The sequence below is a fragment of the Marmota flaviventris genome, chromosome 16 (genome assembly GCF_047511675.1).
Source record: "Marmota flaviventris isolate mMarFla1 chromosome 16, mMarFla1.hap1, whole genome shotgun sequence".
NCBI lineage: Eukaryota > Metazoa > Chordata > Mammalia > Rodentia > Sciuridae > Marmota > Marmota flaviventris.
Genome location: NC_092513.1, coordinates 59,708,562 through 59,780,650, shown reverse-complemented (window position 1 = coordinate 59,780,650; position 72,089 = coordinate 59,708,562). Strand labels below are relative to the sequence as shown.

Sequence of the window (72,089 nt, the reverse complement as noted above, 5' to 3'; positions counted from 1 at the left end):
CTGCCATTCTGAGTGGAGATGAAATCTTAGAGTAGTTTTGATTTGCATTTCTCTAATTGCTAAAGATGTTGAACATTTTTTCATATATTTGCTGATTGATTGTATTTCTTCTTCTGTGAAGTGTGTTTTTGTTGGCAGCACAATTTTGCATTACTGTGAGCAATGTGTGAGAGTTCCATTTCATCTTATTTTCACCAGTCTTATAAACTGTCAATTTTTTAATTTTAGTCATTCTAATAATATGTATATAGTTTTGTCTCAATATGATTTTTGTTTTTTCATTATGACATTTTCATAACATTTTAACATTTAATAGAAACTATATACAATAAATTTTATTATATTTTACAAATGATATTCATCCCAGAAATTTGCATAGGTTAGAAGCAAAAAGGATAGTCCTGTCATGTGTGTTACTGTCTCAGAGGATAAAGTTGGAGTTCACTGGAGAAAGGGTTTGAACTGCTAAATTAAGTAGAAGTGAGAAAAAGCTACAAAGTAATACTTTATATAATTAGGCACAGGGGCGAGCAATATCTCAATAGCAACATTTTTAATGACAACCCTCACATAATCTTGTATGTGGATTCCTGTCAAAGACTTAAGAAATCCCACTACAAAGATATCACTTTCTCCTTTGGCACAGTCCCAAATACTCAATTTCAGAGATATATAATCCCTATGTTCCTTGCCCAGGGTAGAAAAAAACCCACAACTTTTGGACACTATTGGCCCATCCCCCCACCAAGTATGGTTTTGTTTGACTATGGCATTCTATAACCCAGAACAAAAACATTTGATTGCCCCTGTTTAGTGGGAGATGAACAGAGATATTTGTTTGAAAAACAAAAAAGTGAAATCCATCTAAGCAATGTGGTACCCAAAACAAACTCTCAACTGCTAGTAGTGGATTCTGTTTTTCCATTTGCAGTAGCCAATCCACTTTGAGGCAATGGTGTACAGGATTTCTCAGAATTTTGAGATACCTGGGATCTGTACCTATCTTTAGCCACCTGAATCTGGCCCAAGATATCTGCTGGGCCTTCAGGAATTTATTTGACTGAATGATCTTCAAGGATTAATGAAGGATCAAAAAGCAAGGGTGAAGAAGGGCACAGAACACCATCACCAACAACATCCAAGTTATCACTGAATTCCAGTGGAAAATTCTCTGTGGGCTGAAGCTTAATAGCACTCAAGTACTGATTCATGGGGCCAACATCCATATCATCTGTCACAGACAGTACCCTGCCCTGCTTACACATTTGAGGAGGCAAATGGAAATGCTATGGATAGCAAGGATCCATAGAGAGGCTTACAAGAAACCGTTTGTTGCAGGATACCTCTTCCGATTTCTGGCAGCATTTCAAGAGAACCTAATTTGCATCCTGACAAATATGGATAAGGCAGTGTCTGGTCATTGAGAGAGACTGATTGGAACAATGTACACTCTCCACATAGTCCAAGTGTCTCTGACTAGAATGAGTGGTATGGGTCTGTTGGGCAGCACCCTCTGTGCAGGCATTCTGCAGTTCCTTCAGATGCTTTTGGAATAGGCTTACACTCATAGCATTGGTGATACATTTCAATCACTCTAAGAGCTCTTATTCTTTGGTCACAAGTCTCTCTGGGTCACTAAGGAGACTACTACCTAGAGCTTCCTATTCCACTTTGTGATTATGTAAGTACCAAGGCTGCTGCTGCTTAAGCACATATGGATGTTGTTTAAACTGATCAATGTATAAAGACTGCATATGAATCAGCAGCTAATGCATAATCAGGGCCACTTCTTCAGCTGTGTAGGCACAAGCATGTTTTAGGAAATCATCTTGATCACTGTTTATGCTATCAGCTTCGGAGTCAGGGTCACCTCTCCATGTCTGATCCACATTAATGGGTTCCTAGTCCCCATTTACTCGAGCTGTCTTCATCTAGTGTTCAGCTGGCTTCACTGAGACTACTTTCTGGAGTCTGAGAGCAGAGCTCATTCTTAGAATATGTGCTCAGCTGATGCAAGGGTGTTCCATAGGCCCTGGATGGTTGTTCTTCATTTGAGCATGAAGTGCTAGGGAATTCCTACGGGCATGTTCACTACAGAAGGAAACCTTGCCTTTCTTCTCTGGCTTTGAGGAAGCACTGGGCCCTCTTTTTCCATTCTCTGTCTATATATAAGTGCATTGCTTGAAGGGTGTACTTGTCTTCAAGGATACACTTAAAGAAAAACTCCTGTCTCTCCTGATGAGGTTGCAAGCACGGGTGAGGAGTAAATAAACAAGACAGGAGCTCCTGAAACCTGGGCACTGGGATGGTCTTTTCTTGATTAGTTGGCAAGATGTGAATCCGAATCATGTTTGTACCAAAATCTCTGACACAGTGTTCCAACTCAATGTGATTTTAATTGCTATTTCCCTAATAACTAATGTTAGACATTTTAATAAATTTATTTGCCATTCACATATCTTCTCTGGTGAATAGGCTATTACGATTCTTTCCATAATTATGCTACGTTGCTTCAGTTTTTACTGGTTGAGCTTCAAAACTTATTTATATATTATAAATTCAATTTCTTTACAGACATTTATAAGTAAAAATACACATATTTTGTTAGGTTTTACCTAAGTAATTCATCTTCTGGATGATGATATAAATGGTATTGTGTTTTTAATTACAAATTCCACTTTTTTATTGTTGAAATTATAGAAAAGTAAATAAAGTTTATGTAAATAAAGTAGCTATGGGGATGAAGAGAAACAGAGAGACTCAAAAAAGAATCTAGAAAACTTATAAACCGATAGAAGAAGGAGATATGGGAGAGTGTTACATTATTCTTCCTGTTTACCTAAAGATACTACAGCAACCAGTATGAAAACTTCAAATGCTTATCTTTGTCTACATATCCAAACTCAGTAAAGTGTTCCAGAGATGGTATAAAAATGAATAAAGGAACATTTATATCATAGGTAAATTAGAAACACAGAAGAAGAGAAAGTATAGTTCCAAACCAGAAGATGGATTTTGCAACTTATTAATGTAGCATTCTGTCTGAAGAAAATATTATTTTATTATCCAAGGAAAAAAAGGTGTTCAGATACACTCTTTCTGTGAAAATATTTGTGTTTTTCTTTTATTATACAGTCTAGTTATCTGAAATTAGATGAGAAGCAAGATCCAGAAAGTTAATTAACACTAGGCTCACGTTTACTGTAACTGATCATTTAGTATTTTTGTCTACATACATTTTCTATTTAGTTTTCAGAAGAAACCAAAAAAGGCAGCTTATAAATATTTGCTATGCAAAGAAAAGTGCTGGTGATCTAAATACTAAATTGCTTTTGTCACTCTGACAGGTTTAGCTGAAGTGAGAGATGATGATAATTTGGGACTTATTCCATAGGCTTCTTTAACACTTTTTCTTAGAAATGGCAACAAGTGTTGAATTTGGAATTAATTGTGAAAGTTGGGACAATAATATTTTCTGAATGATTGGATTATGGGAAGGGAGGAAAGAAGAAAGGGAAGAGCTGGTAGACAGGGATAATTCCAAAGTTTTAGCCTAAACAACTGGAAAAATCACATTGCTGTTTCCTGAAATAGGGGAGAGACCCCCTTCTGGGATAGATAGGAAAACAGACTACAGTTGAAGTCATTTTAAGGGTTAGACCTCCAGGTAAAGATAATGAAACTAACAAATGTAAATGGGTGTATATTAGCCTGGATATAAATGTGAGAATCATTCATCTAGACTTGATAATTAAAATCAAGAGATTGGGTGAAAACATGAGGGAAGAGTGAGTACAGATGAAAGCTTTTAATGGAATTCTAAGACTCCAGAATCCAGAGAAAATGAGAATTAGGAAGGGAGTAGCTATAGGGACTGAGGAAGAGGAGCCAGTGAAGGGGGAGAAGAAATAGTGGTATCCATAGAAGTGATGTGAAGATATGACCCAAAAGGAAAAAAGTAGTCAGATGTGGCCAACTTTTCAGATAGATTATGTCAAGTAAAATTGAGAAATGGTCTTAGAATTTGGCAATAAGGAAATAGTTTGATGACCTTGACAAAACCTGGTCAGAGAAAATCCTTTCATAAAACAAGAAAGTTTAAAACCATTCACTTAAAAAGATCTCAGTTCTTCTCTAAATTTGCAATTCTAAGATAGGTGAAGCCTTTCAGTTTTAAGTAAAATTTAAGCATATTTATCTCTACTATTAAAACTAGATATTTTACTTATTAAATGATGTCAACTCCTTTATTTGTCAACATTTAATTATCTGAATGCCAAGAAAAGTTTTAATATTCTTCTTCTTCATGTTCTTTGTGTTTTTCTTCATGTTCTTTGTGTTGTTGATTTTTATAGGGCAAAAAGAGCATGGTCTATATAGAAAGATTTAGGTTCAGACCAAACTTCACCAATTATTAATTGTACGATTGTTTGCACGGAGCTTTATTTATTCTACTCTATTTCCTTCTTGGGAAAGTTATAGACAATAACTATTTTATATAGTTATTAAATAGATACAATGAGAGAACATACATGAAGCTTCTAATCAAATGTTCCGAAAATAATAAAATAATATAGTAAATATGAGCTGAGATTATAAGTCAAAGAGATCTAAGTTTCATCCCAGAGTTTACATACATTATATGTGAAAATCAGGACAACCTTCTTGACTCTCTTAAACCTTTGTTAGATTTAAAAAATTGATGTAATCAAATTGCCTATCCTATAGAGTAACTAGAGTTAAATTAGATATTTCATGCAAAGTTCTTACTGGTCTTAGACATTGAGTGTTCCATGAATGGTAGCTAATATACTTATGGTTGTATTCATAGTTGCTATTATAGTTATTCCAAGAATAAAACTTAGTCTTAGTTCTTAGAGTCTGAGCTTCTAATCATACTTTATGTCTAGTATAATTTATAGTGTTTGTATATCTTTTGATGCATGTTTTTTCTTTATTATTATTATTATTATTATTATTATTATTTTATTCTTCCATTAGTAATATTGAAAATTTTGCATGGTTTGCTAGAAGCTAGTTGGTCATTTTTAAGTTATACTAGTAGTCAGTGGATAGAATCAGAGGAAGAATTATATATGATAGGATTCTTTAGAAGTTACATGAATGAATCAAAAATGGCTTTTAGCCAGTTTGTCTAAAACTATGCTTAAGTATACCTGAAAACCTCTACAAATAAGGAAGGTGTGCTTTTAATTGCTGGAAAATTAAAGATGAAAACAAAGGATAGTTTCAATCAATAAATAAAAAATATATTTTACATAAAAATCATGAAATATCTTTGATGACAAAAGCTTAGACTTTTTTTTCTTCAAAAAGACCATAGGAATCATCTCAGTTCTTAATTTTATTGATGAGAGAATACAAAATTTATGAGTGATTTAATGTCTTGTCCAGGGTTAAGCACTGGAAGGAATAATTTTCACACTCGAGTTGAAATATTTTTCCATTAAAACACACTTATTCCCAGACAATTATTGTTATAAATACAAATGAAAGAAAATATTGAATAAAAGAAATGTTGAAATGACACAGTGAAACAGTGCAAGTAATATGAAATTTGAGGACATTGATTTATATTGTATGGTGTTATATTTTTCTCTAATAAGTTAAAAATCTAGAAGAGTACTTTTGTTTAAAACTAAAAGCAACTAATTTTTAAATTTACTTAGACATTTATTTGATTTACTTAGACATTTTTTACTTACGTTGACTTTTATAGCCTTTTACTTTTATCTTTTATTGGTTTTATTTGTTAGATACATGACAACAGTGGAATGCATTACAATTCTTATAACACATATAGAGCACAATTATTCATATCTCTATATAAAGTATGTTCATGCCAATTCATGCCTTTATACATGTACCTTTTTTGCATCACAATTCTTAATACACATATATACCATAATTTTTCATATCTCTATATATAAAGTATGTTGACACCCAATTCAAGTCTTCATACATGTACTTTGTATAATGATGTCCATCACATTCCACAATCTTTACTAATCCCCTGCCCCCTGCCTTTCTCTCCCACCCCTCTTCCCTATCTAGAATTCATTTAATCCTTCCATTCTCTCCCTCCTTTCCCCACTCTCTATCAGAGAAAGCATTCAGCATTTGTTTTTTTGGAATTGGCCAACTTCACTTAGCATTGTCTTCTCCAACACCATCCATTTATCTTCAAATGCCATGATTTTGTTCTTTTTTAATGCTGAGTAAAATTCCATTATATATATATATATATATATATATATATATATATATATATATATATGTATATTTTATCCATTCATCCACTGAAGGACATCTAGGTTGGCTCCACAGTTTAGCTATTGTAAATTGTGTCACACTGATGTGGCTGTGTCCTTATAGTATGCTGTTTTTTTAAGTCCTTTGAGTAGAGTCCGAAGAGAGGAATAGGTGGGCCAAATGGTGGTTCCATCCCCAGATTTCCAAGGAATCTCCATACTGCGTTCCATATTGGCTGGACCAATTTGCAGTCCCACTAGCAATATTATGAGTGTGCCTTTTCCCCCATATCCTCACCAACATTTCTTGTTGTTTCTCTTCATTATAGCTGCCATTCTGACTGGAAAGAGATGATATCTTAGAGTAGGTTTTTATTTTAAAAACAACTAACTTTTATTGGAGAAATTAATGGAAGAAATATTTGGGGAATAATTTTAAAAGTAAAATATTCTAGATGGAGATTTATGTCAGATTTTCTATAATCAAGTGGTATTAAATACATATATGTGAAATTCTTCCTAAATATAGAACTAAATAGGAAAACAGTTTTAATAATTATATTTTGACAAAATAAAATGCTATCATGAAATATATGCATTTTATGAAGCTAACTCTTATTGTAAAACCTTTGGTAAACTGGAAAAGGTTAATTTGACAACTTTTAAAGTTTATTTAAATGATTAAAAAATCAGAAAGTTATTTGCTATAACTTGTAATCTTATGTCATCATGTAAACTTTTGCATAAACTCAGGAAAATCATTATATTTTGTGTCTGTGATAAATTTTTAACAAGTTACTCTCTCTCTCTCTCTCCATATATATATATATACTCTGTGTTATATTGCAGCATAGAGTTTATAATAATATCATCCACCAACATTTTCATCTATTTCAAGTTAACAAAGAATTATTTTATTCAAAAGAACTATAAATAGGAACCTCTTTAGTAGATGTTTATATTGTTTATCTTCATGACATGAAACCCTGAAATAATTATGTCTTGTCCCCAGATTGTTAATTTTGTTTCTTTGACATGTCTTGTGGAGCTATATTCATGGGGGCAGCCAGGCACAATACATGGCAGCACATTATTCTGGTTCTTAGTATTCTTTAAAACAACTAATGAATTGAAAAGGGCCAAACAAAGCTTCATACTGTCAAACTGATTTTCTTTCTGGAGGTAAATATCAAGACTTTTAAAAGACATTAAATTTTAAATTTTACTATATGACTAATTTTCTAATTCCTCTGGTAATTATTTCCCATCACACTATAATTTGTTATGCTAAATCATTAATAAACTATAATTTTCTTTTTTATCTCACTTGAATTTAAAAGTATTTTTTAATCATGCCTTGACTACTACTAGCCAGATATTTAAACTGTTTATGTGGTTTTCACTGCAGGATCCCTGTGACAGACATAGCAGCATAAAAAAGCAGTTATCTTCTATCTTCCCTATGCAGTAAATGAAATAGCACACATAAAACTTTTAGTACACATAAAAGATTATTTGGTTTAATTTCCCCTTTTTTCTTCCATCTTTATCATTGAGAATTTTACTAGGTTGCAGATAGTATGCATAAATACATATTTGTTGTTTTTTTTTTCCTTTACAACCAAACAAGATATAGATGAACAGAAAAAGGTTCCATATACTCATCAGAATTATAAAATACTATGTGGGTACATATAGTATACACACACAATGGAATATTATTCATCAATAAAGAAGAACAAAATCTTGTCATTTGCAGGAAATCTGGCCCCAACTATCAACGACACTGTTATTTTTTTAAATATATATTTTTAGATGTTGAAGGACTTTTATTTTATTCATTTATTCATATGAAGTGCTGAGAATTAAACCTAGTGCCTCACACATGCTTGGCAAGCACTCTACCACTGAGCCACAATCCCAGCCCAATCATAGTATTACTGAAGTATTTGGAATGTTTAAATTTTCCAGAGTAAGATTTGTTGAACCCTTCTAATCATGTACTTTACAGTATAATGAAAAAGATATTGTTTGAAGACTGAACTTTGGAAATGAAGTTTGAGGAGACATTCTAAATGTCCAGTTTATCCTCTGGGAAGCTAAATGTTGTGTTTCTGATATTCATCTAGAAAACTTTACCATATTTTTTCTCTGTATAATTTCTCAAAATTTTATTTTTTTCTAGTCTTAATTACCTTACTTGAATGCACACACAGAATTAGGCATATCAGCAGCTGATGCCTTGTTTGCATGACCTGTGCACATAGGATATCAAAATAGAGAAAATTCCATGATGAGACTCAAAAGAATAAATCTAAAATTTAAATGGAAGCAAAGAAGACCAAGAATAGCCAGCCAAAATAATTCTGATCAAAAGGAGTGAGGCTAGAGACATCATAATACCTGATTTCAAACAGTACTTAAAGCAGTATGGTAATGGCATAAAACAGAAGTGTAGATCAATGGAATAGAGAGCATAGGAAAAAAAAGCTATACAACTATAGCCATCTTATTCTTAACAGAAGTACCAAAAACATACACTGGTAAAAAATCAGCCTGAATATAGGGGATTGAAACTAGATCCCTCTCAAAAACAACTCAAAATGTATCAAAGACCTAAATGTTAAGTCCCAGAACTTTGAAATTGCTCAAAGAAAACATAAGAAAATTCCTTCAAGACATAAGCAAAGCCACAGCTTCCTGAATATGACTTTAATAACTTACTGGTGTAGTGACCAATGCCTGTAATCCCAGCAATTTCTTGTTCCTTTAGTCACTAACAAAACTAACCAAAGTGATGCATTCCCCAATTCTTGTAACACACACACACACACACACACACACACACACTAAGGGCAAGCCTCTGATCTTGTTCCTCTGTGAGACACAGATTTGGGCTTGTCTACAATCATCCTTATAAGATAGTGTTTTGTTTTTGTTGGTGTCTTTATTGTTCTAATCAGTTATATATGACAGCAGAATCTTCGATTCACTGTACACAAATGGATCACACTTGTTCACTTCTCTGGTTATACACAAAGTACGGTCACACAATTCGTGCAATACAGTTATCTCATACTAGATAAAGGCACCCAAAACATACATTGGAGAAAAGATAGTCTCTTCAACAAATGGTACTGAAAAAAACTGGAAATCCATATGTAGCAAAATGAAATTAAACCCCTATCTCTCACCATGAACAAAACTCAACTCAAAATGGATCAATGATGTTAGTTTTATAGGACACTTTTCTGTCTTTCCTTGATAATACCAAGCTGTTAAAGATTTCTCGTTGCTGGCTTACTGTTCTTTAGTTTTCAACACTGCCCTTAGGCATGAATTGCTCTATATTATCATGTAATCAAACTATGACTTTGAAGGGACAATTTCCTAACACAAAACTTGAAAGTTGCTCTGGCCTCAGGAGGACTCTTCTCCTCTTATTCCTTGGTTCTCTGAGTTGTCCTTAAAAAGCTCAAGTGGGCGACAATATAAAAACGTTTAGAGAGGGGAAGGGTGACCACCGACAGAAAAGGCCCAGTGGCCCAGGGCGGGACAGAGCTTCCAATCACTCCTGCAAGGTAGGCGGACCTGCGACCCACCGGCAGAAGAGGAGCAGTCGCCTGCTGAGAGGCTGAGCCGCCCCCTCCCCCTGCGCCGGCATAGTAGAGAGAACTGGGACCAAACACAGAGCAGGCCCAGCAGCCTGCTGAGGGGTAGAGCCGCCCCCCACCCCCCTCGCCTGCCAGGTAGGGGAAGGGTGACCACCGACAGAAAAGGCCCAGTGGCCCAGGGCGGGACAGAGCTTCCAATCACTCCTGCAAGGTAGGCGGGCCTGCGACCCACCGGCAGAAGAGGAGCAGCCGCCTGCTGAGAGGCTGAGCCGCCCCCTCCCCCTGCGCCAGCATAGTAGAGGGAACTGGGACCAAAGACAGAGCAGGCCCAGCGGCCTGCTGAGGGGCAGAGCCGCCCCCCACCCCCCTCGCCTGCCAGGTAGGGGAAGGGTGACCACCGACAGAAAAGGCCCAGTGGCCCAGGGCGGGACAGAGCTTCCAATCACTCCTGCAAGGTAGGCGGGCCTGCGACCCACCGGCAGAAGAGGAGCAGTCGCCTGCTGAGAGGCTGAGCCGCCCCCTCCCCCTGCGCCGGCATAGTAGAGAGAACTGGGACCAAACACAGAGCAGGCCCAGCAGCCTGCTGAGGGGCAGAGCCGCCCCCCACCCCCCTCGCCTGCCAGGTAGGGGAAGGGTGACCACCGACAGAAAAGGCCCAGTGGTCCGCGGCGGGACAGAGCTTCCAATCACTCCTGCAAGGTAGGCGGGCCTGCGACCCACCGGCAGAAGAGGAGCAGTCGCCTGCTGAGAGGCTGAGCCGCCCCCTCCCCCTGCGCCGGCATAGTAGAGAGAACTGGGACCAAACACAGAGCAGGCCCAGCAGCCTGCTGAGGGGCAGAGCCGCCCCCCACCCCCCTCGCCTGCCAGGTAGGGGAAGGGTGACCACCGACAGAAAAGGCCCAGTGGCCCAGGGCGGGACAGAGCTTCCAATCACTCCTGCAAGGTAGGCGGGCCTGCGACCCACCGGCAGAAGAGGAGCAGCCGCCTGCTGAGAGGCTGAGCCGCCCCCTCCCCCTGCGCCGGCATAGTAGAGGGAACTGGGACCAAACACAGAGCGGGCCCAGCGGCCTGCTGAGGGGCAGAGCCGCCCCCCACCCCCCTCGCCTGCCAGGTAGGGGAAGGGTGACCACAGACAGAAAAGGCCCAGTGGCACGCGGCGGGACAGAGCTTCCAATCACTTCTGCAAGTTAGGCGGGCCTGCGACCCACCGGCAGAAGAGGAGCAGCCGCCTGCTGAGAGGCTGAGCCGCCCCCTCCCCCTGCGCCGGCATAGTAGAGGGAACTGGGACCAAACACAGAGCAGGCCCAGCGGCCTGCTGAGGGGCAGAGCCGCCCCCCACCCCCCTTGCCTGCCAGGTAGGGGAAGGGTGACCACCGACAGAAAAGGCCCAGTGGTCCGCGGCGGGACAGAGCTTCCAATCACTCCTGCAAGGTAGGCGGGCCTGCGACCCACCGGCAGAAGAGGAGCAGCGGCCTGCTGAGAGGCAGAGCCGCCCCCTCCCCCCCGCGCCTGCAAGGTAATCGGAACTGAGACCACCATCAGAACAGGTCAGACCTGCAACCGAGAGACAGAACAGGCCCAGTGGCCTGAGGAAGGGTAGAGCCGCCCCCCCCCACGCCTGCAAAGTAGGCGGACCTGCGACCCACTGGCAGTACAGCCCCAGAGGCCTGCAGAGGGGCAGTGCCGCTGCCTGCGCCTGCAAAGTAGGCAGAACGGCGACCACCGACAGAACAAGCCTAGCGGCCCGCAGAGGGACAGAGCCGCCGCCCACGCCTGCAAGGACGGCGGACCTGCTACCGACTGGCAGAGCAGGCCCAGCGGCCTGCCGGCGTGGTAGGCACATTGCCCCAATTGGCGGAGGGGCAGAGCCGCCGCCCGTGCCTGCGAGGGAGACTTTGCAACTATACAAGACCAATATAAATATATAGGGGGAAAATTCAATAGCACAACAGTTTCACCAAGAAGAAAGGAACGCGAACAGTATGAAGAGACAAGGAAAGAAAGGACCACAAGCATTGCAGGTCAACTCAACTTTAGAAGAGGTAATAGCTGCAGCTGATGGAATGTCAGATAAAGAATTCAGGATATACATGCTTCAGATGATCTGGAGTCTCAAGGAAGACATCAGACAGCAAAATCAGACAATGAAAGATCACTTCAACAATGAATTACATAAACAAATCCAAGAAGCAAAAGATCAACTATACAGGGAAATAGAGGTTATAAAAAACAAACAAACAGAAATCCTAGAAATGCAGGAAGCAATAAGCCAACTTAAAAACTCAATTGAGAATACTACCAGCAGAGTAGAACACTTAGAAGACAGAACATCAGACAATGAAGATAAAGTATTTCAACTTGAAAAGAACATAGACAGCTCAGCAAGACTGTTAAGAAACCATGAGCAGAACATCCAAGAAATATGGGATAACATCAAGAGACCAAATTTAAGAGTCATTGGGATACAGGAAGGAACAGAGTTTCAAACCAAAGGAATGAACAATCTATTCAATGAAATAATTCGAGAAAACTTCCCAGACTTGAAGAATGAGACAGAACCCCAAATCCTAGAAGCCTACAGGACGCCGAATGTGCAAAATCATAAGAGACCCACACCTAGACACATTATAATGAAGATGCCCAACATACAGAACAAGGAGAGAATTTTAAAAGCTACAAGAGAAAGGAAGCAGATCACATTTAGGGGTAAGCCAATCAGGATAACAGCTGATCTTTCAACACAGACTCTGAAAGCTAGAAGATCCTGGAATAACATATTTCAAACACTGAAAGAAAATGGGTTCCAACCAAGAATTGTGTTTCCAGCGAAATTAAGCTTCAGGATGGAAGATGAAATTAAAACCTTCCACGATAAACAAAAGTTAAAAGAATTTGCAGCTAGAAAACCATCTCTTCAAAACATCCTTGGCAAAACATTACAGGAAGAGGAAATGGAAAATAACAATGAAAACCAACAGTGGGAGGTAGGACACTAAAGGGGGGAAAATAATCAAAGTGGAAAACAAACCATGTTTAGTAACATAAATAAACAAATATGGCTGGAAGAACAACCCATATCTCAATAATAACCCTAAATGTTAATGGCTTAAACTCACCAATCAAGAGACACAGGCTAGTAGAATGGATCACAAAACAAGACCCAACAATATGCTGCCTACAGGAGACGCATTTGATAGGAAAAGACATACATAGGCTGAAGGTGAAAGGTTGGGAAAAATCATATCACTCATATGGACTTCGGAAACAAGCAGGAGTATCCATACTCATATCAAATAAAATAGATTTTAAGCCAAAGTTAATCAAAAGGGATAAAGAGGGACACTACATACTGCTCAAGGGAACCATACACCAACAAGACATAACAATCATAAATATATATGCCCCAAACAATGGTGCAGCTATGTTCATCAAACAAACTCTTCTCAAGTTCAAGAGTCTAATAGACCACCATACAATAATCATGGGAGACTTCAACACACCTCTCTCACCACTGGACAGATCTTCCAAACAAAAGTTGAATAAGGAAACTATAGAACTCAATAACACAATTAATAACCTAGACTTAATTGACATATATAGAATATACCACCCAACATCAAACAGTTACACTTTTTTCTCAGCAGCACATGGATCCTTCTCAAAAATAGATCATATATTATGTCACAGGGAAACTCTTAGACAATACAAAGGAGTAGAGATAATACCATGCATCCTATCTGATCATAATGGAATGGAACTGAAAATCAACGATAAAAGAAGGAAGGAAAAAGCATACATCACTTGGAGAATGAACAATAGGTTACTGAATGATCAATGGGTTATAGAAGACATCAAGGAGGAAATTAAAAAATTCTTAGAGATTAATGAAAACACAGACACAACATATCGGAATCTATGGGACACATTGAAAGCAGTTCTAAGAGGAAAATTCATTGCTTGGAGTTCATTCCTTAAAAAAAGAAAAAACCAACAAATAAATGATCTCATACTTCATCTCAAAATCCTAGAAAAAGAAGAACAAAACAACAGCAAAAGAAGTAGAAGGCAAGAAATAATTAAAATCAGAGCTGAAATCAATGAAATCGAAACAAAAGAAACAATTGAAAAAATTGACAAAACTAAAAGTTGGTTCTTTGAAAAAATAAACAAAATCGACAGACCCTTAGCCATGCTAGCGAAGAGAAGAAGAGAGAGAACTCAAATCACTAACATACGGGATGAAAGAGGCAATATCACAACAGACACTTCAGAAATACAGAAGATAATCAAAAATTATTTTGAATCCTTATACTCCAATAAATTAGAAGATAGTGAAGGCATAGATAAATTTCTTATGTCATATGATCTGCCCAGATTGAGTCAGGAGGATATAGACAACCTAAACAGACCAATATCAATTGAGGAAATAGAAGAAACCATCAAAAGACTACCAACTAAGAAAAGCCCAGGACCGGATGGGTATACAGCAGAGTTTTACAAAACCTTTAAAGAGGAACTAATACCAATACTTTTCAAGCTACTTCGGGAAATAGAAAAAGAGGGAGAACTTCCAAATTCATTCTACGAGGCCAACATCACCCTGATACCTAAACCAGACAAAGACACTTCAAAGAAAGAAAACTACAGACCAATATCTCTAATGAACCTAGATGCAAAAATCCTCAATAAAATTCTGGCCACTCGGATACAAAGGCACATCAAAAAAATTGTGCACCATGATCAAGTAGGATTCATCCCTGGGATGCAAGGCTGGTTCAATATAAGGAAATCAATAAATGTTATTCACCACATCAATAGACTTAAAAATAAGAACCATATGATCATCTCGATAGATGCGGAAAAAGCATTCGACAAAGTACAGCATCCCTTTATGTTCAAAACTCTAGAAAAACTAGGGATATCAGGAACATACCTCAATATTGTAAAAGCAATCTATGCTAAGCCTCAGGCTAGCATCATTCTGAATGGAGAAAAATTGAAGGCATTCCCTCTAAAATCTGGAACAAGACAGGGATGCCCTCTCTCACCACTTCTGTTCAACATAGTTCTCGAAACACTGGCCAGAGCAATTAGACAGACGAAAGAAATTAAAGGCATCAAAATAGGAAAAGAAGAACTTAAATTATCACTATTTGCAGATGACATGATTCTATACCTAGCAGACCCAAAAGGGTCTACAAAGAAACTATTAGAGCTAATAAATGAATTCAGCAAAGTGGCAGGATATAAAATCAACACGCATAAATCAAAGGCATTCCTGTATATCAGCGACAAATCCTCTGAAATGGAAATGAGGACAACCACTCCATTCACAATATCTTCAAAAAAAATAAAATTCTTAGGAATCAACCTAACAAAAGAGGTGAAAGACTTATACAATGAAAACTACAGAACCCTAAAGAGAGAAATAGAAGAAGATCTTAGAAGATGGAAAAATATACCCTGTTCATGGATAGGCAGAACTAACATCATCAAAATGGCGATATTACCAAAAGTTCTCTATAGGTTTAATGCAATGCCAATCAAAATCCCAACGGCATTTCTTGTAGAAATAGAGAAAGCAATCATGAAATTCATATGGAAAAATAAAAGACCCAGAATAGCAAAAACAATGCTAAGCAGGAAGTGTGAATCAGGCGGTATAGCGATACCAGACTTCAAACTATATTACAGAGCAATAGTAACAAAAACAGCATGGTACTGGTACCAAAACAGGCGGGTGGACCAATGGTACAGAATAGAGGACACAGAAACCAATCCACAAAACTACAACTATCTTATATTTGATAAAGGGTCTAAAAGCATGCAATGGAGGAAGGATAGCATCTTCAACAAATGGTGCTGGGAAAACTGGAAATCCATATGCAACAAAATGAAACTGAATCCCTTTCTCTCGCCATGCACAAAAGTTAATTCAAAATGGATCAAGGAGCTTGATATCAAATCAGAGACGCGCCGTCTGATAGAAGAAAAAGTTGGCTACGATCTACAGTCGGTGGGGTCGGGCTCCAAATTCCTCAATAGGACACCCATAGCACAAAAGTTAATAACTAGAATCAACAAATGGGACTTACTCAAACTAAAAAGTTTTTTCTCAGCAAAAGATACAATAAGAGAGGTAAATAGAGAGCCTACAACCTGGGAACAAATCTTTACTCCTCACACTTCAGATAGAGCCCTAATATCCAGAGTATACAAAGAGCTCAAAAAATTAGACAATAAGAGAACAAACAACCCAATCAACAAATGGGCCAAGGACCTGAACAGACACTTCTCAGAGGAGGACATACAGTCAATCAACAAGTACATGAAAAAATGCTCACCATCTCTAGCAGTCAGAGAAATGCAAATCAAAACCACCCTAAGATACCATCTCACTCCAGTTAGATTGGCAGCCATTATGAAGTCAAACAACAACAAGTGCTGGCGAGGATGTGGGGAAAAGGGTACACTTGTACATTGCTGGTGGGACTGCAAATTGGTGCAGCCAATTTGGAAAGCAGTATGGAGATTTCTTGGAAAGCTGGGAATGGAGCCACCATTTGACCCAGCTATTCCCCTTCTCGGTCTATTCCCTAAAGACCTAAAAAGAGCATGCTACAGGGACACTGCTACATCGATGTTCATAGCAGCACAATTCACAATAGCTAGACTGTGGAACCAACCTAGATGCCCTTCAATGGATGAATGGATAAAAAAAATGTGGCATTTATACACAATGGAGTATTACTCTGCATTAAAAAATGACAAAATCATAGAATTTACAGGGAAATGGATGGCATTAGAGCAGATTATGCTAAGTGAAGCTAGCCAATCCCTAAAAAACAAATGTCAAATGTCTTCTTTGATATAAGGAGAGTAGCTAAGAACAGAGTAGGGTCGAAGAGCATGAGAAGAAGATTAACATTAAACAGGGATGAGAGGTGGGAGGGAAAGGGAGAGAGAAGGGAAAATGCATGGAAATGGAAGGAGACCCTCAGAGGTATACAAAAGTACATACAAGAGGAAGTGAGGGGAAGGGGAAAAATAATACAAGGGGGACAAACGAATGTCAGTAAAGGGGGCAGAGAGAGAAGAGGGGAGGGGAGGGGAGGGGAGGGGAGGGGAGGGGAGGGGGGATAGTAGAGGATAGGAAAGACAGCAGAATACAACAGACACTAGTATGGCAATATGTAAATCAATGGATGTGTAACTTATGTGATTCTGCAATCTGTATATGGGGTAAAAATGGGAGCTCATAACCCACTTGAATCAAATTGTGAAATATGATATATCAAGAACTATGTAATGTTTTGAACAGCCAACAATAAAAAAAAAAAAGAAAAAAAAAAAAAAACAAACAAAAAAAAAAAAAAAAAAAAAAACGTTTAGAGATGAAATGATTGAGTCATGATATCCTTAATCTAATCAGTGAATTAATCTACTGGTATGGATTAACTAGGTGGTAACTGTAAGGGTAACAGTAGGGTCATTGGGGGTGTGCCTTTGGGGTTTATATTTTGTTGCTGTCAAGTGGAGCTGTCTCTGCATCCTGATGGCCTTGTCTTGAGCTAATTTCCTCTTCCACACCCTGCTAAGATGATGTTTTGCATATTTGGTTTTAAGAGTAATGGAGTGGCCATCTATGGACTGACACCTCTGAAACCATGAGCACCAAATAAACTTTTCCATCTCTAAAATTATTCATATTAGTTCTTTTGATCTCAACAATAACAACAACAACAACAAAAAGTTGAATAAAAGTCCTCCTCACAACTTTTCTTTTCTTGATATGTTAATTTCTTTCTTCCCTGCAGTGGAGGAGAGACCATTCAGTCAGAACTGAACTGCCATTTAACCTCTAACATTTAACCTCATTTAACCTCTAACATCTAAAGTGTCTACCACCTGGCAAGAATAGTTTATAAAACAATTGTAACAAAGGATAAAGCCTCAGGAAAGACATTTTCAGGTATAGTAAGAAAAATACTTCTATTAGATGCGGGTCTCTGGTTTAATTCCAAGGTCTCTGACCAACATTGTGTTGAGTTTTTGCATGATGAGAGATAGGGGTTTAATTTCATTTTGTTACATATGGATTTCCAGTTTTCCCAACACTATTTGTTGAAGAGACTGTCTTTATTCCAGTGTATGTTTTTGGTGATTTTGTCAAATATAAGATAACTGTAATTATGTTGGTTAGTCTTTGTGTTCTCTATTCTGTACCATTAGTCTAAAAGTATATTTTGGTGCCATCACCATACTGTTTTTGTTATTATAGATCTGTAGTGTAGTTTAAGGTCTGGTATAGTGATACCAAATGCTTTATTCTTCCTGCTAAGAATTGCTTTAGCTATTCTGAGACTCTTATTTTTCCAGATGAATTTCACGACTGCCTTTTCTATTTCTATGAGGAATGTCATTGGGATTTTGATTGGAATTGCATTAAATATGTATAATTCTTTTGGCAGTGTGGTCATTTTGACAATATTAATTTTGCCTATCCAAGAACAGATTTGATATTTTCATCTTCTGAAGTCTTCTTTGTAATGTCTTTCTTTAGCATTCTGTAGTTTTCATTGTAGAGGTCTTTCACCTCTTTTTTTTAAATTCTGAAGCATATTTTTAATACTATAAATGGGATAATATTCCTTGTTTCCCTTTTAGATGATTTGTCACTGATATACAGAAATGCCTTTGATTTTTGGGTGTTGATTTTGTATCCTGCTACCTTGATGAATTCATTTACTAGTTCTAGAAGTTTTATGGTGAAATTTTATGGGTCTTCTATGTATAGAATCCTATTGTTGGCAAATACTTCTAATTTGAGTTCTTCTTTTTCCCATATGTATATCTTTAATTTCATTGCTTCAACAGTGTTTCAAGAACTTTAAGACTCCTATAACACAAGAATTTAAAAAAAGACAATAAATAGGATGAATTCAAACTAAAAAGCTTCTTCTCAGCAAAAGAAACAATCAGTAAGGAGAATTTGACAGCCTATAGCTTGGGAGCAAATTTTTACCAATTGCACATCAGATAGAGCACTAATCTTTAGGGTATATAAAAAACTCAAAAAACTAAACACCAAAAAAAAAGAAAAGAAATGATAAGAAAATAAAAATAAATAACACAATCAATGGGCCAAGGAACTAAACAGACACTTCTCAGAAGAGGATACACAATCAACAAATATAAAAAATTTTGTTTTCAACATCTCCAACATTTAGAGAAATGCAAATCAAAATTACTCTAATATTTCATCTCATTCTAGTCAGCATGGCAGCTATTAAGAATACAAACAACAATACATGTTGGCAAGGATGTGGAGAAAAAGGCACACTCATACATTGCTGGTGGGACTGCAAATTGGTGCAGCTAATATGGAAAGCAGTATGGAGAATCATTGGAAAACTGGGAATGGAACCACCATTTGACCCAGCTATTCCTCTCCTTGGTCTATACTCAAAGGACTTAAAAAAAAAAAAAGCATACTACAGGGACAGAGCCACATCAATGCTTATAGCAGCATAATTCACAAGAGCTAAATTGTGGAGCCAACTAAGAAGTCTTTCAGTGGATGAACAGATTAAAAAATGTGATATGTACATATAGATATAGATATACAAACACAATGGAATTTTACACAGCAATAAAAGAAAACAAAATCATGGCATTTGCAGATAAGTGGATGACATTACAGAAGATAATGCTAAGCGAAATTAGTCAGTCCCCCCAAAAAAAGTCAAACATTTTCTCTGATATAAGGAGGCTGACTCATAGTGGGGTAGGGAGGTGGAACATGGGAGGAATAGATAAATTCTACATAGAACAGAAGGGTGGGAGGGTAAGGGAGGGGGCAGGAGATTTATAAGGATGATGGAATGTGTTAGATATCATTATCCAAAATACATGTATAAAGACATGAATTGGTGTCAACATACTTTATATACAACCAGAGATATGAAAAATTGTGCTGTATATGTGTAATAAGTATTGCAATGCATTCTGCTATCATTTATTTTAAAAAAATCAATAAAAAAGAGATGATTCTTTCTTGCCTAAGAAAGTGTGATATGCTGAGCCTATGTGAATCCCTTTCTGGTTACTGATAGTTTGAAGTTGGTCAGAATCCAACCTAATACTTAGATGTATTAGCAAAATAAATAAATAAACGAATACATTTTTCTAGTTGTACACATTGTTAGTGATTTCACTAGCTGTGTGTTTTTTTTTTAAATAAGATTCCAGAAAAAGAGGGGAGGTGAACTCTTAACTTTTATGATAATAAATGGATTATTTTAATTATATCAACTGCTTGTTTTAAACTCTACAAGAAACTAATTTTACAAGAATTTTTACAGTGACAATTATGTTATTTGGATCATGGAATGTGGCATATAAAATGGCTTTTAAAGGATACTAATACTTAGAGAGTTGATCGTAAGGCAACAGTGCATAAAAAAATCAAAGCCTTGGGATGGGGTTGTCACTCAGTGGTAGAATGCTCGTCTAGCATGCATACAGCACTGGGTTTGATCCTCAGCACCGCATGAAGTAAAATAAAGATATTGTGTCCACCAAAACCTAAAAAATAAATTTAAAAAATCCATGTGTTTCATTATTTATAAATAATCTAGGAAAACAGTAGATGACTCAGGAGTTTGGAAAATAGAAACATGATCTAAAATAGTTCTCCAACACTGTGGGAAACTCAAATTTGAGTCTGATGACCTGTCATCTTTAAGGAGATGGGGAAACAGCTTAGGATGGAATTAAGTATACTTATTTAGTAGGAAATGAGAAAGTTACTGTGGCTATATCAGAGGACATTTGGAGGAAGTACAGGAAAAATTACATTGGCTATGTAGAGATAGGTCTTGTTGTAGAGGTAAAAGATTGAAGAACATAGAAGTCCTGTTAACTATATTTCAGTTTTTACAAAACATTTTTGTGGAGTCAGAAAAAATTATAAAAGTGAATCTACATGTTTGATACTATGTGATATTAACATGTCTTTGTTTTTAATTGATGCAAAAGTTCTCTATTAAATAGGTTGATAAAGTATGTGCATATTTTTGCATGTTTTTCCAAGCATGTGTGTTTGCATGTGAGGGATGGAGTCCTCATTTATCACAATAAAATATGCAACTATGCACCTAATTAGGCATGAGGCAAGCAAAGATTGGATACAGTGAGCTTTGTCTCACTTTGCTCTGGAGATAATTTTTTCTTCTGTACTAATCAGTGGTGACATGTCACATCACTGTGAGTGACAATTACAGACCGTTTATTAGTTGATGTGATTGCACAACCAAGGAGATTGATTAGTGGATTGGTGTTTTCTTAGAAACTGAGCTCTTCCTAGCCAATTCTCTTCTGAAAGTATTGCTGATATTATCAAATATGTATTTAGTATAATTCAGGTAAAACATCTTTACTTGGCAAAACAAGTAATGAATGCTTAGAAATTTATGCTGAGAAGAAAATCCAGTCTATGTCTTTGAATTGTATCATTATCCTTCCTGAAAGCTGTGCTATTTTGGGAGTACTTTGCCAACTTCAATTCGTGCAACAGTGCTTGTCATGTTGAGAATCAAGTGTTACATTTTGATTATGCATGGAAAATACAATAAATGGACAAGTATTTTGCTGAAGAGAGCCTACTTAGTTAAAATCTTAATGTTGTACTCTAACTTTATTCCAAATTTTGTACTTCAAATCACAAGTATCTTTAAACAAATTGTAGTTCATCTATTCCTTTTACATGTCAGTGAATTGTCTCTAGCCTGGGAACAGAAGTTCTCAAACTCCAGCCGGGTAGAATCATCTGAAGGCTTGTGAAAAAAAATAGAGTCCTGGGTCCTACTTCCAGGATATCTCCTTCATTTGTATTTCTCAAAATTCCCAGGTGATGCTGATATTGAAGTGAAACTGCTGCTCAGGAGACCAAGAACCTCCAAATCCTATCCAAAAGAGTAACATTTAATTGGCCATGTTTTGTTTCCCAGATATCCATGTCCTGGATATTTCCCCAGAAGCTCCCCTAGACCCAAATTCTGCATAATTGTACCTTAAAATTTTCTCATTTGTTGCTTTGATTTTTCTAGTCATGGCCTCATGGTCAATTTCTGAATTCAAACAGCAATTGCTCTCCCTAAATGATGCTTCCAATGTCATTTTCTTCAGTTAGTTGTATGATTGTGCAGTATCCAGTCACTGATGCAATCACACCTTGCCTAAGTTCTTGCTGGCAGTATTTATAGAACAATTCTAATTGTAACTTTAATCAATGAATCAGCTTGATCTTTTTTTTTTTTAACAGAGGATAGGGGGGAGGGAGGGAGGGAGGGAGAGAGAGAGAGAGAGAGAGAGAGAGAGAGAGAGAGAGAGAGAACCACTGTCAAAATGGAGATACATTAATTATTCTAATGAAATTATAGTTATTTTGACCAAATTCATCATCGAGTTGACTCCTGAGATATTTATTATAATCCAAATTGCCCTTGAACATTCCAAAAGAAAATTACTAAAAAACTGTCCTCTACCAGGTAGAAAAACTAAAGACTAAAATGTAAAATATTATTCTCATCTAAACCATGGATATTATTCACCTATAAGTATTCAAAAGTATTTGTTTAAGATCCACTCTGTGCCAAACCCTCGCAGAGGTGAAGTGGATGAAAAGTGTGCATCTGTGGAGTTCATATTTGTATGGGAGAAAACATGATAAACAGGAAAGCAGAAGAGCAAACCAGGTAACTTTGTTGTGCTTGGGTCCTCTGAAGGGAGTAAAGCAGGAAGACACAATATAGTGTAACTTTGTGTCACCATTCTAACTTAGGTAGAATAATATGTGCAGATCTCTTGGGGGAAGTGGCATTTTGATTGAGACCTCATAAATGAGAAGCAGTCATCCATCTCTATCTCAGTGCTAAAGGTCAGGTCAAGATTTGCAGGATAGTAGAAGATAAGCTTTCAGAAAGAGAAAATAGGCAACTGTAAACATTTTGAACTGTAAATACTTGGGAACCTGTTGACCACAGAAAGGAGATTGATTTTATTCTGAATACACTCGAGAATCTTGGGGAGGTGACATGATCTGCTTTAATGCTTTCTATTTTTTTTAATTATACATAACAGTAGAAAGAATTTTTGCAGATTATACATACATAGAGAATAACTTATTCTATTTAGGATCCCACTCTTGTGGTTGTACATAATGTGGAGTTGTGCTGGTTGTGTATACAAATACAAGACTAGGAAAGTTATGATAGATTAATTCTACTGTCTTCTCTATTTCCCTCCCCACTACTCTTCCCTTCCTTTCCCTTTCTAATCTGATGAATTTCTGTTATTATCTTCCTCAAAAATTAGATAGAAAATTCAGTCTTTGGTTTTTTGGAGATTCGCTTATTTCACTTAGAATGATATTTTTAAGTTCCAACCATTTACTGCTAAATTCCATAATTTCATTCTTCTTCATGGCTACATAATAGCACATTGAATGAATGGATATATATATATATATATATATATATATATATATATATATATATCCATATCACATTTTCTTTATCCATTCATCCATTGAAGTATGCACCTAGGTTGTTTCCATAATTTGGCTATTATGAGTTGAGCTGCTATAAACATTGATGTGGCTGTGTCAATGTGGTATGATATTTTTAAGTCCTTTGGGTATAGACCAAGCAGTGGGATAACTGAATCAATTGGTGGTTCCATTCCAAGTATTCTACGAAATCTCCATACTGATTTCCAGAATGGTTGCACCAGTTTGCAGTCCTGCCAACAATGTAGGAGAGTACCTTTTTCCCCACATCCTCACCAACATTTCTTGTTGCTTTTATGCTTATTTATTCATTTATTTATTTATGACTGAGGAATGCATTACAATTCCTATTACACATATAGAGCACAATGTTTTATATATCTGGTTGTATACACAGTATATTCACACCAATTCATGTCTTTATACATGTACTTTGGATAATAATGATCATCACATTACACCATCATTTATAATTCTGATGAGAGGTATGGTATTTCAGTGTAGTTTTAATTTGAATTTCTCTAATTGCTAGAGATTTTGAACATTTTTTCATTTTCTTAATATTTATTTTTTAGTTTTTGGCAGACACAACATCTTTGTTTGTATGTAGTGCTGAGGATCGAACCCGGACCACACGCATGCCAGGCGAGCGTGCTACCACTTGAGCCACATCCTCAGCCTATATTTTTGACAATTAATATTTCTTTTTGTAGGAAATGACATTATTTGCTTTATATGGGTGAGAATACAGACATATTATTGGGGATGAATTTAGAAAACCTTCCTTAAAAGGGGGGTTTTAGTCAGCACAGTAATTCTGATGTATCCTCAAGTAATTCTGATGTATCCTCTATAATAGAACACTTCCCGAGTGAATTACATAAATAATCCATGCTTTCCTTCTAGGGATATGACACCTAACACAGGGAATGAATGGGAAAATTGACTTTGATTCCTAGATATCCGGTGTGAGCATTTATCTGACTTTATAGTTCCATGAACTGAGATGGAAATTTGGAGAAATTTCCTAGGAGATGTACATTGGGAGAAATCAAGCATTCTCTTTTCAACTTGGTTAGATTTGAAGTACTGTTTAGATGTCCAAGTAGGGATGTAAAGAATGTAATCAGATACATATGTATCACAATTGTTGCATAAGGCCAGACCTGGAGAAGTAAATTTTAGAGCTTTCACCATATGGAAAATAAAGCCTAAGAAGGGATCCCAGAGAGATGAGGTGTGTTGTGAGTCTTCTCTTTTGTATATGTACTCAGAACTGTACAAAGTAAGTTCACATGACTTCTTTTTCTAGATTTTGAAAAATAATCCTATTGGTTTCCAAAACACAAATATAATACAAAACAGACCAAATAATAGCCAAATTAACTGCTAACATGACTATTTGTTCTAGGTCTATGTAAATGGTTAAAAAGATTATGCTAATTATTCATCAAAAAATTCAAGATTGATTTAGCTTTAAAAATGTATGAAGAGGGATTGGGATGTGGCACAAGTGGTAGCACGCTTGCCTGGCATGTGCAGGGTGCTGGGTTCAATTCTCAGCACCACATAAAAAAATAAAAGAAAGATGTTGTGTCCACAAAAATCTAAAAAAAAAATAAAAAATTCTCTCTCTCCCTCTCTCTCAATTTTTTTCTTACCTTTTTTACCTGCTACAAAGAGCAGGTTTCTTATGGAAAGTTACATTTTACATATGTATATTTGGATGCCGGAAGTGTATAAATTGTGAGATCATAGGAAGGCAGGTCTTAGGCCTGCATTGAAGCTGAGAAAGACAAAGAGCCAAATTGATGGTGTCCTGGAAATGACAATTTTTTTCACAAATATAATATATATATTATATTATAATTATTATTATATTTATATTTATTATTATATAATATATATATTATATTATATTATATTTTTTCATTACATTATGTGATTTTGGGACTTCTAATTATCTTCCATTGATTTGTCTATATATTCATGTTCAAATATCTTATGTGGAAACTTATAGTATAATATTTGGTACACTCTACAACTTATTTATGATTCATTTTCTTATTTTTTAACAGGCAGCAGTAGTAGTATGTGCCTTAGAGATGTTAGAAAAAAGAAATAATATAATGCTTAAAGAATTCATCATAATATCTGACCCATTCTAAATTCTTAAAAATGATATATATTATTAACAATATGTACTATTAGTAATAATATCAGAAATAACATTTTCTTTCTGCTGCCAAAATTTTAATTGTACTTTATGGTTTGTTTCAGTGCATACCTGTTTGTGTGTGTATGTGTTTTTTAGGATTTGTTGTTGTGTTGTTGACAAATTCATGCAGTTTAAACTCATGTAGTCTGGAAAAAACTCCCTCAATCTCTTCTAATTAGGAGAATTAGTACTGCCCATCAGGAATCTTTACTTTAGATAGTAGTATGCTTCCTATTTTATTTTTATTTTTACTTTATCTTTACTCTAGATAGTAGTTGCTGTTGCCATGTGCCCTAAGTCATTCCTGTGCAGTTAATTGTGTGTTTTGATTCCCTCTTGAAAATCAGCTAGAACTTCTCTCCTCTGTAAAAAAAAAAAAAAAAAAAAAAAAAGAGTCAGTCAAAGGCTGACTCCCAGCTCATACCATTTTCACAACCATGCCCAAAGTGGATACAATTGGCCAGTTTTAGTCTTTTGTTCTCCAACTCTATGGGGAAAACTTCAGTCATCACCAAGGATGAGCATGGTGTTCCTCTCTGAGCAGCTGAAATTAAATCCAACAACTGTGAAGTTTTTGTACACCCAAATAGGGTACTGGAAAGATAAGATACAAAAATTCACAGGCTGTTTTGCATCTTCTGTACCTGTTCTCAAAAGAGAGTCTCAACTCTATTTTTTTCCCTAATCAGTGACAACTGATATGCCCCTCACAGCAGAGCTTATAAAAAGTAGCTTTTATATCTTGATTATTGAAGGAGCTAAATGGATACAGACTTTGTATATATCAGCCAGTAAACTGAACTTCTGATTTCAGGGTTCACATTTAGTTTGTTTAGTAGAGACATTACATGGGCTTTTCAAGACAAGAGAAATATCTTTATAAAACACCACACCACTACCCTGGGTCATTAGCAAACTAAAGATTATAGTACTTAGATAGTTGTTGCGACTTGATTGTATTTGACTCTTCAGTTTTGAATGGCAAGGATTACATTTCACCATCTTGAATTAAGGTCTGCTAAGTATGAGATGTATTTCTGCCTTTCTCTTATACCTGATGACAACATCTCTAACATCATGTGCCCAATGGCAGAAATTGAAGGAATATTTTCCATGGAAGTGAAGTAATCAGACAGTCAAAATTTGGAATCCTAGTTCTTTGGAAGTAAAGTTAATTAATCTGAAAGCAGATCATTTGTGTATAAGAATTTCAAGAAAAGTATAATCAGTTCAGCAAACAGCTTTAGATTTTCAGAAACATTTCTCAAAAATAAGCATTAAAATCTTCCCACATCCTTCTTCTAACCCCATATTTTTATCAAGTTTATTACAACTAATTGTTAAATATGCTTTCTCATTGCTTGATCATGTGGTTGAGGGGGAGAATAATTGATTGTTAGCTCTTCCTGCACAGTGACGTTCTGCTTTATATACATTCTCAATTGGGAATTACTCTTTGGTCTTAATGAGCCTATGAATAAGGTGTGGAGTTGACACATCTTCAACCAACATGATTAATAATGTTTTCTTGAAAGTTTTTTTCCATCTTCTTCTATTTTTTAGAAAATACCCACCTACTTGACCTCTAGCTGGAACTCACCTTCAAGCACATGCATATTTATAGTGATTTTGACAAAAGAACTAGAATAAAAGTAGTTCCACAAATGGGACTTATGTATATATTTTGAGTTCAATTATTTTTCAAAAGTTAGAAAATGTAGAATAACTTCTAGGGTCAGATATTATTTTATATTTTTTAATTCATTATATCCAAATTACTGTTCTGCAAGGTTTGGTCAGACCAATTAATGACTGCCTTAATTGTGTATATTTTTTTTTTCTTTTTCTTCTTAACAAAAAATTGGTGCTTTATATCTCCATTAGTAACTCATTTTTCCTCCCTATGAATCTAGAAATAAATGAAAAATAAATTAAATAAGGCTTGTATTATCATTTTTAAACTGCTAAGAAGGAATGGTCCAGAAATAAATGATTAAAAGGATACATTTAGAATCTCCCAATGTCTTAAGAGTCAATACTTGAGTTTTGACTAAGAGCAAAGTGATTCTTCCCCAAATAGTCACAATAGATTAGGGATGGAATTTGAAACATATTACTACATATCTAGCTCTTCAAAGAGTATGGTGCCCTTTTCTTCTTTTTATATATCTTGTTTTTACAATACTTTTGATGTGTATTCAATTTCAGTTAAATTTATTAAGTATTATACATATTTTCTTAAAAGTACTTAAATCCCATTGCAGAAAATATTATATTTACCATAATGTGGCCCATTTATAAGGCAACATAATTCCCAGGGAGACCAGGCACTTTTATTTGCAGGAACTTGGGACATAACTTGAACAATCCTGTAAGTCACAACTTCCTCAGTCATTTTTTTTTTTGTACCATGTTTGAAATCCTGGACTACAGAATGATATTTGGTTAAAAATATGCTCACTGAGTTCTTATTATTGTTTTAAATTGGCTTATTGAATTCACTATTCCCTACACATAAAAATTTCCTTGGCCTTGTAGCTTGTTTCTCTTTTCCAAGTGAACAGCAAGATGAGATAAGAGGGAACCTGAAAATGGACAATGTCAAATTTGATAAATGGGCCAAGGAACTTAGCAGACACTTCTCAGAAGATGATATGCAATCAATCAACAAATACATGAAAAAATGCTCAACATCTCTAACAATTAGAGAAATGAAAAAAAAAAAATCTACTCTAAAGTTTCATCTCACTCCAGTCAGAATGGTAGCTATTAATAATACAAACAACAGGGCTGGGGTTGTAGCTCAGTGGTAGAGTGCTTGCCTAGCACATGTGAGGCCCTGGGTTCAAACCTTAGCACCACATAAAAATAAATAAATGAAATATGGTGCCCAACTACAACTAAAAAATAAATATTTAAAAAGAGAATACAAACAACAATAAGGGTTGGTGAGAATGTGAGGGAAAAGGCTCACTCATATATAGCTGGTGGGATTGCAAATTGGTGCAGCCAATATTGAAAGCAGTATGGAAATTTCTTGGAAAGCTTGGAATGGAACCACCATTTGACCCAGCTATCCTACTCCTTGCACTATACCCAAAAGACATAAAAACAGCATACTACAGGACAACAGCCACATCAATGTTTATAGCAGCATAATTCACAATAGCTAAACTATGGAACCAATCTATATTCCCTTCAGTAGATGAATGGATAAAGAAAATGTGGTATATATACATAATAAAATATTACTCAGCAAAAAAAAAAAGAGAAAATGAAATCATGGCATTTGCAGGTATATGGAAGAAACTGGAGAATATAATGCTAAATTAAGTTAGCCAATTCCCCTGAAGCAATGCCAAATGTTTTCTCCGATATAAGGAGGATGGTTCATAGTGAGGTTGGAAGGGGGAGCATGGGAGGATTCAACAAACTCTAGAACAGGGCAAAGGGGTGGGAGGGAAAGGGAAGAGGCATGTGGGTAGAAAAGATGGTGGAATGAGATAGACATTATTAACCTAAATATATGTATGAAGACATGAATGGTATGAATATAGTATGCATACAACCAGAGATATGAAAAATTGTGCTCTGTATGTATAATATGAATTGTGATGTATTCTGCTGTCATATATAACAAATTAGAATTTTAAAAAAATTTAAAAGTTTAAAAATAATTTAATGTTGACTTGTTTCTTCCTCCAACATCCAAATAAAATGTGATATATAAGAGTATTGTTAGGGTTTTTGTGGGAATACAAGTATGTAGGGGATGACACACCTGCTGACAACCTCAAAAGTAGACACTAGAATGATTTCTAGACAATATTAAGGCAGCTATGTAGGGCTGAGAGGCATGGTGTCAAATTCGAGGGCCGAAAACATGGCAAGAATTACAGCATCCTCTGTCTCAAAAATCTATGGAAAATGGATATAATCAGACTTGTCTGGGCACCTGATCAAAGGAGTGTTGGTATAGTTATTTCAACTCATGAAAATGTCACAGAAAGATGAATGCAGCCTCCATGTCTTGGGGCCATATTAAACACTTGGTAGGAGAATGGGACTCAGCTAATGGGTTGCCAAGCAAGTGACCTTACCTCAATTTCTTGGCAATGGAACATGCATAACTTGAAATCTAGGTTGCTAGGCAACCAGAGCCAGACACAATCTTAATCTGTTCACTTGTTTTGAGTCAGCAAGTACAGTCATGCATTCATGGCAAATACTAATCTGTGGGATTTGCAAAGCAAGGAAATAACAGAGTAGGGGGCCTTTCCTGAGAATGGAGTTGGTGAATTCTCCTGTGTCATGACAACTCTGATGAGTATGCCCAAAGAGACCAGAGCTGAGACAAGACAGGCACTTGCAAGTGAACATAGTTTAACCCACCAGTCAGATGACACTTGGATAAACACAGAATATCTCCAGGTGTGTGTGTGTATGTGTGTGTGTGTGTGTGTGTACATTTTTGTGCATGTGAGTTTATATTTGTTTTTGTATTTCTGTTTGTGTCTCATATTCCCTGGGAATATGAAGGGAAAGTCATTTGTTACATTTTCATTGATGGTATAATAGTGAGTCACTTTCCTGCTGGCTATTGTTTTTTAAGTTGATTATCATTCTTAATATCTCATACTAGGGAGAAGAGAAAAAATGCATCAGTGGATGTGTGCTGTCTAGTGGAAACATTCCCAGAACTCATCCTGACAAATTTATGAATAGACTACTCCTTGCCCTGTGAATGGATAACACATATAATGTTCATTACTTTGTATATTCCTCCTGAAATTTGGTCAGTACCCTGAAGGACCTCATGGTTTTGAGCAATATATATATCCTCCAAGCCCTGTGAAATGGCCATTTGTTGGCTTGGTGAAAGGAATGCTGAGCATCACTGTGAAACTTAGAAATCACTCTGAAATGTATGTTTTGCAGTGGAGGACCCTGCTTGGATAGAAAGAAATACAAATAGGATGAGCAGTAGGAGTAATTGCCATAGTTTTTGTCATGTGGAAAAATCTATCAAGGGCATTGGTCTTCCCTATGTTTCTGTTTCCAAGAATGTGAAGAAGTTCTTTGCCTCAGCCCTCTGTATTGTGAAGCCTCAAGTATAGCAGTTTCAAAATTTGAATGGAGTGGCTGCAGCTGTTGCTCAGTAGTAATGTGCTTGCCTTTCATGTGTGAGACACTGACTTAGATCCTCAGCACAAAGGATATTGTTTGTCCACCTACAATTAAAATTATTTTTTAAAAAAATGTGGATGGAGTCTCTCAACTGCATCTACTAAGGCACCTGACATTCAAGAAGTAACAATAAGGACCCTCTAGGGGGAATAAGTTTGTCCTCACCCTCAGGTACCTAGGACATAGATGGTTGAGTTCTTTCTTTCCTCAAATACACACAAAGAACCTACCATTGGCAGACACTAGACCTCTAATTTGGGAAGAAGTGCAGTACTAACTCCCGGCCCATTTTAGCTTCCCTTGTTCTCCGGAATTGTGTCAAGCCCACCATATCTTTAGGCAAAAGAGGAACACTGGACATTATGACTGACACAATCCTGAACTTCTCTAGGTATGGAAATCTCCAGCCAGATGTTGGTAAGGAGTGGCTACGTGGACGATGATGAGTAAAATTTGGGCCACGAGGGAGGGTTCTTCTTTTAAATTTGGATATATGTGTGATACTTGTAAGAGATGACTGAGTAAACCTGAGGTTCCATGCTGGTGTGAATCTCAGCATATACCTGAGTTCTGGGGCTTACACTATATTACTATTATAATGAGTTGAGGTGGGACTCGAGGTACATAAGCATCAGATGTTTTATTGGAAATTGGAGCTATGCCCAGTGTAGATTTCTTCACAACAGAGGGAATGTTAGGCAAGATTTCACACACATTTATTGGTAGAGCATTGTCAGCCAAGGTAGGGAGCCGGATACACACATGTACCTCCCATTTTATAACCCATTGGCCCGACTGTATGTGACCTTTTGACTAGTATTTGGGAAGCTCTCCCTGTGTGTGTGTTCTCCAGAGGTTCCAACTAAGAGTATTCACTACTTTTTGCCCCTGTCTCAATCCAAACCCTGCAGCACCACCTACTTCATTCTTGAAATAGGGCTATACATTTATCCAAACAGTTTTGAAATTCCCATGACCAGGAACCACTGGAGCACCTTAGGAACTTCTGTTGCTCATCATGATGGAATAAGAGGAGAACTTCATTGTGGGGAACTCATTAAAATGCTGGGGAACAAAGATATATTTTTGTTTTCATACATATTTTCTCATGTACATACACATTCCTATATATCATGTATATAATATATGTATATGTTCACCAATTACTAAATATTTACTATATGAGTCATACTTGAACCTGAGTTCTTACATGTACATTTATATGTGTTTTCATGCAGATTTTCAAACGTTCATTGTCAGGACTATTCATAGTTCCCAGTATACATATTCTTTTCCTCATACTAACACTAACCCCATTCAATATTGAATACTAACCCTAATATTAACCTTAAGAGTAACTCTACCTAATTTAACATAGAAGCATATATATTTATATGAGATATGATGTGAATTTTGACTTATATTTTCAAATATCAATGCACATTAGCATTTAAATTAGTCTATAGAGGCTGGATTTGTGGCTCAGTGGTAGAGTTCTTGTCTGAGAATGAAGGTACTGAATCATCTCTGGGCCAGGACAATTCCCGTGAGTTTTCCCAGTGTTACCAGAGCTGAAACAGGACAGACAATTGCAGATGAACACAGTTTAACCTACCAGTCAGATGATGCTTTGGATAGAAGCAGACCCTCTCCACTTGTGTTTGTGTGTTTCTGTTTTTATCTCATATTCCCTGAGAATATGCAAGGAAAACCATTTGTTTTGGGTTTTCATTGACTGTATAGTCGTGAGTCATTTTGCTGATGGCTACTGTTTGTAGGTTGATATATCCCTTTTAATCTGTCATTCTAGGGAGAAGGGAAAATCATGCATCAGTGGATGTGTCCTGTCTAGTGAAAACCTTCCAAGCACTCATTCTGGCAAATTAATGAATGGGATGGAGAACATCTACTATGTCCATAATTTTCTCTATTCCTCCTCATATTTGGCTACTACCCAGAAGGTGCACATGGGTTTCTGTAAAATATATGTACCACTTCAAAGCTCTCTGAAGTGTCCATATATTGACTTGATGAAGGGAATGCTGAGCATCACTGTAAAACTCAGAAATCACTATGAAAGGTAAGGTTTTCAGAGGAGAGCCCAGCCTGCATATATAGATATCCAAGTAGGTGAGCAATAGGAGTAATTGCTATAGTCTTGGTCCTGTGGAAAACTCTATGGAGAGCTCTGTTGTTCCCTATTGTTATGTTAACATGAATGTGAAGAATTTCTTTGCCTCAGGACTCTCTTTTGTGAAGCCTCAGAAAAAGTTGTTTCAAAATGTGGAAGCACATTTTAGCTTTCCTTGTTCTCAGAAAGTATGTGAAGCCCACCATGCCTTTAGGCAAATGAAGGGCACTGGATATTACATTGACAAAGTCCTGGAATTCTCTAGGTGAGAAAACCTCCAGCTAGATGTTGACGAGGCATGTCTACATGGAAGAAGATGAGTAGACTTTGGGACATGAGGGAGGGTTCTTGTTTTAAGTGTGGGTATTTGTGTGTTTGTTGTAAATGATGGTAGGGTAAACCTCAGTTTACACTCTAGTGTGAATCTCAGCAGAGACCTCAGTTCTGGGGCTTACCCAATAGAGGGATTAGAGCGAGATGTTTGGTGTTTTAGGTATCCAAGTCACAGAAGTATCCTTAAGAACTTACAGCTAGGTCCGGTGTGAATTTCTCCACAGCATTAGGAATCTCAGCCATGATTTCACACAATTTTCCCTGGAGAGCCTTATCAGCCAAAATTGAGAGCCTGATACATACAGGTTCCTCACATTTTATATCCATTGGCTCGATTGCTTGTGACCTCTTGGCTAGTATTTGGGAATCTCTCCCTCTGTGTGTTCTCCAGAAGTTCCAACTAAGAGTCCTCACTACTTTTTGGCCCCTGTCTCAATCCAAACCCCACAGCACCACCTACTTCATTCTTGAAATATGGCTATACCTTTACTCAAACAGTTTTGAAATTCCCATGACCAGGAACCACTAGAGCACCTTAGGAACTTCTATTGCTCATCATGATGGAATAAAAGAAGAACTTCATTGTGAGGAAGTCATTAAAATGCTGGAGAATAAAGACATCAGTGAGTTTTAGCCCTCTGATAATGGGGCCTATGGCAGATGAGTGTAGGTGTATGCAAAGAAATCTGTGCCATTGCCATGAAGATCTGGAATTTGCTTCCAAACAGCATATTACTGATGTTATGCAACAAGCACACCCTCATATGTCAAGGTATCCTGTTGTGGTTCAGGGCTATGCTCAGAATCATGTTTCTACTCTGAATTGCGAAAGGTGTATGAGACAGCAAAGATGGTATTTTCTCCTGGAGGCCATGATTCACCATCATTTGCTATAACTCCCTGCAGCACTACGTCCCAGTTGAACAACTTCTATTTTCTTGAAGCAAATACCAAATTCCCTGTGGTGCCTCAAGAACCACCATAAAAACTAGAGAATGTCCCAATGGCTTCACAATCCATATGGGGAGACATTCAGCCCCTAGTAGCAACAGTTCACCTCTAGGAAGAGGATTCATCTCTGCTGCCGTATGCCCATTGGAAAATACAAAAAATGCCCATTCCTCACTACCTCTTACTTCATTCTTGAAATATGGCCATACCTATACCCTGAAAAATTGGAAATTCTCATAACCTAGAACCACTGGAGCACCTTAGAAGCTCCTTACTTCTCATCATGACTGAATGAAAGGGAGAATTTATTGACAGCAACTCATGAAAATGCTGGAGATCACAGAACCAGTGAGTTTTAGCATGCTGATGATGGGGCCTGGGGCAGAGGAGAGGAGGTATGTGTCAAGAAATCTGTGCCCAAACCATGAAGATGTGGTATTGGCTTCCAAACAGCATGTTTTTCAAATCATGCAGTCAGCAGACCCTCCTAAGTCAAAGCATCCTGTTGTCGAAATTGGATTGGAACTATGTTCAGACTCAGGGTTCTAGTCTGAGTTGGGAAACATGTATGGAATTACAGTCAGGCTAATGTTTTCTCCTGCAGATATTGATTCACCACCCGTGATGTAACTCCCTTCATCACTATGTCCCAGTTGACCTTCACATTCATCTTCAAGCAAATATCAAACTCCCTGTGATGGCATTAGAACCATTGTGAAAGCTCGAGGATGGCCCAGTGGCTTCACACTGCACACACAGAGACATTAAGCCCCAAGTGGCCACAGTTCACCTCCAGGAAGAGGATTCAGCTCTCCTGCCTCATGCACATTGGAAAACAGAAAACTATGTCTTTCTCCAGTTCACACAGATGGAGGTCCAGCTATGATTATCTTACTGCCAAGGGAGGCAAGGCTCCTGACAACAATATAAATTTCAAGTACGAAAACTTAGAGACAGGCTGTCAAGAAACTATTAGGCCAGCACACTTCCATGTTTGTGGAAGGTTTACCTGTACCTTAATTTTATATGCTTTTCTGTGAACTCCTTCATTGTGAGCTTCTCAGCATATCCCATTCCAGATAACCCATCTCAGATATCATTCTTCTCCCTCTCTACTTGTGTTTTATTTGGGTCCATGGAAATTTTATGTCATTGCTTATGATGGAATTTTGGAAATACATTTGCATAACACAAGCTTGCATGCTTTTGTAGGAATTTTCTTATTTTATTTATCATCCACATATTCAATTTCTTACCCTAAACCTAACCCTACTAAATATTGACTAAATTTCCTAATATTATTGGTAAAACTAAACCTAATAGAAAAGAAATACAGCTAGACCAGATGAGGCCTTACATATATTTGGAATTGCTTTTTCCATTTTGATTGTTAGGTGTTACCAAACTAGTCTCATATTCATTAAAATACTTATCCATAAGTCCTCAAATTGAAAAAAAGGTAGAATAATCTGACTCTCACTACAATTTAGCCTGGGACAGAAGACATATTTTCATATACATACATATTTTCATACATGATTCCACATATACATTCTTATGGGTTCCCTGATGTTGGAAGATACCAATTCTCTAAGCACAACATTCAGCATCAAGTTGGGCTGGAAATAAAAATTCAACATAACATGACCTCCATCACAGGACAATTATTGAAATGAAAGCAATGAAGTGAAATAAATATGTATGTGTACTTTGAATGTTGTATATTCTATTATAAATGGCATGTATTCATATCAATTCATATCTAATAGACTAATAAGTCTATTAGTATAGACTTATGTATATAATGGAGATACAGGGCACAAATTATGCAATATTGAATAAGTGAATAACTCTGTACTCTGACCTGAGTTGATAGTGTGTATTTATGTGGACTCTTGTGCATACTTTCACAAGCTCATTCCCAGGAATATTCATATTTCCTGCTATACATAGTCATTTTCTTACACTCACTCTAACCTCATTCAATATTGAATAGTTACCCTAATTTTGCCACAGTAACTATACCTAATGATATGGATATTGATTTATGCATTCCTTATCATTGGTACATAGCCCTTAATTTAGTTCATATTCAACCTATGATATATACATTCAACCCCATATTTAAAATTGTGTATACATGTGATTGACTTTAAATAATTTCCTGTTTTAGAACACATATATTCATACATGTGTTCTTACTTATTTTCACATCAACATTCTTCTGATCATACATCATGTTTATTAAACCTATTCATTTTCTAAGCAAAATCCAAATAAACTCACTACGTGTAATGATTCTTAATGTAACCACAATACTGAGATCTACTTTGAATTTATGCATACTCATGAATATCAGATTGTGTGCATATTTTTATAGTATTTTTTAAAAGAGAGGGGTAGAGAGAGAGACAGAGAATATTTTAGTATTTATTTTTTAGTTTTTGGTGGACACAACATCTTTATTTTATTTTTATGTGGTGCTGAGGATCGAACCCAGCGGCCTGTGCATTCCAGGCGAGCACACTACCTCTTGAACCACATCCCCAGCCCATTGTGTGCATATTTAAATCCCAGTTTCAAATTTCCCTTTTATGTTTGCATGAAAAATATTATGTATTTATCTTAGCATACATTCATGCATCAACTAGATAAAAATTGTGATATATAAAACACTCCATATATCTTCCCCTATCGAAAAACTCTAATGTATACATTTTCCAATATTTGCCCAAGTATGGTGAAAGAAAAGACTCATGTTATCTGACATACATCTTCATTTCATAAAAGAAACCTTACTGACACAAAATTCAATATTAATCCGGAACTTCTGTTTGTACCAAACCTGAACTTTAAAAGAAATCCTGTATTCCTATGAACGTACATGTGTATGTTGAGCAATCCATTAAATATTCATTGATATTCTTGCCTACAGATTTTGTGTTTTCATGATATTATATATTCTGCCATTCACAATTTAAAAATACTAATAATCATTTAACTCACCTGATACATTTCTGTATCTCAGGACTTACATATTTTTATCTGTTTTCATACATATTTTCCCATGTTCCTTCTAATGATTATTCATGTGTGCTAACATGCACATTCAATATCTAACATAACTCCTGTTGCCAAAGAAAATTTAGTACAAATCCTCAACTCATTCTTCTTCCTAAATCTACATTGTAAATGTGCCTACTGTGCATATTTCAGTGGATGTTGACTTATACATTCACTTATCAATGGTACACTTCTTAGATCGTCATATATTGATTCTTAGGATATATTGGGGTGTCCGTGAATTAAAAAAAATACGTATCTAAATTGCCCACCTAGTGTCCTTCTATGTTTCATCACATACATACTTTTGTTTTCATATCAATTTTTCACCTATACATTCTTATGAATATACATGCTTCCCAATATGATATTCTTCCTCTACAATGACTCCTCACCAAAATCCAAATGTCCTGTTAACTCTAACCTTACTCCATTTCCTTAATCAAATTTCACAGAAGAGCATGTATAGAGTTGGGGTTGCAGTACAGATATGTAGAGGAATATAGACCTGCTGAGAACCTTAAAGGTAGATGTCAGAATGTACCCTGGGATACATAAAGGCAGCTCATCAGCCCTGAGAAGCATAATGTCAACTTCAAGGACAAAGAACATGGTCAGAATGAGGGGATGCATTTGAATCAAGCTCTATCTTGTCCATCAGGGAAGATGGACAAAACCGGACCTGTCTGTATACCTGATTCTGGGTGCATTGGTATAAGTTTGTCAACTTTTGAAAATGCTAGGGAAGATGGCTTCAGCCTCCTTTTCAGGGGACCCTTGGCAAAACCTGGTAGGAGAATATGTTTGCCAGGGAAGTGACCTGATGTCACTTGCTTCAATTCAGAGATCTCACCTCACTTCCTTGGAGATGGAACTCCCTCAACTTGGAATTTAGGTAGCTAGGCACCCAGAGCCACTCACAGCCCCAGTCTGCTCACTTATTTTGACTGACCAAATACAGAGTCTTGCTTTTCCAATTTCTACAAAGGCACTTAGGAGGGGCCTTTCCTGAGTATGAAGGTACAGGATCCTTACTGGGTCGTGACAACTCTGGTGAGTTTGTCTGAGAAAACTACAGCTGAGACAAAAAAGGTGATTTTGGGTGAACATAATTTAACCCACCACTCACACAACACTGTGGATGGAGGCAGAACTACTCCAGGGGTGTGTATGCATGTGTGTGTGTGTGTGTGTGTGTATGTGTATTTGGATATGTGGTTTTGTCTCATATTTTCTGAGAATATGAAGGGAAAATAATATGTCGTGTTTTTATTTGACTATATAGTAGTGACTCGTCCCTGTTCATGTGTCATCCTAGTGAGAAGAAAAAAAATGCATGAGTGGATATGTCCTGTCTAGTTAGAACATTCCCAGCACTCACCCTGACAAGTAAATGAATGGACTTCTGATTTCCTGGTGGATGGGGAACACCTACTATGTTTATTTCTTCCTGTATTCCTCCTGAAATTTGGCCACTGCACAAAAGTTGCTGGTGGATATGTTAAAGGAAGTTCACCAACTCCAAGCCCTTTTAATGGCCATCTATTGGCTTACTCAAGAGAACGGTTAGCATCATTGTGAAACTGGGAAATCATTGTGAAAGGTAAAGTTTTCAGAGGAGAATTCTGCTGGATAGGTAGATCTCAAAGCAGAATGAGCAGCAGAATTCATTCATTGCCATTGCCTTGGTCCTGTGGAAAAGTGTGTCCAGAGATTTGTTTTTTTCCCTATTGTTCTGATCTCCTGACTGTGAGAAAGGTATTTGCCTCAGGGTACTCTTGTGAAGCCTCAGGAAAAGCACTTTGGAAATTTGCATGAATGGGCTGCATCTGTTCTTCAGTGCTAAACCCTTTGCCCCTCCTGTGAGGCAATGAATTAGATCCCCAGCACCACATAAAAATAAGTAAAGAGATGTGTGTCCATCCAAAACCAATATTATTAAAGAAAACACAATTCTGGGTGGATAATATCTACTGCTTCATGTAAGGTTGCAAACACTCATGAAATGAGAACAGGGACCCTATTTGTCAAATGAATTTGTCCTCACACTAAGGTAGCTAGTCCAAAGGTGTTTGAGTTTCTTCTGGCTCAAATAGACATAAAAATCCCACCATTTGCAGACACTTGGCATCTAATTTAGATTGAATAGCAGTATGTACTCCTGGCCCATTTCATCTTCCCTCTTTCTTAGAAAGGGTGTCAAGCCTACCATGACTTTAGACAAATCAAGGGCATGGACACTTCCACTTAACCATCCTGGACTTGTGTAGTTCTTGAAACCTTCAGTCGGATATTTAGGATGAGTGTTTATAAGGAAGAAGATGAGTGGGCTTAGTTCCATGAGGGAGAGTTCTTGTTTGAATGGTGGTTATTGGTGAGGTGGTTGTAAGAGATCGTTGTGTAAACCTCAATGTAACACTGGTGTGAATCTCAGCAGAGACCTGAATTCTGGGACTTACCCAATACATGTGTTTCAGTAAATTGTTTAGGATTTTAGGTACCCCAGCACCAGAGATGTCTTTGGGAAGTGAAAGCAAGGCCCAATGTGGATTTTCCACAACATCAGGAATCTCAGTGATGAATTCACACATTATTCTCTGCAGAGCCTTATGAGCAAAAGTTGAAAGCCTGAAACACACATGTTCCTCAAAATTTAGACCCATTTGAACGGCTGCATGCAGCCTGTTGACCAAGATCTGCAAAGCCCACTTGTCATGAGTTCTACAGATGTTCCAGCTAAAGGAGATTCTTTACCAATTATTAGCCCTTGTCTAAATCCAAATTCCACATAACCTCTTACTTCATTCTTCAAATATGGCTATACTAATAGCCTGAAACATTGAAAATTCCCATGACCTGGAACCACTGAAGCACTTTAAAATAGCTCCTTATTGCTCATCATGACTGAATGACAGAGGGACTTCATTGACAGCAACTCATAAAAATGCTGGAGTTACACCACCCGTGATGTAACTTCCTCCAGCACTTTGTCCCAGTTGAGCTTGATATCCTTCTTTAAGCAAATACCAAACTCCCTGTAATGGCATTAGAACTACTGTGAAACCTAGACGGTTTCCCAATGGCTTCACACTGCACACAGAGACATTCAGCCCCCAGTGGTCACAGTTTATCTCCAGGAAGAGGATTCAGCTCTCCTACCTCATGCACATTGGAAAACAGAAAGTTATGTCTTCTAGTTCACTTAGGTGGAGATCCAGTTGTGATTTTCTCACTGCAAAGGGAGCCAACACTCAACAGCAACATAAATTTAAAGTACCAAAATTGTAGAGGTGAGTTGTCAAGAAATCATTAGGCCTGCACACTTTCATATTTGTGGCTTGTTTACCTTTACCCTACTTTTATACTCTTCTCTAATACCTCCAAAATTGTGAGCTCCTCAGCATTTCCCATTTCAGATATGCAATCACAGACATCCTTCTTCTTCTCCCTATCATTGTCTCTTATTTTGGGCAACGGTAATTTTATCTCACTGTTTAGGATGGCATATACGTATTTTTGCCTGTCACATGTTCAAACACACATTCTTTGAGTTTTCATGTTTTACAGTCTACTTATTCAATCTCTAACCCTAACCCTAACCCAATTAAATACTGACTACTTATTCAAATATTATTGGTAAAACTAAATGTAATATCAACAAAAAAAGCAGATACTATGAGATTTTATATATTCTATTTCCTTTTCTTTTATCAATGGATTTGTTTCACAACTAGTCACATATTCACTATATTACTTATCCATGAATACTCAAATTTAAAAAATGCATACTATCATTACTTTCATCATAATGTACCCTGGGTGAGAACATGTATTTTTATATACATATATATTGCCATACATATCATCACATTCATTCTTATGAGTACTCTATTTTAGAAGATACAAATTCCCAAACCAGAATGCTAACCCTAAAATTTGCATGAACTGAAAAATAAACCTTACATTACCTCCATAATGGAATTAATTTTTACATAAAATCATGTACAAAAATATGAGTATGTATATCTTCAATTATATATATTCAATTATGAATGGCACATTTGTATGCATATTCCTATCAACTCATGTATGTGTATATATATTATATATATATAATATTTAATGTATGAGTTATGCTGTAACCTGAGTTCTTACATGTTCATTTATATGGATTTTAATGAAAATTTTCAAAAGTTCTTTCTCAGGAATATTTATATTTTCCAGCATTCATATTCTTTTTCTCAAACTAACACTAACCCCATTCAATATTTAATACTAACCCTAATATTACCTCTATAACTGTACTCAATTTAATATAAATGCATGTATATTCATATCTTATAATTATGCATCTTTTTCTATATACATAGTTTTGTATATATATATATTCATTCTCTAAACAAAATCCAAGCAATCTCAATACCTAATACTAACACTATTTATCCTATACCTATACCTAGTTTGATATAATGCATGTATATGGATATGAGATTCCATGTGTAGTTGATAATATAATTTCAAACTTCCATGTTAAATTTGCATAAAATATATATTCATTATATGATCTATTCAAGCATCATCTAGTTAAAATTTTTTATTTGTAGAACTCACAGTACAAATTTTGCTATCCAAAACCCTGATTTATAGGTTTTCCAAACATTTTGCATATAGGATAGTATAAAAACTCAAATTATCTGATATATATCTTCATTTCATAATAGTAACCTAGTTGAATCAAAATTCAATACTTACCCTGAACTTATGTTTATACCAAAACCTAATTTTAAATAAAAGAATGTATTACTGTGAATATAAATATATATTCAATCATACTTTCAAAATTCAGTGGTATTGTTGCATATGTGTTTTGGATATACATCATATTATATATCCCACCAATTCCAAGTTAAAAATATTCATAATCATATAACTCACATTATACTTTCCAGAAAATATATATATATATATATATATATATATATATATATATATATATATATATATATAATTTGTTTTCATATATATTTTCTCATGTACATTCATAGGAATAGTCATGTGGGCTTACATTCACATTCACTACCTATCACAAACTTTATTGCTAAAGAAAATTCATTACTAATCCTAAACTCATTCTTCTTCCTAAAACCTACATTGAAAACTTACATATTGTGAGAATATGTAAGTGGATGTTGAATTGTACATTCAATTACCAAAGTATACTGGCATATGTCATCTTATATTGATTTACATGATACATTTGTGTGTCTCATAAATAGAAAGTATGTAACCCAATTTTGCACCTAATGCCCTTCTATGTTTGGTATCTTACTTATTTTTATGTTTTTATACATATTCTTCACATATGTATTCTTATGAATATACATGTTTTCCCAAAGCCAGTATTCTTCCACTAAAATTATTCCTAATCAAAATCAAAATGTAATTTTGACCCTAACCTTACTCCATTTCCTAAACCTAATTTGACAAAAGAGGATGTATAGAGTTGACATATAGTAAGTGTATATAAGGAATCATATACTTACTGAGAACCTCAAAAATATATTCCAGAATGAACCCTAGGCTATAAAAAGGCATCCATGTAGGCCCTGCAAGGCATAATCCCATCTTCCTGGACAATCAACATGGTCAAAATGAGGGTATGGGTCTGTATCAAGCTCTATTTCCTCTATCTTGGGAAGATGGACATTACCAGGCTTGTCTGAATTCCTGATATAGGGTGCATTGCTATAACATCATCAACTAGTGAAAATGTCACAGGAAGATGAGTGTAGCTTTCATCTCATGGGCCCTTTGTGTCACATGGTAGAAGAAAGTGGTTGCCAAGGAAGTAACTTCACTTCACATGCTTGGTAATGGAACTTGCTGAACTTTAAATACAATGTGAATGCTAGATTCCTAAAGCCAGATATGGCTGGGTCTGCACACTTGTTTTGAGTCACCAAGTACAGAGTCATAAAGTCTTGATGTCTACTGATCTATAAATAGGCTAATGCCAGAAGATGTCTGAGTTGTAACCTTTCCTGAGAATGGAGTTACTGGATTATCACTGTGTCATGACAACTCCAGTGAGTTTTCCCAAGGAGACCAGAGCTGAGATTAATGCAAGATTTAAGAGCCATTAATAATGAGATGGTTATTACGGGACCTGCTCAATCAGGGATTCCCCAATTGTCTGTTTTGCCAAAAACCTGGTATGTTTTAGCTATAGATATTGGAATTTCTCCCAATAAAATTATTACTCCATATACTATGGAACAAATTGATGAGTTAGCTAATGAGTTAAATACTTGGGCAATAAGCATGTGTAAATCTAATGTTTCATTTGATAATCACTTACCATCTAATCCTTTGTTGTCTTTTTGGTCTTTGCATCCTGTAGTTTTTCCAACAATGACAAGAAAAACATCTAACATGAATGCTCCAAATATATTCACTCATGGGTCAAATAATGGTACAGCAACAGTAGTTACCCCTGATCAAATTTTTACATTTTTAGTACCCAAACAATCAGCTCAAAAGGTAGAGCTTAATGCAGTATTACAAGATTTTGTGATGTTTAAAGATTTTGTGTTTAATTTATTTTCTGATAGTCAGTATATAGTTAATGCTGTACTATCCCTTGAAGATGCTGGTAAGATTTCCCATTCCTCTACTGTTTTCTCTTTCTTTTCCACTATACCAAGTCTAATCTGAGACAGAAAAGATCCATTCTTTATAGGACATATCAGGGCACATACAGGATTGCCTGGAGCCCTTAGTTTGGGCAATGATTTAGCAGATAAAACTACACATGATATACATATTTTCTCTATACTAGAAGAAGCTATACATTTTCATAAAAGGTTCCATGTCAATGCTAATACTTCACAAAAGCATTTTAAAATAACTAAGGAACAAGCTAGACAAATAATAAAACAATGTCAAAATTGTGTGACCATTTTACCACAAGTTAATCTTGGAGTCAATCCTAGAGGACTGATACCTAATCATATTTGGCAGATGGACGTCACACACTTGCCAGAATTTGGAAAATTAAAATATTTGCATGCTACAGTTAATACTTCTTCCGGATTTTTGATGGGCTCCCTTCATGCCGGAGAAAAAACTAAAGATATTATAGCTCATTGCTTACAAAATTTTGCCACTGTGGGCGTTCCAAAACAGTTAAAAACAGATAATGGTCCTGGTTATACTTCTACCTGTTTTAAACAATTTTGCTCATCATTTGGCATTACTCATATAACAGGAGTGCCATACAATCCATAGGGACAAGGCATAGTTGAAAGAGCTCATCAAACTGTTAAAATGTACTTATTAAAGCAAAAAGAGGAAATTGGGAAGGGGTATATATCCCCCAAGGCTAAACTTAAAATAACCCTTTTTACTCTAAACTTTTTAAATTTGGATTCATCAGGGCTTAGTGCTGTGGAAAGACATATGTATCCAAAAAATGTACATAAGCCTAAGGTACTTTGGAAGGATATTCTAACAGGACAATGGAAAGGTCCTGACCCAGTGATTGTCTGGAGTCAGGGTTCTGTTTGTGTGTTTCCACAGTTAGAACAGCAGCCGATTTGCATTCTAGAGAGACTAACCAAAGCAATTTCTACAGACCAAAAAGATTATGATTTGACTCAAATCCATAACAGCTGATATCCAGAGCTCCAGCTTGGCTATTCTTACATCAGCAACAGTGGTTCTCCCACACCTGGAGGCTAATGAATAATGAACACCATTAAAGCCTATTTCAAATGTAAAAAACCTTCCGGCTTGCTTGTGGGAATACCTTCAGACCCATTATGCAAGTTACAGGAAAAAGGATGGGATATCCAAAAAAGATTCATGTGGTAACCAGGATGTCTTTTTTCAATATCTATTTTATTATTTCCCTTTCCCATATCATAAAGTTCTATTTTACTTTTTGAGCTCATACAGACCTAGGTTAATGTTTTCTGATCGGTTTTATTTTTTGACTGTGGAGTTTTTAAACATTGCAATGTAGATTTCACCTGTGTAAAGCTACAAGGCCTTTACTACTGTCTTATGTGTTGTAGGTTATGTGTGCACACTTGTGTTTTGTGTTGTCTTATGTGTTGTATGTTATGTGTGCACACTGTGTTTTGTGCTGTTTGTCTGTATGTGCATATGTCCATATATCATATATGAGGAGTGCTCATGAAAACATGGATCCAAATATATTTTTTTTATTCACATGATTTAAATGGTTTAATTTAAATTGGGTAAACAGCTGTTGAGGATTGTTTTAATGTGAACAAATAAGGAGGTTAACAGATCTGTTTGTTTACTTTCACCTTTCCTTTTCATTATATTTAATAATTATGTTCAGGATAATGTAAAGTGTTCAGAAAATTGTTTTCTTAGTACCTGTTGGAATGTTGCAAAATTTTTTTTTTATCCATCATTGCCAGAATTTCTATCTTCATCCCAGTGCCAGTGAAGACAAAGATAAATCCAAACTACAGCTTCTTCGATAGCTATCATAGTAAACTGTATAAACTGATGCATCAATGAATTATATCTCAACAAGTAATGCTCAATCAAGGAGTCCATTTACTTTGGGAGTAAATGGACATATTGATAGATTCCTCTGCTTTGAACTGCTTGTAGAACTTGTCTGGACTATGTATTACTTGTATACATTGTGAACTATCTGTTAGTGCAGCGAATTGTGGTAGTGCTGGAGTATCTTTGCTGAGTTTGTCACTGGTGGTACAATTTTTCCAAAGGAGCCATCAATTGACTTGGTGTGGTGGCATTTCTGTATCCTCCTCCCTTCTGCTAGTGATGGTCTAAAATTTGGGGGCCAACAGAGGTGAGGCAAAGCACCTCACCCCCCCACTGGCACCAAGGCCAAATTAGGGGGCCAACAGAGGTAAGGCAAAGAACCACATCCCCCCACTGGTGCAAAGGTCTATCCACAAGTATGGCTGTATGCTGGACCAGTAGTCAGCGATGGGTAAGATCCAATTGCAGTGGTACCAACCTAAGACAGGAGGCTGACACCTTGAGGTCAGCTCATCCGATGACAGTTAAGGACCATATGTAGTATTGGACAACCTAACAGGCATAGTCCCTAATCCACATTGCTTGTTGTTTAATTAAACAGAAGAGGGGAGATGTTGAGGCATGGTCCCTAAGCCACATTGCTTGTTGTTTAATTAAAGAGAAGGGGGGAGATGTTGAGAGCCACTGCCAGTCAGAATGATGCCTGGCATTTGCCAGAGGGAATGTTTGAAAGGTGACGCCAGTGAACCATTGAGATGATGATTTGAGTTAAGCTATATATAATTGCTGTGATGCTGGATTGATTGTATTGTATATTTGACCTTTACTGTTGGGCAATGGGGCGGCTCTTGCTGCCTCAGGTGCCTGCTGCTTTGGAGTTCTCCAGCTGCTTTGGAGTTTTCCGCTACTTTGGAGTTCTCACGGGGATTCCTGGAGGATTCACCTTGGTTGGGGAAGTTCCGGAGGAGGGATTTCCGGTTAGTGTGTGGTGTGGCCTGGGAGAAGGCCACGTGCGTGGTGTTTGTGGGAGTGCAGAGAATAAAGGAGTTCCTGTTTTGAACCTATAAGGCTGTTTTGCAGCTCGGTTATTTTGTGCCCAGCCAGACTGCGGCAAATCATGATGCAAAGAAAAGACCACCAACTCCAAATTTAAGTCAAATTAAAGCAAGCCTATTGTGTACACAAAGAAGGCTGGCCAGTGACTGTCTCTCAAAACTGGGCTAGACACCAGCCCAGCTCTCAGGGAAGAAAAAGTTTATATAGCACAAAAAGTTACAAAGGGGGGTGTCTTGGAAACTCACAGCTGACAGTGTTATGGCAAATGAATTACAAGGGATGAAAGAAGAAGAAGGAAGAAGCAAAAGGGTTTGGCTTGCTCCTCCATGTCAAAGTGCATTGTATCCGAAGATGGCACAAGTGAAGATTTCAAGAGGTGGTGACACAAGTGGGTGTGAGCTGAGCTGTAACAGGTATATATAAAATGGGGATCCGTATAAAGCTTTCCAATGGAGGATGTATGGAATAGATATTTTGTGATGGTTTTCTTCCTGGCCAAAGGTTGGGCTAGACAGAGTAATAAGACATTTGTTAAGAATTAAAATAAAAAGAGTAATTGCACATGCATTTAAAGGCAAAATAACCATTGACATTTGTCAACATTTACTGATTCTCAGGACCTTTATTAAACACATTTTAATACACTATTTCATTTTTTTTTTACTCTAAAACAGAGATTGTTATTATTTTATGAATGAGGAAACAAATTCAGGGAGATGGAGAGATTATATCCAGGCATGCCCATTATGATGGGGTTTGTGTACTATAATGTAAACTCCTTTAACAAGACAAAATAATTGATAATAATATATTCAAAATTAGGTTTCAAAATAATATATATTTCTCATAAGTAGACAAAAATCATAATTTTACAAAACTAACATATAACATATCTCCAAAGCAGAAAAAAATTCACATTACTTAAATCACATATGCTATAATACTAATAAAAAATTATTTTGTCTTCCAAGGTCCTTTTCTGTATTTTGGGACTACATAATCTTTTATTTTTGCTTTGAGTGACATTTTTAAATGCTTTCTACATATATAAATGAAAGATTTTTATTCCAATTAGCAATAATTTACAGTTGTGTTTTTGCCATAAATATGCTTACTGTCAAATTGGAAAGTTTTTATCATTTTTTTTTTCTACATGAGTTATATGATGCAGAAGTATCAGTATTCAAACTATTTTAGCAATAAAATTCTGTGAGTTGGCAGAGTTTGAGAGAGTGAAGACAGAGAGAAAAGCATTTCTATATTGCAAGGCTAGCAATAAAGGAGTCACAGTGCAATTGATTGCAAACCACATGGCTATCTTCCTTCAAACCACAACTAAATTTAACTCAGTGAAATTATCCTTAAAGAGAAATCCTCAAAATTATTTTCTTCCATATGATACAAAGGAAATGGTATAGGCATGAAGTCCAAAAGAAAAAAAAAAGCCATTGGTCTTAATCAATTTCATTACCTTACCTGATTTGAAAAGTTTACATAAGTAGATCTCAAGGTGTGAACAGAAGGTCCAGGAAATTGACTGTCCTGAATCTTTAAGCTTTACTTTTTTCATGGTAATTGAGGCCATCACTCTACAATTCCACTGGCCCGATAAAATGTGACTATGGCTAAGAGGATAGGATTGAATTCTTTTTTCTGCCTTGTTAGATAACATATTTATTACAGTATAATCATCTACTGATATTATATTTGTTTTAAACAATTAAAAAGAAAGTAAAACTACCATGGCTTGTTTGTCTTGTCCAAATTTTCAGGTTTTGATTTCTATAAGCATCAAGTGTGTTTGAGTAATATAGCAGAGTTGTTATCTAAGTACTTTGTCTATAATATGACTAAAATATTTAGATAATTATGAAAGGAAGAGCTACACAGTTAACTCATAAATCACTGTTCTCAGTGACAACCTCAGAAATGGAAATTTATTTTTCTAAGATAAAAAAGTCACCAAGAATTATTTTCTATGTTGGAAACATATATAACTGTAAATGTTTGAAGAAGTTTAAATATAGTTACTATTATTTATTTATTTTAATTAAGTGTCTAGTACAAGATTACATAAATATTATATTTTTATGAGTATCATAGCTCATATTTATTAAACCAATACAGTGCTCTGGAGCTGCACTAGAAGATTTCTATTCTACTCCTTATATCATTACATGTTCATGGCATCCTCTTAAGAATTACTGAAATCTATTCAATTAATGAGCAAACTGAGGCACAGAGATGGGAGGCAACCTGCTTGAGGTAGTCTTCATAAAAAGTGGTGGAGAAAATTATCAGATAAGAGTCTGCTGGTTTATGTAGGCTTGCTACATCATTTATTAGGCATGACTTCAGCACTTTTTTATATAAATGCAATTTGGTTTTGTATAAAAGAAGAACAGTGACTTGACACCATGAAACAATTTTTAAATTAAATAACATTTGCCAATGGCATCCATAAGAAATTAATATTCATATCTTGCTATCTGGAATAAACTGATAACTGAAAATGTTCACTGGATTTCTCAACAAATATCTGTTTTTGCAAATTTAACAGCTGTTCATTCATTATACAATTGGATTATTTTAAAAAGCATTATAATCAATTTCTCATGGTGATTGCATCATCTTTTTCTTTTGAGTATAACTGATGAGATTTGTGAAATAATCTTATTCCAGTATAATTCCATTTCAAAATGAAGAGATTAATTTACCTGACATATGTGCATTTCATATAAGTTTTTCTCATAAGGTGGTATAATTTTTATATTTATATGTTATACATTAAAGCATGTTATATGAATTTTACATGCTTCAGAAGTACACATGCTTCATTTAAGGTAAGCATTACTAAATGTAAAATTTTTATAAATGGTTTTCGTTAGTGGATTAGTTAATCCTTTATAATTTCTCATTTTATTTGATTCTGAAAGTTATCTATGACATACTTCTTCAATTTGCTGAGAAAGAATTCTTTTCACTTTATAACTTTTAATTGCTTTATGAGAATTTTAAAATTTAATACTCTATATTAAGGATGATTTTACCTTGAAAAATGGTTTATAAATTGGTCTTCTTTCTTTTATAGCAGGTTTTATATTTGTATCATTAATGAACTCATTTTAGGATAGTTTATTCTGGAAGACTTTTAGATGTTAGCATCACTTCTTTGTAACTATAAATATTTTGTTAAGTAGGGATATTTGTAACTATCTCTCCCAAGTAGTACACATATATTTTTCAGGTTGTATAAACAGGAAGCTTAACTCTGTAACAAGATACACAAACTTGAGAATTACCATTAACTGGTTAGCTGATCTTGGCCATGTGGCTTTAGCTCTTTAAACCTCAGCTCAATAATTTGTAAACTAGAGATGACACTAACCAAATGGCTGCTTGAGGCTCCAATCAAACAATTCTATATATCCGTGTTCAAGGAGGACATGGAGTACTCTCATCCTAAGTCTTTATGTATATAAGCATTGTGTTTTAAATATTGAAGTAAAGATATTTAAAATAGTGAAGTAAATGGTAGAGGAATGCTAATTGGGGGGCTCAAAAGAAAACAGATGAAGATAAAAAGAGAGAAATGGAGAAATCATGCCTGTAAGATGTGAGAGTAGATGGAATTTCAAACAAAGAAGGTTATGCTGAAATTATGTCAATATGTGTACATCATGGATTCATTGCTATATAAGATTACAGGCCACTTTGAGAGCTCTTTCTAACTTTGCCTCCTTGGGTGGCTTATTTTGTTATTGTTATTTTTATAGAAAACTCTTAGTGCTAGTAATACTTCAAATATTACAAAACCCAGGAGATATAATAGCTTTTGTTATATAAACGTTAAAAAGAAAAGTAGAGAGTTAAATAGAGTTGTTATGTTGTTATAAAAATTGTTAAAATATTTCTTATAAAAATGTTAAAATGTTGTCTGTGTTGACTAATTTTATTTTATGTGAATTTCAAACTTGTTTAAAATATCTATGAAATATTAGCAACATCTGTTCTTTCTGTTAACATTTTATATTTAAACTACTGAGAACTAACACCTTAACCTATTTCCCTTTATATTTATAAATGTATTAACACATTACAATACGCCTTAAAATTCAAATCTGTTGCCCTTACCACTAACTCTTTAGATTAATTTTATTTCATTGGGGAAATTATGTATTACATTTAATTTGCATTTTAAAATTTTGAACAGCTTTTGCTATTGTTATAAAATTCATATATAGTAATGATTTTAAAACTGAAGTAAATGGACATAAAGGTATATATGTTTGCCTCTGAAATACTAACTAGGGATAATTTTCATTAGGCATTTTTCATTGTATTCTTTCAGAAATTCTATGTAAATCATTAAAATGCTATTATGATACTGATGGTATCCTGTTTTTCAGTTCCCTGCCTGAGCTTCTGCACATATCAGAATTCTTTCCCTATTCTAACTCTGCTCATCTTAGATATTTTGACACAGATCTTCACTGTTTTGCAGGAAGGATAGGAAGGCAATACAGTCTTACCTACCAGAAATCCAATGGCTATTTTTATATTGAAATTTCTTACCTGAAGACTAACTTAAAGAAACTACAGGCTGGAGAAGCTGAGGAAAAATGACTGCCCAGAGCAAGACTGAAAAAAAAAAAACACAAGAAAATCACCCTTTAACACTAACATTTTGGATTATAGGGAAGACAAGTTAGAATCTAATTGTTCTGTCTGCTATCAGATGGGGCTATTAACTGACTTTACATTTCCTGTCAGTCACTTGGTATAGTTTGTATCTGTAACAGTTCATTTCATGTTTTCAACATAACCCTTGCTGGTCTGCAATTGTGACATGTTTTAAAACTGACTTTTACATATTTTTTCTTTATATTTCCCTTTGCTAGCAAAAGCAATACCCTTCCACTGCAACTTAATTTTCAAACTATCTTATTCTCCTTTGATCAGTCTTCTATGGTCATATCAATCTTCTTGTTATGCAAACATCTCTCACATTTTCAGCACTTGCTTCTCCTTCAGCTAGGATTTCATAGGGATATTTATATATTCCACTGACTTATACATTTAGATTTCTATTCACATTGTGTTTCCATGATATCATTGCTGAGTACCTAATTCAAAATAAAGCATTACTCTACCTCATTCTCTATCCTTTTGTATAGTTTTGTTTTCTGAAACATCACTTATCATTACCTGACACATTTATTTGTTTTCTTTGTACTTCCACTAGGATATGGTTATGTGAGGACACAGAGAGATTTCAATATACTCTCATGGTAAGAAAAAAGCATACAGCAATCACTAATACATAATCAAATGAATACAATTGTTCATACAATAATAAAAATGATAATAACTGCCAAGTTCAATGTGCTGTAATCTCAATAATTTAAGGGGCTGAGGCAGGAGGATTGCAAATTCATAGCCAGTCTTATTATGTCAACATGAGCTTCAGCAACTTAGCAAGACAGTGTCTCAAAATTAAACAAAAAATAAAAATAAAAAGGACAAAGGATATAGATTAGTAATAAAGTGTTCCTGGGTTAAATGCCCAATACTGGAAAGAAATGATAATAGCTACTCAGCAATTAAATCCAATACCTAAAATAGCCTCTTCCCTGTAGAAGCAGATTTACATGATTAACAATTATTCCTCTTTCTCCTAAAGGATTCTTATTTCCCTCTACTGAATCTCACTTTCCTAATTTACCTTTCCACATTTCCCAAACTAAAAATGTTTTTCTTCAGCCTCTGTCACTTATCTGTGATGTAAGAATTGTCTCCACTGAGTGCCATTGGTAATTCTGCTGTGCTTGCCAGCATTTATTTTGCATTTTATTTTGCATTATCAATGAAATAATATTTCTCCTGATTACAGAGTAATTTAAATCATACATTTTAAGTATGATGTTATATTCACTAAATATGTGATGTATTATTTAAATGTTTTACATTTTAACTAGCAAAATTTTTTCCCTTTCCAATCCAGATGCAGAAGTTAATTTTGGACAAAGGTTAATAAAAGCTAATAGTGGTTTCACTTATGAAAGATGTCAATATAGTAAAAATTCTTGTTTGATTTGATATAATCATTTTTTTCCTTTTATAATTTTTTGTTTTTGAAGGGTAGTTGGACTTATAGTTTAGAAATGCATTTTAATGTGCTGGTTTCTTATCCTTCAGTAAGCCTCAGAGGGTGATACTAAATCCTGAACGGGAACTGAAAGTCTGGGTAAAACATGCCCAACATCACTCTTATTACATCCAGGATGCATATGCTAAGATGACATCAATGGTAAAAAAGGGAGAAGCAATGTTTCTCTTCATATTTTTAAATCTAACTTAGATTTTTTTTATTGTTGTTGTTGTTGTTGTAACAGAGATTGAGATTGAGATTAAACAGGGGGCCTTAACCACTTAACCACATACCCACCCTTTTTTATTTGTAATTTTGAAGACAGAGTCTCACTAAATTTTTTAGGGCCTCACTAACTTGCTGAGGCTGGTCTTGGACTTGTGATTCTCTTGACTCATCTTCCAAGTTCCTGCATTACAGGCATGCACCACCATGCTTGAAATAACCTAGGATTTTATTTATCATAGTTAATTTCAGATATGTTTGGGAGATAAGAAATTGGGCAAACATTTTTCAATTGTCTCTTTTCGTTTTTTTTTTTTTTTTTCTTTTCTCAGAGGCAATTAGGTTGCAGTTTGGTAGAGGCATAAGATAGTATCAAACATGAGACTGTGTCTGTGTACACTGGCTATCATTTAGGTATTCTTTGTTTTCCTGTGATAGGAGGAAAAATAAAAGTTAATATTCAAAAGCAAAGTGAAGCTTCATGTTATTTAGAATTCTGGAGAAGAATGTCATAAAATAATGTTAGACAAATATTCAAAGAAATGTTTGAGAGTCTAGTTTCTCTCTTCCATATTCATCTCTCTTTAGAATTGTTCTTCATTTCATGGTCCAAGATGGCTGAAGTAACTTCTAATTTTACTTCCCCTTGCAGCTTGACTAAAAATTAGATATTTTCCACAAATGTTGGGGCCCTGATAGCATTTTACTTAGAACACTTACTTGGAAAAATTTGCAATTTAAATGATTTTTTGCCCTTTTCAGACACAAATCTGCTACCAGATTTGTGCCCTTTTTCCAGTTCAGAAATAGATATAGATATAGATATAGATATAGATATAGATAGATAGATAGATAGATATACCTTTCTCAAAGACCTAGAAGCAAATCCTTTGAAATGTGACCATTAAGAAAAGTAATGGTCTTGTCTTCTAGTGACTATGGTAGAGAATTCTAACTCAGAAAAGCAACTAGGAAGTACAAATGGTCTAATCCCATTGACTAATTTCTCACCTTGAGTGCTTTCTAATACTTTAGGTGCTGGGTTACCTTGACACTTAAAACTCTCCCTTTTTTTTTTTGGTTCAATAGAGTTGAGTACATACACCCTTTCCTATTATAATAGTGTTCAGCAAAGTCTTCCTTAACTTCTTAACTAGTCTAATGAAATGAAATAAATGTTAAAGACAAAGAGAAAAAAACTGAATATTATATTGTATGTCAATTACAGAACCACAAACAAAACAGAAAAAACCCATACAGCATTTGTGGAAGGAAATTTTGGTAAGATGCTTTATATAAAGTGGCAGAAGATCAAGGGATAGAAATAGGAGAATATTAGAGAGATGGGGTTTGAGGTAGGTGGTCCAATTCTTATGATCTACCTTCCCTATTCAACTTGGAGGGGATTTAGATGACTTGTAAGAGTTTGAAAAAATTGGCCCCTTTTTTCATAAGGATAAAAATGGATGAGAGAATAGTTTGGGTATCTTATGATCTTTTCCCCTCCACCCATTTTTTTAAAGCTATAACTTCTGCTCATAAGTAGGAGTAGACATTTGAAGATGTGAAATGAAAGGAGTTAAGTCAAAAGAGTTTCACGTTAGAACAAATTTTCATAGGTAACTTGGTGCCACCAAAGATGGAGTAGTGATACAGTTCTTTTTACAAATCAACTTTCAATTGTTCTTTGTAATAAAATAGAATTTGTTATTTAATATAAAATAACAAAATAACCAGAAATAGGAAAATTCATCAATATATATTTTTCAATTTACTGAAAGAATTTTATAAAACAGTGTAACTGCATGCCTAAATAGGTTTTACTTGTATTTTAAAAATATTAATATTTCTTTTAATTAGTACTATAAAAATACAAAAGATTAGCTAGGTCTCCTGAGAATTTTCTAAATTTATTTTGCAAGCAAGTACACCTGTTATTATGTTTTACATCTAAATTCTCTGTATTTAGCAAACCTTAATATTTTATTTGATGTTTATTCTATCAAAGAAATCTCACTTATATGAATATACTAGAAGAATTTTTTAAATGCAGTTGGAGGTTACACATGCAATATCTTGGTATGGCAATATCAATCATCTTTAATTTATATTTAATTAAAATAATTACATAATGACTAGCATTCAGGATATGTTTAAAATATCAATTAAGTGACCAAGAATGAGAAACATAAGCAATTTATACCACAATGAAACTGTATTAATCTTCCTTTCTTTTTATGGCTTCTTTAGGAAAGGAAGTCATAATCATAATGTGCTTGCAAATACCTTTAAAACCCTATCTAGGTAAACTCTTCATTATGGTGTTATTATGATAATGCAGATAGCATATATTTTTATCTGATGATATAAATTTCCAATGTAGGAATTCCCAGCTGTTGTGTATCTTCTCCTATATATGATATTGTCTTTTCAAAATTCTATGTAGAAAAGTAGAAAAGGAAGTATGACTTCATTACCAATACCAATATTTCATGTTCAATCATGTTGTGTTGCATTTGATGACAGCATTGCACTTTGTATTCTTGTAGAATTATATCTTGTAATACAACCATAAAAGTTACAATATGAGACTTGGGATTCTTGTAAAGGAATCAACAGATCCTACTCAGGTGTACAGTGACTTATTTCAATGATACTATTAGGATTGCAAACTTACAAAGATATTCAGTAAAATCCTCAATACATTATGAAAAAATAGCTTGTCTTGAAAAGAAAATAATTTTCAAGAGAACAAAATTATTTAACGTATTATTCGTGGTTGAGCCACAATTACAATGTTGATGATTATTCTCACTAGAAGTTTTGATACAAGTAAACAGACATTCAGAAAAAATCCATTATTTTTTTAATATTTTTTTTATTTTTTGGTGGACACAACATCTTTATTTTTATTTGGTGCTGAGGATCGAACCCAGCGCCCTGCGCATGCCAGGCGAGCGCACTACCACTTGACCCACATCCCCAGCCCGCATCATTTTGACTAAGTTCTTTTTTACCTCTTTGCAGATTTGATCATAGTTGACAAAATTTTACCTGTATTTAGGGTTACTTGGAGATTCAATTATACGGGACTGGCCACTGATATATTTTCAAGTTTTCTCTTGTAAGACTTTGTATAACCTATTGATTAGTTTTTCATGTAGCTCTACAAAATGCAGACATGAACTTTGATGTAACATGAATAGGCTTATGCAAGATAAATTAGTCAATAGAAGTACTTTTTGAATAAAAGTACCTATAATTTAACTTTTCTTCTTCTTCTTTTCCCTTCCACAATCACATTTCTTTATTTCTTTCCTGACATATTACTGCATACTTTATGATCACATCTTTATTTTCAGTGTGAAATTTGAAGTAATATTTCACATTTTCTTATTCCTCAAAACTTTCTGATTGAGACCTTTTTTATCACAGTGAAATTATTTGTGCCTTAGTTTTAGAAAGTTTTTCCACATATATTCTCTCATTTTACAATGTCACTTATGTATATGATGAAGCTATCCCAGATAAAAGTTGCCCTAAAGGGAAACTTCAAATAATTATTTAATTACTTTATCGTGTTTCTGTGGAAAAAGAAAGATGCATATGCTTTTATCACTTTTGAGTACATATTACCTTAGTTATTGGTGCTTCTATCAGAATATTTTGATATTCTCTGAATGGAAATTATGAGATCCCTCAGAGGGATATCAAATAGTAATACTGCCAAACCCCTCCTGACACTCACTGGTCTTCCTCAAGGGAAAGCATGAAGTGCCTGAGGGATGAAGTGTGTTATGATGCTAAGTATGTGCAATTCATCCTTATGCTTTTTATGCTTGGAAGACAGCTTGCCTTCAGGAAACAGACACAGCTTGTCCTGCTGTACAAGATATTCTGCCATTTTGGAAGATTGTCTGCATTCATTTACCAGAGACTGGATCAATATTTTTTTTTCTACTTCTGAGGTAAAAATTAGTAACTTTAAACTGGGAATCACTAGTAATACCTATGATATATTTATTTTCATCTGTCATTTTAACACTCTATTGATTCAGAATTCAGGGAGAGAATATGTGACTTTATATCTTGAAAGTTTCATATTATAATATGTCCCAAAAAACTGCAAAACAATATATGTGCTGCTTAGTTTTTTTCTGGCCAAGGTACCAGATATAAAACAGAGTCCTTGGCAGGAGAGGTAGTATTCCGATATGGAAGCTTATACATTAAATTGTCTTCAAAATACTAGTGATAAAAAATATGTCTGAATGGTTTTCAACCCATAGAGTATAGTATAACATAAATGAACTTTGCAACTATTTTTCCATTTAAGTGAAACTGATTTGTGTTCAGAAGAGTGAATAGCTACAAGTTAGAAGTAGTATTCATTGAAGAGACAATATGTGAGCCAGAAGACAGAGGAAGCTATAGAACTAATAAATATCTTTGGACAAGGCTTACAGTAAGGCCTGCATCACCTTTGGAAAATATTTTTTCATGGGTCCTCAGCTGATATAAGCAATTTCAGTAAAAATATGAGAATTTTAATGAAATTTAGAATAATAGGTAGATAAGAGATATTTGTTTTAGTCTGATCAGTTAAATTGCCAAAACACCAATTTTTCCTGATCTTGGACACAGAAAACCATTCCTTCTTTTGGTTGTAGTTGCATTCACAATTCCTAGCTAATTCTACACCTCTCATTATAAGAAAGAATGTCAGCACTATTGTTAATCACAAATTCATGTGTTGATTTTATAATACCTGCCTAATATCATCTCTCTCTTATCAGAGTTATGATTGCAGCACTGTTATTAATCACAAAAACTGTTCTTTGAAACTAGTTTGTATTGAAGCAAAAAAGATTTTCTTACTTATGTAAGAACATATTTGGGTGGTTATATGTCATTACTAATATCATGATGCATCATGATGCATTAAGTCACCAAAACTCCTGGCTTGCAATGACTCTCCCAAATGTCCTTACTTGGCTGTAGTGGTAAAGTGTGCAAGTGCAAATATTGCTGTGATATGAAGAGGAATACTTGACTTATGGCAGGGAACCTCAAAAACTGGTAAATTGACTATCATGCATACCATTAGTGGGGACCCATAATAACAATGATACTGTCATAATAAAGTCTGTTAGAATCCCTGTAGACTGGAATGTAAAAACAAAGAAGGGCAAGAGGTAGGAACTGTTAATCCCAGTTGATTTTTGGACTCTAAATCAGAAAATGGTTCTGACCCATGTCTGAAATGACTGATATAGCCCCATATCATAGTATTATCACTATTTCATTGTTACAATTTCAAGTCATCCTATGAAATGTATAACATACAAGATAATAGGCGCTATCTGCTTTTCAGGACATAATCTAGAATTCTAATCTACTGGTCTGAGACTCAGGGTTCTTTGGATATCTGGTCAACTTAAAGTTGGTTTGAGTTGGAGGAGGGTATTCAAAATCACCCTAAAGGAAAGAGATTGCACTAGTGTTTAGACATAATATTTCTGCTTCTGATATGTTTCAGGTCCCAAAATGAGTAATCCTTTAAAGAAACTGCTTCAAAATTGCTGAAAGTAGGAAGAAGCCCATGGTGCACATTTCTTGCTTGATTTAAACAAACAAACAGAAAACACTGATTTAGATTTTAATCCTAAATTTGGGATTTATGAGAAACAACAGTGAAAAAAAGAACTTAAGTAGTTAACTAATATTTTAATGACCTTTTCTAAAAATCTTTACCATAGAATTTATAGCCACTTGGCAATTCGGTGGCAGAAAGAAATGAGAAAATAGACTTAATGGGTTTATGATACAGTGAACCCTCTTTAAATAATAATATTGATTCAGCTTAGCTCAGACAGTAAATCATGTTGAAATGAAATCATGTTATTTTGGTAAATTCTAAAGTAAAATTTCAGGAATATTACTGTTCTCTCCCCCCCTACGCCAGTTCAGTGGAAAGGAAATGGATATTTTGAGGTAGACTGAAGAACTTCACTCAGGGATACGATTGGAAAAGCCCATTGTCCAGGTAGAACATTGCTTATATATTGGAGTTCAAGAAATTTTTCATTCTTAGAAAACACAGGGTGCATAAAGTACAATGTTACTGCAATGGAATAATTTACATTGATTTATCTTTTTCCATGAGGCCAACAAGTTATTTTCCCTATTTTGAAGAACTATATATTTTCTTGACTGTATCTTTACAAATTTAAGGATTTACATTTTGGTTTTTGGATAGCATACTATTTACTTGTAGGAGATAACGGTGTCATTCTAAAAGAAATGGTATATAGCATCACAAAAATGCAAAGTAAAAGAATTTAAAATGTCACAGTAGAATGTCATACAAATTGGGCAATTACATTCATTAAGCATCTATATTATGCTTCTGGGAGGCTAATTGCTATTTCTCTTACAGTGAATGGATGTAGCAATTACAAATTTGAAGACTTTGTTATTCATATTCATTTTGTGTGCATACAATATGTGGATAATATATGTGTATGAATATACAGCATATTTATATATGCATTTGTATATGCAGGCATTTGCATACACATATAAACATCTAAGTGCGTATACATATTTGCTTCTATGTATATATATAAATGATTACATGAGAATGTTATAATTTTTAAATGCAAATAAAAGTATCAGCTACTTTGGCTTATTTTTTATTGCCTTAGAGTCAGACTTCTCCAGTTATAAGACTGTCAGAATATTTTGGATGAGTAGGCCCCCATTTTACCTTATAATATAAAAAGAAATGTTGGCAAATCTGTGTAGCTGATTTGATCATACAGTTAAGTAACTATTTTGCCCATAAATTATTTTATATTTTTTTCTGAATGTATTTAGGACTGACTAGAAAATACATCAAAATGAATTAGCTCACCTTGTTATCTCTTCTGGGTAGCTACTTCAAGAAGGCATTATAAACTGGATTGCTATGAATATTTAAGGATGCCTAAACAGTTTTCTGAAGGATGCACAAACAGAGTATCCTTTATTGGGCATGCTGGTACCAAAGTATTTCAAAAGTTGGAATATTTCGAGACTTTACTAGTTGAGCATTCCTAATCTAAAAATATGAAATCCAAAATGATCTAAATTCATTTTGGATTTTAGATTTTGCATTAAGAACACTCATTCTATATAACATAGCACTTACATTTTTAATTTTATAAATGCATTTTTTTGTTTTAAGTCTGGAAAGATACCAGTTTCTTTAGTATAAATAAGTTCATATCAAAACTACATAGACCAAAAAATGAAGCATACACAGATATATTTTTTTACCCTCCATAAAACTGTGCATATCTGACATTTTCTGGTAATATGCCATTTACTAGACTTTTTAATATCAGGTCTGATGGCCATAGAGGTGGCATTCTCTGTATTTCAATTTATGTTATGAGTAATATGTATGGGTATTAATATGGGATATAGCATATACTATACACACATATACATATATACTATATCCCATATTGATAAGATGCTTGCAATTCAGACCAGCCCTTGCCATCAAAAGTATTGGCACACATCTATGTTTTGGAACCCAAGAAAGAAAAAGTGCAGAAGTAGTCTGTATGAAACAAAAATTGAAACAGAAGTTAAAAGATAAGAAATGTTGCTTAAATTGATATGTAGATTAAATGAGATAATTGAGAATATATTTTCAAATGCGTAACAACTACATACTATTAAAGAAAAACCAACTTTAATACTATTAAAGAAAAACAACACTATGGATCATTTTATAGATAAGGAAGTTGTAGATTGTTGAAGGATGCAATTCATTTGACTATATTTTTAATCTTGGGAATACCATATATCATATGGTATTTGTCTGTTGGCCACTCAATTTTTACTTCTGTAATCAATGACTGCACATCTCATTTTCTAGCCATCTTTTCCTTTCTTCTACCTATCTTTACTTAACACTTACTGATCTTTCACAGTAATATAATTTTATAGAGGCAGTAATTTTTATATAGGCTCTTTCTATAGAAATCCTAGCTTTGAAATCATGATGATTCTAGAGATGGACTTATCGAATAGGTACAGAAAGATGCCCAACAAGAAATATTTACTGGCTTATCCTACCCATCCATAAAGATCAACTTATGAAAGTATAATGAAGAATAATGAATATAGTGGAAAATTGAGCTGATGATTAACATAAAGTGTGATCATTTTTAAAGCACATTTCATATTATGTTATTGTAAAGAAAGCTATTAAAGCAATCCAATTCTATCTTTCAATTCTTATATTCACTTTTCATTATTTCTAAAATTTTAATTCCAAAATATGCCAAAATTAAAATTTGTTATGTTTGCATATATTTTTCTTTGTCACTTACTGGTCTCTAAAATATTATGTGCAGATTTTGTAATTTTCCCTCAAAAATTACTTTGCATAAATCACATGATTTTCAGTGCCTTTGCCTAATAAAAATAATGAGCAAAAGTAAAATGCAAATGACAGGATCTGATGCAACAGTGAATCATCCAAATGCCTGATTCCCTTGACTTAAATCTGCTGCTGCCATAGAAGCAAGTGTCTGTGTTCTGACAGATTGTTTTAGAGCCCACTGTCTTTTTCAGTTTTTATGGACTTCTTTTACCCCACTCCTCTTTCCACTCCCTCATTTATGATAAAATCATAGTGCTTGGAAATGCTAATTCTTTTTAAGCATTATTTTAACCACATCAATATTCACCACAGTTTGGTTTTCTATAATTCTCTCCAAAGAGAATAATAAGAAAATATTCAAAAACCTTTATTAAGAGCTTGATATATTTTGCCCAATGTACCTCACTCATTCAAGATTTAGTGCAGTCTTCCTATTCCCTTTGCAGATTTTTTTTTTTGAGAGAGAGAGAGAGAGAGTTTTTTAATATTTATTTTAGATTTCGGTGGACACAACATGTTTATTTTATTTTTATGTGTGCTGAGGATCGAACCCAGTGCCCCATGCATGCCAGGCAAACGCGTTATCGCTTGAGCAACATCTTCAGCCCAATGCAGATGTTAAACTTCTTTTTTGTTTCATGCAGCTGAAAGTGATCAAATATATGTGTGTATGTGTATACATATATATCACATTCACAATTTTATTTTCTCCAAGTATATACTTGCATACATTATAACAGAATTAAATTTATCTATTGGTGCATTATTTTGTATTGAAAGCTTTAAAGGTGAGACCTTTAAAATTGGTCTTATTGGGGAGAAATTGAGGTGTTACAGGCTTGTGTTCCCTCTGGATCTCTAAGAGTGAAGTCTGCAATGGCCAGTAGACTCTTTCACATATTGTATCACTGTGAAATTTACTCTTCTGTGTTCCTCTTCCACATTTACTGAATCCTTGTGATTATATTTATGCCACTCAGATAATTAGCACATCTACCTCAAAATATAAAAATATGCTGAAGAGCAACTTTATTTCTAACAATATGTCTGCTTGCCTTGTCACAGACTATTTACGGGTTTTGTTGATTATATATATATATATATATATATATATATATATATATATATATATATATATATAAAACTTTGGAGGTGTTTTTATTTTGCCAACCACTATGAATGAGAACCTATATTAATATAAACAAATATACATTTACATGTACATACACATATGTACATATTGTGCAAACATACAAATATATGGTTAGAAGTCTGCAATAAAAATTTCTAAAGGGTATGGATTGCCTGAGAAAGAAGTCACAAATTATCTTCATCAAGTACTAATATTTACTACAATATTATGGTTTTTACATTCTTTTACCCTCTGAACTTTACAATAATCCTTAGAGATGGCAGGTCAGATTTTACCATATTTTGCTGATTAGTTATCACATATAAATTGCTAAAAGTTTCCAAAATATTACTCATTTCACATTGAGTACTCTCAAATTATGTTTCTCCAATTTATAGGGAATGAAAATAAATCTCCATCTTAAAGACCTCAACTGATTTCCAATAAGGTATTACTTAAAGCTTATTTGTCACTCTGTTCATTGCACATTAATCTGACAGAGACGAGTTATTTAGGATTGACTTTGAAAAAGTTACAGCCGTAAAAGGCTTAGGCATTTTTCCCCCACTTAAGTATCAACCTAATATGTTAATTTCCACCCATTCTAAGCGTTTTAGTAATACAACTCTCATTTAATAAGCCTTCATAGAAGATTTTAGGACGGCTGACTGGGGAGGAGCAGGGGTGGGGGAGGAAGAGGAAGGGGGTGGACAATCCTGGGTCGCCCTCTGGCTCTGTCTGCACCCCCCTCCCTTCGCTCCCAGGCGACGTTTTCAGGACTCGCCTCCCCTCACGCGTCTGCGGGGGCCAAGGGGGAGTCAGTGGCTGCAGATAAACAAGGCCGAGGCAGCGGCGGCGGCTCAGGAACAGGGAAGGCTGAGGCGGCCAGCACGCAGCGCTGGCCGGGGAGGCAGGGGCGTCCCTGAGACACCAGGAGGGCGCCTCGCAATGCGGACAGCGCCCCCCACAGCCGCCCTATCAGGAAGGAGCCCGATGGCCCTGTGGACCAACACCCATCCCCCCACGCCCAGCACGCGGGCCCTGGCGCTGCGCCCCTGTGGCGCCTCCCACCTGCCCTCCCGCCCTTCCATGGCAGCTGCGTTGGCCTGCCATACCTGTTGTCTGTATGGCGTCATGATGTCAAACCAGATTGCAAAGAATTATGGATATTCTGGTGAGGATGAACCCAACCTTGTGGGTGTAATACATCATGAACTGCAGTTTGTGGAAGAAGGACTCTGGGAAATGGCCTTTCCTATGAATGTAGGACGCTGCTCTTTAAAACGATCCACAATCTCTTAGAAAGGTGCCTAATGGATAAGAACTTCGTTAGGATTGGGAAGTGGTTTGTTCGACCCTATGAGAAGGACAGAAAGCCAGCCAGCAAAGTGAACATTTGTTGTGTGTTTCCATTTTTTCCTCACGGAGAAAGTAATGTATGCACAAGTGTGGAGATTGCCCAACATCAGCCAATTTATTTGATCAGTGAAGAACATATACACATGGCTCAGTCTCCACCTGCATCATTTCAAGTACTGGTGAGTCCATATGGCTTAAAAGGCATGCTAACAGGCCAAGCATATAAAATGTCAGACCCAACCACCTGCAAGTTGATTGAGAAATGGCAATATTTCTACCTGACGGTGCTAAAAAAGAAAGAGGAGTTGAAAGAGGAAGAAGAGTTTGGATATGATGATGATTTCCCTGTGGCAATCAAAGTAATTGTTGGTGGTGTTCAGATGGTCTACCCTTCAGCTTTTGTATTGATCTCTCAGAATGACATCCCAGTTCCTCAGAGTTTTGCCACTGCTAGAGGCCACATTACAGTTGGGCAGCTGGGACTTGGTAGGGTGAAGGACCCAAGTAACTAGGGGATGCCTCTGATCCCTCCCACCTCTCCAGAGCAGGCTATCACAGGAGTGGAGATATGCAGACTGCTACCAGTCATCTGGGTTCCCAAGACCAGGGGATGGTAACTATGCACAGTCAAAGAGATCAGAGAAGATTCCTTCAAAACTCCACAATCATATGGTTCATCGAATCTGGAAGAAATGCATTCTCAACAGAACCCAGTCCAAGAGGAACCAAATGTCAACTCCAGATCTTGAAGAAGAGCCTGCTAACAATCCTGCTACCTAGGATTTTGTGGATCCAACCCAAAGAGTCAGCTATTCTTGTTCCAGGCATAAACTTTTAAAACCGTGTGCAGGAAGACCCAATTGACCTCCCACAATGTATCAATCAGGGTTCAGTGCAGGACCATCATCATCTTCATCTTTACCACCTCCTGCTTCTTCTAAGCACAAAATAACATAAAGACAAGTAAAAGTAGATAAGTTGCAAAAGAGATCCTGGATACCATTCCATCATAGGCCCTCTGTGGCTGAAGAGTTATGCATGAAACAGGATACACCAGGACAGAAGATAAGATTGGCATGGATGGACTCCTCCTTAGAGGTGTCTAGCAGTTGGAAGTATGATAAGCAAATGTTCGTGCCTTCCAGGAATACAAGCAAGCAAATTGAATCTGAATTCTATGGATTCACCTCATTCCCCTATTTCCCCTCTGCCACCAACACTCAGCCCTGAGCCATGAGGTCAGGAAACAGAAAGTTTGGACCCACCTTATGTCCCTGTGAATCCAGCCCTCTATGGAAATGGGCTAGAACTTCAGCAGTTATCTACTTTGAATGACAGAACTGTCCTCATAGGCCAAAGACTGTCTCTAATGGCAGAGATCAGCAAGATAGCCTTATATTGTGGGGTTAAGCCCTCAAACCCATAGTCATCAGATAAATCATGGCAGAGTTTTCATCTCCTAGCCAGCGATGATGCTGAGTTTAGGCCTCCAGAGCTCCAGGGTGAGAGATGTGATGCCAAAATGGAGGTGAACTCAGAGAGCACTGCATTGCAAAGACTCTTTGCACAACCTAACAAATGGTTTAAAATCTGGCAAGACAAGCAGCCCCAGATGCAGTCACTCCACTTCCTTGACCCGTTGCCTCTGTCACAGCAACCTGGACACAGTTTCAGAGAAGTCAGTGACCCATATACCTCTGAAGATGGCAACATAAAATACATCTTCACAGAAAATAAGAAATTCAAACAAGGGACAGATGAGGATTCCCTGAAAAAAAAAAAAGTCAGAGGATGGATTTGGTTCCAAGGATGTCACTACACCAGGTCATTCCACACTGGTGCCTGATGGGAAAAATGCCGTGTCTATTTTCAGTTCTCCTACTAAAACAGATGTCCAGCAGGATAATGCAGCTGGCAGAGCTGGCTCTAATAGCCTTATGCAGGTGACAGATTTGGCACCTTCCCTGCATGACTTAGACAACATCTTTAATAATTCTGATGATGACGAACTTGGGGCTGTATCACCTGCACTGCGCTCTTCAAAAATGCCTATAGTTGGAATGGAAGATCAACCTTTTGGGAAATATGGAAGAGCTGCTGTTCCATACCCACCAACAATTGCAGACTTGCAAAGGATGTTCTCCACCCCTCCATCTTTGTAACAGCATCTGGCATTTTCTTCTCTGATGAATTATAAAGATGTGATCAGTTCAGAGACAGTGTCAGAATTAGGCAAAATGGAGAGTCCTATTGACAGTATAATTTCAACACACCTCACAGAATTCAAAATGGAAGTAGAAGATGGATTAGGAAATCCCAAACCAGAAGATATAAAGGACTTTTCATATGTGCACAGAGTTCAGCCTATTCAGCCTTTTGTGGGATCTTCCATGTTTGCTCCACTGAAGATGTTGCCAAGCCATTGCCTGCTACCCCTGAAGATACCTGATGCCTTCTGTTTCAGCCTTCATAGGCAATTCCTCCTAAAATTGAACAACTGCCCATGGCCCCTGCAGCCACTTTCATTAGGGATGGCTACAATAACATGCCTAATGTTGGGAGCCTAGCAGATCCAGACTATCTGAACTCACAACAGATGAACACGCAGATGATGCTGAACAGCACTGCCCCAGCCAGTAACAGTGGGGCAGGAGTGCTCCCATCTCCAGCGACCCCTTGTTTTCTCTCCCCATACCATGAACCCCAGAACCCCAAGAACTCCCAGAGGTGGGGTCACTGCCAGTGGTCAAGGTTCTGTTAAATATGACAGCACTGATCAGGGGTCACCAACCTCTGCCCCTTCTACCACACAGCCTCTTAACTCTGTGGAGCCTGCCACCATGCAGCCAATTCCTGATACCCACAGTCTTTATGTCACCCTGATTCTTTCTGATTCTGTGATGAATATCTTTAAAGACAGAAACTTTCGCAGCTGTTGCATCTGTGCCTGCAACATGAACATCTAAGGGGCAGATATTGGGCTCTACATCCCCGATTCTTCCAATGAGGACCAGTACCACTGCACCTGTGGGTTTAGTGCTATTATGAGCTGCAAACTTGGCTACAATTCAGGACTCTTTCTTGAAGATGAGTTGGATATTTTGGGGAATAATTCTGATATTGGTCAGGCTGCAGAGAGGTGCTTGATGATGTGTCAGACCAAGTTTGTTCCTCAGATGGAGGGAGCCAGAAAATCCCAGGAGACACCCATAAGCCTTCTTTTCCTCCTTCAGAATCAACATACACAATTGTTTGCTTCTCTGAGTTTCCTGGACTGTATTTCCTTTAACAGTCACCAAACTCTTCCCTGTATCAGCTGGAGTTATGGCCGGGTACAGGCAGACAACAATGATTACTGGACAGAGTGCTTTAATGTGCTGGAGCAGAGATGGCAGTATGTGGATAATCCCACTGGTGGGAAAACGGATGAAGCTCTGATGAGAAGTGCCACTGTGCACTCTTGGCCTTATACCAACATGCTAGACATCAGCATGCTCTCCTCTCAGGATGTGGTCCACCTGCTGTTGTCTCTGAAACCCTTTCTCCAAGATGCCATCCAAAAGAAGTACATGGGCAGAATCTGGGAGAACATCCAGCATGTGCAGGGACCACTCACCTGGCAGCAGTTCCATAAGATGGCGGGACGTGGAAGGTACAGTTTCAGAAGAATCTCCTGAGCTGTTACCTATCCCTACCCTGGTAGGCTATGACAAGGACCTCCTGACCATCTCACCATTCTCATTGCCCTTTTGGGAAAGGCTGTTATTGGACCCATGTGGGGGCCACCATGATGTTGGCTATATTGTGGTGTGTCCACAAAATTAGGATTTGCTCGAAGGAGCCAAAACTTTCTTCAGGAACTTGAGTGCTGTATATGAAATGTGTAGGCTTGGGCAGCACAAGACCATCTGCAAAGTGCTATGTTGCTGAGAGCCATAGCCAAGTAGGAATGACGCATGGCATTTTTGGTTGAAAGGTGACCCCAGCAAGCCATTAAGATGATAATGATTATGTTAAGATGTGTATTTAGTTGGATATTATACCCCTGTTGTCCACCTCGGCCTGCTCTTGCGGGACTCCCGGAAAGTTCCCACTGGTTGGGGAAGTGCGGTAGGAGGGAATTCCGGAGGAGGAATTTCCTGTTGGTGTAGTGTGTCCCGGGATAAGGCCGAGTGCATGGCATTCACAGGAGTTTTGGAAATAAAGTTTGTTCCTGCTTGAGTGGCTCGTGATTTGTGCCCAGACAGACTGCGGCACTATGTGATGGTCTCATGTGTGTGGGAAATACCTTGGCACAGAAACTGACAGATGAGCTTGTGAGCAAATGGTTGAACCAGCCTTGGAGCCTGGGATTTTCTGGCTCCCTCCATCTGAGGAACAAACTTGGTCTGACACATCATCAAGCACCTCTCTGCAGCCTGACCAATATCAGAATTATTCCCCAAAATATCCAACTCATCATTCCAAACTCAGACTTTATGTGCAAGTTTGCTGCCATCACCTAGCACCTTATTTACCCACTCTGCAGCTAGACAGCAGCCTGTTGATACCACCTAAATATCAGACCCCACCAACAGCAACACAGGGACAAGCTCCACCTGGGAATGCTGGGCCTTTAGCTTCAAATTCAGGATCAGCAGCTCCCTCAGCTGGCAGGGCATTCAATCCTATCTTTAATTGTGGTTCTACAAACCCCCCAACAAGCAGTTCCACATCTGGTTCCTCCATGCCCCCCAGTCTTGTCATCTGATACTGCTCCAGGTATTAACAATATGAGCACTACTTCTTCCTCAGGACTCAGTGGTAGTGTTAGAGGGCAGAACCCCAGTTTTGGGGACAGTGTTTTGGGGACAGTGCCATGGACAGAACCCAAGGGTATATGGGCTGTGGTGGAGACAATGAGTTGGGCAGAATTCCTCCCAGCCCATGCAGGATGGACAAGAAAGTGTTACAGAAAGGGAGAGAATAGGAATTCCCACAGAGCCTGACTATGCAGACAGCCAAGCCTACCCTCCCACTGTTGTCATTTACATGGTAGACACATTCACCTACACTACCAAGGAAGACTCCACTTCTGGAAACTTCATGCTCTTGAGCTTGATGCACTGCTACACACAAATGCTGGATAATTTACCTGAGCATATGAGAAATTCTTTCATTCTCCATATTGTGCCTTGCCAGTACATGCAGCAGACAGTGAAGGATGAACAATTTTTCTACATTTAATACATGGAATCAATGGGATTTTCAGTGTACTGCCAGTGCAGGTGACTCTGCCCACACAGATCCATATTGAATCCCTCACAGGATTTGGGCCTGCAGCCAGCATTAAGATGACTCTCAAGAACCCTGAGCAGCCCAGCCCAATTTAGCTTTACTCCCCTCCCTTTATATTGGCCCCAACCAAGGACAAATCAAAGCAGACAGAGCTGGGAGAGAACTTTGGTGAGGCCAGCCAGAAGTACAACATGCTCTTGGTGGGCTATTGTTGATCCCATGACCAGCATTGGCTCTTGGCTTCCTGCACTGACCTTCATGGGGAGTTATTAAAGACCTGCATTGTGAATATTGCTTTACAAACAGGTCATGGAAGAGTAAAGTATCTGCATGCAAGATTGGACTTCAGAAACTGTGGGAATGGTGCATAGGTATTGTGCAAATGACATCACTGCCCTGGAGAGTTGTGATTGGAAGACTTGGCATCTTGGCCATGGGGAGCTTAAAGATTGGAGTATCCTCCTTGGAGAATGTTCACTACAGACAATCAGCAAACAGCTCAAGGATGTGTGCTGGACATGTGGAGCCCCCCATGGAACCCCAAGGGTCCTTTGTAGTGATGCCAGATGCTGTCACAATGGGCTCTGTATTTTGCCAAAGTACTGCACTGAACCTGTAGTCTTATCAGCTGTACACCCCTCAAGACACATCTTGTACATTCTGGTATTCCCAACATCATCAACCATCCAAGTGGCTCAGCAAACTATCCCAATGAGGATGGTTTCAGCCCTAACAATGATTATAAGTTTGTTGATCTTCCATTTCCAGATGATATGGACAATGACATTGGCATATTAATGACTGGGAACCTCCATTCCTCTCCCAACTCCTCCCCAGGCTCTCCTCTGGAATTGGTGTGGGCTCTCACTTCCAGCACATTCTGAGCCAGGTCAAGCATCTTCTCTCAAGAGAGGCAACAGAGGAGCTCAAGCAGAAGCCCTTGGCCCTTGAGTATTTTGTGTCAACTGCCAAAGCTGAGAGTCTCTCCCAGTGGTTTTTGGTCATCATGTCCCCAGACTCAGAATCAGTGCCCTCTCTTCCTAAAGGCTTCACTTCAACACCACATCTCTGTAGCACAGTTGGATGAACTTCTCCCTGCCAGAAATTCTCAACGGGTTCCACACCCTCTGGAATCCAAGACATCTGATGTTTTAAGGTTTGTTTTGGAGCAGTACAATGCACTGTTCTGACTCATGTGCAATACAGCCACCCAGGATTCCTGTCTTCCCGTCCACTTGTGGTGCTCACTCAGTTGTAGAATGCCATCATAAATATACTTTAATTGGAAAGCACTTGTTCTCTCTGGCTCAGTTCCTTCTCCCACAGCTTCTGTGTGAGGAACCTGCTATACTTTGCAAATAGCCCACATCCTTTTCCTCAGACCAGTAGATCCTGTCAAGAACACACTGGGTTTTAGGAGTTCTGCGATGCTCAGTGCAACCCGCATTGTGAGAAGGATGACAGTTTCATACCAAGGCAGTTGAGCTCTGTCCAAAGCCGTGGAGGCAAGTATCTTAACTAGTTTTGTATAGTCATAATGGAAATATATTTTCTAGTGAATTCTTATCAAAAACCAGTTCTCTCCTCTCATTAGAGCAAAAGGGACTCATGTACATATCACAATGGAAAGTGTTTTCTCATAAAATCAGTTATAAATATGGTGAATATTTTCTGGACCATAGGAATATTATTTCAAAGAACTATTACAACTTAACCATTAAATTAGTACTTGAAGTTGAACCTTCATGATGGGACTTTTTTTTTAAATGCCTTTTTAAAGCATTAATGGCTAATAGAAGTATTTTATGACTCCTCTTTCCAGGTCCAGAGGGTTGTATTTGAGACCTTGTTTCTAACCCTTGTGTTGCTGTGTGTTTCTGTCTGAGGGTAGTAGCGGGCATGGACCAGCCTCCTGGAGCCACTTTGATAAGGGCTTGAGCTCTTTTCATCTGTGGAGAGAATCATGCAGATTTTAAAATTTCTTCCAGGAGACTTCCATGTCCCAGTTATTAACAAAAAAGGAAAAAATGTAATAATTGATATGATTTTATAAAAGTATTTTTCTTGAAATAATTTAACATTTAAAACATTATATATAAAAAAAGTTGTGTGATGGGAATGTGAAACCAGAGAAATAATTTGTAAATGGATAATTTTGTTCTCTGTGCCACCAATTGAAGTGGGGAGGGATAGACCTTCATAGGTTAAAAAAATCTAATATATATAACCATTTGTATCTAATGTGTATAGTGTAAAATTGACTAAAAATATTGCAGTGCTGTTTTTTCTTAATAAGAAAGGAAAATTCTCAAGGCCTTGTGAAGAGCATAAGATGATGAAGATTTTAAACTTGTATAAAATTATCTTGGTGAGATGACACATTTTAAAGTAGATATTTGTAATCTTTTACCACTTTGTGGTTGCTTTTTTCCCAGAATTAATCAGAACTTTGAATTTTTTTTTTAATGGGCTGTTTTTCATGCAGGGGCTTACCTTCCCTAGAAACCCAATTCTAAGCAGAAAAAAAAAATGACAAAAATTTTAAAAAGACAGCAAAGGGTAG

At 36.4% G+C, this 72,089-nt stretch overlaps 2 pseudogenes; one reads left to right on the top strand and one right to left on the bottom strand.

The window, feature by feature from the left end:
- Positions 1–893: 893 nt before the first annotated feature.
- LOC114083636 (KAT8 regulatory NSL complex subunit 2 pseudogene) lies at positions 894–1,775 on the bottom strand (annotated as a pseudogene).
- A 44,947-nt stretch (positions 1,776–46,722) lies between these two features.
- Positions 46,723–70,808, top strand: LOC114083637 (mediator of RNA polymerase II transcription subunit 13-like; annotated as a pseudogene).
- Positions 70,809–72,089: the final 1,281 nt, after the last annotated feature.